This window comes from Mchenga conophoros, linkage group LG17, assembly GCF_057382185.1.
Source record: "Mchenga conophoros isolate Kocher_MC1m ecotype Shallow Benthic linkage group LG17, M_conophoros_male_GT1.1, whole genome shotgun sequence".
In the NCBI taxonomy this organism is placed as follows: Eukaryota; Metazoa; Chordata; class Actinopteri; order Cichliformes; family Cichlidae; genus Mchenga; species Mchenga conophoros.
In genome coordinates, this window is record NC_140542.1 from 933,893 (window position 1) to 1,004,123 (window position 70,231).

General features: G+C 43.1%; 5 protein-coding genes and 2 pseudogenes across 5 annotated transcripts; 3 read left to right on the forward strand and 4 right to left on the reverse strand.

Annotated features, from left to right (window-relative positions):
- Nucleotides 1-7,079: 7,079 nt before the first annotated feature.
- LOC146554813 (prestin-like) lies at nt 7,080-19,983 on the forward strand. The gene is made up of 18 exons (XM_085252076.1): nt 7,080-7,289; nt 8,245-8,512; nt 9,528-9,667; nt 9,858-9,968; nt 13,356-13,537; nt 13,703-13,867; nt 13,947-14,182; nt 14,284-14,431; nt 14,897-15,010; nt 15,122-15,199; nt 15,289-15,384; nt 15,639-15,745; nt 15,856-15,925; nt 16,000-16,092; nt 17,290-17,394; nt 17,523-17,723; nt 17,846-17,900; nt 19,255-19,983. The coding sequence occupies exons 2-18, from the start codon at nt 8,340-8,342 to the stop codon at nt 19,401-19,403; spliced, it is 2,223 nt and encodes a 740-aa protein (XP_085108202.1). The 5' UTR covers nt 7,080-7,289; nt 8,245-8,339; the 3' UTR covers nt 19,404-19,983.
- psmc2 (proteasome 26S subunit, ATPase 2) lies at nt 19,931-24,187 on the reverse strand. The gene is made up of 12 exons (XM_085252080.1): nt 24,009-24,187; nt 23,717-23,754; nt 23,545-23,626; nt 22,426-22,525; nt 22,115-22,246; nt 21,950-22,022; nt 21,774-21,869; nt 21,513-21,677; nt 21,336-21,423; nt 21,023-21,225; nt 20,846-20,942; nt 19,931-20,190 (listed from the first exon to the last, which is right to left on the reverse strand). Exons 1-12 carry the CDS (start codon nt 24,076-24,078, stop codon nt 20,033-20,035), a joined length of 1,302 nt encoding a protein of 433 aa, XP_085108206.1. The 5' UTR covers nt 24,079-24,187; the 3' UTR covers nt 19,931-20,032.
- A 209-nt stretch (nt 24,188-24,396) lies between these two features.
- On the forward strand, nt 24,397-33,212 carry dnajc2 (DnaJ (Hsp40) homolog, subfamily C, member 2). The gene is made up of 16 exons (XM_085252078.1): nt 24,397-24,625; nt 25,878-26,068; nt 27,472-27,547; nt 27,639-27,737; nt 27,821-28,043; nt 28,131-28,196; nt 28,272-28,363; nt 28,491-28,612; nt 29,195-29,344; nt 29,428-29,516; nt 30,008-30,077; nt 30,172-30,350; nt 30,424-30,524; nt 30,616-30,726; nt 32,777-32,937; nt 33,061-33,212. Exons 1-16 carry the CDS (start codon nt 24,571-24,573, stop codon nt 33,127-33,129), a joined length of 1,854 nt encoding a protein of 617 aa, XP_085108204.1. The 5' UTR covers nt 24,397-24,570; the 3' UTR covers nt 33,130-33,212.
- Nucleotides 33,147-41,728, reverse strand: pmpcb (peptidase, mitochondrial processing subunit beta). The gene is made up of 13 exons (XM_085252079.1): nt 41,575-41,728; nt 41,140-41,277; nt 40,834-40,920; nt 40,496-40,625; nt 40,199-40,397; nt 40,026-40,105; nt 39,760-39,872; nt 35,105-35,248; nt 34,784-34,944; nt 34,599-34,684; nt 34,439-34,527; nt 33,729-33,804; nt 33,147-33,327 (listed from the first exon to the last, which is right to left on the reverse strand). Exons 1-13 carry the CDS (start codon nt 41,656-41,658, stop codon nt 33,263-33,265), a joined length of 1,452 nt encoding a protein of 483 aa, XP_085108205.1. The 5' UTR covers nt 41,659-41,728; the 3' UTR covers nt 33,147-33,262.
- Nucleotides 41,729-42,038: 310 nt separating this feature from the next.
- Nucleotides 42,039-43,996, forward strand: phax (phosphorylated adaptor for RNA export). Its single transcript, XM_085252081.1, has one exon. It carries the CDS (start codon nt 42,404-42,406, stop codon nt 43,631-43,633), a length of 1,230 nt encoding a protein of 409 aa, XP_085108207.1. The 5' UTR covers nt 42,039-42,403; the 3' UTR covers nt 43,634-43,996.
- Nucleotides 43,997-46,609: 2,613 nt separating this feature from the next.
- On the reverse strand, nt 46,610-48,876 carry LOC146554818 (uncharacterized; annotated as a pseudogene).
- A 13,822-nt stretch (nt 48,877-62,698) lies between these two features.
- LOC146554819 (uncharacterized) lies at nt 62,699-68,640 on the reverse strand (annotated as a pseudogene).
- Between the last annotated feature and the right edge of the window lie 1,591 nt (nt 68,641-70,231).

The window sequence follows — 70,231 nt, forward strand, 5'->3', positions numbered from 1 at the left end:
TCTAAACTTTTAGTTATGTAATTTTTTCTTCAAGTAATCATTCAAGACAAAGAGAAGGTAATAAGGCAAAGACCTGTTATTGGCCACTAGTGAAGTGTGTGATTGTCATGCTGCCAAACAAACCTCTTCTCCGGCACGCCACACTTGTGGAGCTTCCTGGAAACTGTGACTGTAACAAAAGCAGAGATCAGATGTGGAAAGGGGTTGTTCAAATGTGACCGGTCCAAATTAGAGGAACAATTTGAAGGTAAATTATTATTACTAATCCTTGATAAACAAAGATCTTAATATTAATGTTTCTCTGAAACAGAAACTGAAACAGAAACTCTGTTGATATGATTTTGCTGTAGCAATTTTAAATTTTGTACCTCTCCATAACTGAGATGTAATATTTAATCACAGTTAACAAAGCAACAGAAGAAAACCTTTTCTGTCTTACTAAAAATGACATCACTGAGTTAATCCCTGAAGTTGGTCCAAAGGTAAGATTCAGACGCAGTCTTGGGCAGTTAAAGGTAAGTCTGTCACGGTTCTGGGTCTCTGTGACCCAGCATTTTAACTTCTTGTATTTTATATTGTGGTTCTGAGTCCTTGGTTTTGCTGTTTTGTGGGAAAACAGGAGGTGAATCACTCCTCCTGTTTTCCCACAGTGTTTACACTTCAGTCTGTTGTTGGTGACTTTTTTGTGGCAACTGTGACACTTAGTAGTAGAACTGACATACTACACTAACTATATACTCTTTTCTGAGGAGGCTGAGGAAATTTGATCAATTGATCGGTCAAGATCCTCAGCAGGTTCTACAGCTGCACTGTGGAGAGCACCCTGACCAGCTGCATCAATGCATGGTACGGCAGCACTATTGCTATGGACCGCAAACAGCTGCAGAGAGTGATAACAACTGCGGAGAAGATCATTTAAAGATGCAAAGAGACTAAAATGGTTAGGGTCAGGAGGTCAAAGGTCAGAGCTCCTGTGGGTCTGAGGGCGGCCTCACGTTGGAGAAGGATGAAGGAGTCTGACCTGAGCCAGTGTTTGACATGAACACATCAGCACTGCTGTCAGTGAGCCTAACGACAGCCGTTAGCATCATTTCAGTGTTTCAGTCATAAGAACACTTCCTGTCACTGTGGTGGTTACAGTGACATCATGCAGTTTGTGCTTTGACCTCCAGAGGGCGACAAATCAGCACAGACAGAGAGCTCCATTCAAACTTTGCTGCCATCAGTAATAATTCTTCAAATATAATCATCAGTGTTTGAGCAGTTATGATATCAGGGACAATCTAGACATGTGTGACAATACTGAACATATCACATGACACACCTTAGACATCATGTGATTCGCTTTTTAAGTTCTTATTTTCTGGCTATGTAATTACCAAACAAGTGCGCAGGTGAGATCATTTGGTTGTTCACTTGACTGGCTTGTTCTTATATCTTTATAGACATTGACAGACCACGTGACTTTCGCTCATTGCATGCCGTGAACTCGTGGCAAAACAATCCAAGTACCTGCATCAAATGCAAGCATTTGCAGCACCGCAAAACGTTCATTCTTCGGTTCCAATAAATTCTTGCTTTTTCTTTGCCCCCCAAAAAAGTTATGTACAAAACGAAGGAGAACAATGCCGGTCCGTACAAAGACAGACTTGATGAAAAGACAAAGAAAAGATACGAGGAAAAAATCAAAGGAGTGAAAGGGTCAGACCCTTACGAGCACACAGAGGGACAAAAGACATCAGCGTGCTGCCCAACTTCACCACGCTCATATTTATAATCATACGGTTCTTGGAGTGAGTGCATACACTCATGAAGTTTAGTAACTTCAGGTCACTGCAACAAGCCCAGGTACAGTTTACCGACGGATGGGTGCAGGACCTTGAAATGCACCGTGTAGAAAGTAAAGACCATCGTACGTATCATAAGTTTACCAGTCTCACAAATCGTCTTCATAAATACAGATTCGTTAACCGTTTATTAATAGGACCTTTGAGCTCAATGGTAATTAATTAGTAGTGGAAATAATCTCTGGTAGCATCACAGAAATGTAGCAGTGACAATAATACTGTATGCTGTAATCGTACTGGGCAATTAGTGATACAAAACAACTGTTTTATCCTGTGAATAAAAGTATGTTTTTGTCAATGTACCATAATAACAGAAGCGAAACGCAATATTGTGTCAGGACAATTCACTATTTATGCACAATAAACAAAGGAGCATAGCGCGACAATTTCTGTTCAGCGCCAGACTTGCTTGTAACCTATATCACCAATTATGTTAAGAAAAATGACGCATTAACTACAACAGCAGACTGACCTTTGTGTAAATGCTTGGAGCAGACTAACATGTGAGCTGCAGTGTTCTGGGACGTTATATTTGATCTTTGAATGGCTGCAATCCAGTCGCCTCTTTGTTACTTCGGAAACATGGTTTGAACAATTTCTCTTCAACGACGTAATCCGATAACAACTGATCTCTTTACCCGTCGGCTTCCCGTGGCTGTCATGCGACCGGCTATTGCAGTTAATAATACAACAGCTTCTTGACATTTTTTGGGTTTCTTTTTATCGCTGCGTGACTGATTTCAATTAAAAGCCTGCGTGCGCTAGTACCTCTTGCCACGAGTTCCCAGAATTCTTTGCGGTTTTACCCCTGAGTGACGTCACATTTTCAATCTCTATATTCTAGCTAGCCCATGGTCAAGAAATGGCCCGCCTGCTATTGCTTGTAATCTCCTTCCATCACCAACAGGGGATCACAATCTCAAAAAATTCCACATATTGATGCAGTTGAGAGACGTGTAGTCTTTTCTAAGGTAATTACAAGGTAGGGCACACTAGCGCCACCAAGGGAGGAGGGTGGGCAGCTTCAAGTGTAAAGCAAGGGTTGTCAAAAAGTGGACTGAATGTCATGGACATTCCCCATCTTTCAGTACCCAGTGAGAAAATATTGTATAATCTCTTCTATAATGTGGTTGCACATCATTCTTGCATCTAATGCTTAGTTTTCTTATCTCAGCTGTAGTTCTGTTACAATTTGGAGAACCATCCATGGAACCAGGTGGGTCAGCAGCCACGTCCCCTTTATGTTGTTTGTCCAGAAAAATAAAAAATAAGTAAACAAAAATAAATAACATTTTCTATGCACATTGTGTTTAATCTGTGTGATGATGCTGCGCTGAATTTTTAGACATTCCTGTGAACAACAGTATATAACCTTAACGTGAGGAAAATGAAGGGCTCGCTCAGAGTCAGCGATCTGAGAGCCAGACCAGCCAAAAGCACTCCTGCACCGTGAGTAGGTGGGTTAAACCATACTGACTTGTTTCAGGTGTCAACGTCTTGAATCTTTCTTTGGCACAATGAAGATGATTTGGTTCAAGTTTTACAGAGTTAATCTTGGGTTTCATTCTTTTGGGGTCTTTTTGGGTGTTTCTGGTCTCTTGTCAGTTAGGTTCCTCTGTGTCATCCCCGTGTCTCCTGTGAGAGTCTGTCGCGTCCTCTGTGTTTGTTTCAGGCTTTGCTTCTCCTTTCTCTGTCTTTGTCAAGGTCTCTCTGTCATGTCTGCTCGAATCAAGTCCACACATCTTAGTCATAGTTTCAGTGTTTGTACATCTGTTTTATTTTGACTGTCTCTTGAGTTTGGTGCGTTCAGTTTTGCTTCCCCCGTCTCGTTACGTCTAATTTGTTCCTGCCATGTTCCCATGTGTTTCCACTTCGCTCTTCACCCCACAGTGTCATCTTTGTCTTCCTCAGTCCTTGGTCAGAGCATGTATTTCCGTGCACCGAGTTTCTAGTGTCTTTCCAGTTTAGGTTTTTTTCATTGGTTCATTGGTTTGGTTTTCTTGTTTCGTCTATGTTTGGTAATCAGCCTTTGTTATCGTTACTCCCTGCCTCTGTTTGTCTGTATTTGGGTTCTCCCTCTTTCCGCAGTTGATTTCTCATATAAGAGTTGAACATGATCCAAGTTCACATTTTTTGGTTCTCAGCCGGGGTCTGCCTGTCTTTGTTTTGTTGTCAGAAACTTTACATTTAATTCAGTAATCTGATATCACGTTTTCATGTACAAGATGCAAACAAGTATGGTTTCAGTGTCATACTGGAACCACTGAAAGCCAAGAGGTAAATGGTCTGTATTTGTATAGCGCTTTACTAGTCCCTAAGGACCCCAAAGCACTTTACACATGCAGTCATCCACCCATTCACACACTGGTGATGGCAGCTACATTGTAGCCACAGCCACCCTGGGGCGCACTGACAGAGGCGAGGCTGCTGGACACTGGCGCCACCGGGCCCTCTGACCACCACCAGTAGGCAATGGATGAACTGTCTTGCCCAAGGACACAACGACCGAGACTGTCCAAGCCGGGGCTCGAACCGGCAACCTTCTGATTACAAGGCGAACTCCCAACTCTCAAAGTAGCTGAAGATAAAACAGAGAAAAACATGAAGGTGATTTTCCTGGATTACAAGGAGACCTCCCAACTCTTGAGCCACGATCGCCTCGTAGGTTTTTACTGTATGATGGGCAGGTGTGTGGTCCAGTGGCTCACTGGAGGTTATCTTTGTGTTAATGAGTCATTCAGCAGCTGCCATGTCTGTCGCCTGTGCTTGATTGAGAAGAATGATTCTCAAATCGTACACAGTGATCCTAAGTGGATCCTTTGTGAAGAAGATGGGTTTAAATTACATTGCCAGTCTCTCCAGAAAACCCATACTTGTAGTCCACATGTGGTTAGAAAAAACAAAACAAAAACCCCACACCGCACTGCAACTGACTGAAATGAAAGGCTTGGGTGGAGCTCTGACTGAGCTGTCTGTGAGGTGGAGATGGGAAGGCGGTGGGTTGCACGAATGAGAGTCTAAGTGGGAGAATGAGGAGACTGATTGGCTCAAAGAAGGCAGGCAAGAAGAAGATTGGACTAGAGCAGAGGTGTCCAACTCCAGGCCTCGAGGGCTGGTGTCCTGCAGGTTTTAGATCTCACCCTGGGTCAGCACACCTGAATCACATGACTAGTTCATTACCAGCCTCTGGAGAACTTCAGGACATGTTGAGGAGGTCATTTAGCCATTTAAATCGGCTCGATCCTGCAGGACAACGGCCCTTGAGGCCTGGAGTAATGGTTGAGAGTGAAAACGTGGGAAAGTGGTAGTGATGTGAAGAACAGATAAGCAGGCATGAGTCATTACAGACCTTCCTTATTGAACTTACACATAAACTTCATTAGATTTTTTGTGTCTGCTAAACATTTAAGAACTTGTATAGAAATTTGACACCTAATCATTGCAGGGAACGTTGACCTCTTTCAGGTTAAACAAATATCCTGCTACAAAGCATCAAACTGATATTTAAACTGTCACTACGAAACCTTTACCTCAAACAAAATGAGTGTAGGCTGATTACAACGCTTTCTTTTGTGGATGGGAATGAGGGCAACCATGAAATGCTGGAAATGATCTTGTCAGAACAGGTTTTCAGAAGTAGTTAAAGTTGATTGGCGATTTTCACGACAGGTGAGGGTTATGCATGATTATTTATCTGTTGTTTGTTTTCTTCCCATATGCACCCCTCCCACAAATGCACACAAAAGTACCCACATTCAGTTGTATACACACTTACATGCAGTGTGTACGTTTCTGTGTATACATGTACATGTCACGTAGGACTTCCAGTGTGCCTTGTCTTGCTCTGTCTTGTCTCTGATTTAATCTTGTTGTGTATCTGTCTCTGTTGTCTCGGGACTAGTAAACAAAAGTATAGCACAGAATACACTCACAGGCCACTTTATTAGGTACACCTGTTCAACTGCTCACTCATGTGTATGTGTCAATCACATGGTAGCAACTCGGTATGCTTAGGCATGCAGACATGATCAGTCTGCTAAATTTGAGAGGAATACAGCCAGACTCCTTTGAGCTGATAGGAAGGCAACAGTAATTCAAGTAAAAACTACAGTTACAACCAAAGTAGTGTCTCTGAACACACAATACATGGACCCTTGAAGCAGATGGGCTGCAGCAGCAGAAGACTGCACCTGGTGGCAACAAGCTGAGACTACAGTTTATATGGGCTCAGCAAAATAGCAAAAAATTAGAAAAATGTTGCAAAGTCTGGTGAGTGTCAACTTGTGCTGCAACATTCACAGTAGAGTTATAATTATGCACAAATGACATGAAAATATGATCAGGGTGCTGCTGCTGTGGTATCAGGGATATTTGCTTGTTGCACTTCAGGTCTCTGAGCTTCTATACATATATATGCAACAATATTAATATGCATTACTTTTATTGTTCATAATTATACATTTAAATATAAAAATACACTTTTAAACATGAGTTAGTTCCATAATCCATGAGGGGAAAGTGGAAGCCAAACCAGCCACTCTAGCCATTTCACGTTGACCAATACCTGTTAAACCTGAGCAAGCACACCCCTGTGCAGAGGTTGTGCAGCAGAGGACAAACAAACTTTGCTTAACCTACTTTTTTTGCATGACTGTTGGAGCTGGGATATTTGGTTATACTCAGACTGCTGTGTGACTTTCTGCTGTTGTTCATGAGATGTTTACCACCCAGAGTTCTTTCTCTCTGACTGCAGTCTTGTGATTTCACACAGACCATAAATAAACTTCAACTAAAGTCATTTTCCTCATTTACACGAGTGCTCACTCCAAAGCCGAATCCTGGCTTGCAGCACGTGTTGGTGACCAACACGGCACCGGGAGGAGGGGGCCAGGCCTGCCACACGTCAAACACTTTCTGCTTCATCATCCACCCCCTGTCCCCAAACACGAGAGCTCCCACTCTGACTCCAGTAGATGAGTGTCTACAGCGGTGTTGTGTGTCTGTAATAAATGTGCCTGCCATATTTGGTATTTGTCTTGAGAGAGAACAGGAAATGCCAGATTTGGAAAACCTTTTAGACAAAAACTGCTAAAATGTAAAGGTCCCCTTTCCTTTCTGTCTTCTAGCACTGATATTAAAGCATAGCAAGAACATAAAGTAGGCCTGCCCTTTGTTTTAGGACTACAAAGTGGGATGATAAAGACAACAACGCATGCGTGCAGAGCTACTCCCGTTCATGCGGACCGGAAGTTGCAAGAAAGTTTTACGCAGAGGGACTCATCCTGTCCGCACATTCTATCTGTGGTTTATCGTCAGCGTTTGGTGCTCTAGTTAAAGGACGTTGCCCTTGTTAAACTTCAACCGGAGAGGTCAGTTTATGTACTTGTGTTCTCCTTGAGCCGACAGCATCTTAGCAGCTGGAGGGAAACAAGGAGGATGGAGGTGAGCGAAGTGTCTTTGCTAGTATCTTTGAGTTAGCTTGTTTCCCTGTGAGGAGGTGAAAGCCTCTGTCACAGCCACGGGAGCTGCTGTAGTTGCGCTCGCCGTCGTACCTGTAGCACATATTGGCCCTTTAATTAAAATTCCGTGTCTCCGCTTTGAATTTATCAAAGCTGCTTTTTACAATGTGATGTGAGCGAGCTAGCAGAGGAGAGGAAATGGGAAGAAGCGCGAGGCGTTCAACTGTCGGCGCGAGAATGACTGAACAGGAGATTCTGCATGATAAATAAAACCTGTGACATAAGTCTGTTAATGCTCAGGACCTGTTCCACACACGGGGAAAAACAAGCAAGTGTTACTCATTTGCATATTATTATATATAAAATAATAAATATAGATTTAATAAATAATTAATGTAAATATCAAATACAGAACTGTCTTCTAACCTTTCTAACAGTCGCCTGCTATTCTCACAGTAGTTTCATTCACTATTTATCTGCATAGACAGAGATTTGATTTTTTTGTTTTTTTTGGATTGACTTTGAAGGCACCATGTCGAGCTGTAATCCAAGTACTTAACCAGACCAGCTACGTGGTTCCTCTTTTATAAACGTTACCCACATGCATGGCTTTGTTCCTCGATCGTGGTCCATGATGACGTGTGGTTGCAAGACTTCTGGGAGAGGGGTTTGCCTGTAGCTGTAAAACACTGCGCACCTACCCTGAGGAAACTCTATGCCGTATGATTTATTCAGCAAACCTTTCCCCCAGTACACCAGACTTAATGCAAGCCATTACATAAGCTGGTCAGAGACCAAATATTTACTCGAAAGTTGCAGCATTGCAAATCAAACTGAAATCTTTGTCGGCATAGCAAAGGGCTTTCTTATTATCGTCACCCATGCTTGTAGAAATCATAACTATCTTGTCATGTCTTGTCCTCGCTTGCTCTGAAAAGGTTTAAGGAATGAGGATATACCAGCCGAGAAGAAAAAGCGGGAGAGAATAAACTACACGGGACATAGATTCTCCGCCAGCCCTCCGGCCTCTACCATGGAGCAAGAAGAAGAAGAAGTGGTGGCTGCAGCAGCTCGAGAGGATGAAGACTCCCAGCTGATTTACAGGATCGAGCGTCCTGTCTACAATGAAACTCTGATCCAGGCACAGCTTCTTAAACGCAAAGAAGACACCACCACAAATTGTCAGAAGCTGGCAGAAAAGTTCCAGTAAGTCTTTCTCTGGACATTTCCTGTTAACATGTCGTTGAACAGATCAGCATCGACATAGATCCACACACAAGATCCCAGTGTGCTGTGTAAACTGAAGCCAGAAGCCAGTGGGAAATCTGTGGGAGTTGATGTGCAACCTTCGAATGTCCTTTATTTGAGTGGAAAAATAAGACGTTTAAACACATTACATTGCAAAAAAGCTCCAACACTGATCTTCAAATAGATTATGTTGCATTCTAACATTTAAAAACAAATGAAAAAGTTATTCAGAGCTAAACTGCACAAACCCGGGATCCTCTGTCCCTGCTTTCTATTTGGGAACTGATGCAGCTGGGCAAGCAAAAAGGGGGAGAAGTCGGGGGTTAAACAAGTCGCCCGAACAAGGCTGGGAAATGACATGTTGATGCCAGCTCACTGGCAATTTGGGACTGAGACAGGTGGGAGGGCTTACTGAGGGGAGCTGAGGAGGAGGAGGTCTTCATACAAAAGCAGAGATGTGCTTTGGAAGCGTACAGCGAGCAACCCGGGAGTTAGTGAAGAACGGGTCTGCACTCATAACCATCCACAGGACGCAGGGGGTGTGACAGAGCTCAGGGTGGGAACCGACACAGTGACACGTTAGAGTCATTTCTAGAGATGCTTTCTTGTCATCTTGCAGAGGGAACAACAAACGTGTCATAAAGTTGTAAAACATTGATGTTTCTTAAATAACTCTTGGCTGTAGTGCAGAGTGAGGGTGAATGTTGGGGCTTAAATCTGTAACAGCAGAACAAATATTGCTACATCACTGAAATGATATTTCTGTGGTGTAAGAATGAACAAATATCTGTTAACCAGTGTGAATCACGTGGTGCTGCTATTAAAGGTATAGGAGGGATATTGTGAAGCACGAGTCATACCAAAGTTCAGCTAACACGAGGGGGCTTCTTGAATCCTGCAGCATGAAAGTGACTCCAGAAAAACTTTGTCTGTGGAGGCTTTTAAAAATCTGCTTGGTGTTGAATATCCACAGGTGTTCTTCAGAGAAGGCCAAGGCAGCAGCTCTGAGCTTCATGCCTATTCTCTCATGGCTGCCGTCGTATCCAGTCAAGAAGTACCTCTTTTCAGACGTGGTCTCAGGTCTCAGCACGGGAGTCGTGCAGCTTCCACAAGGTCAGTGAACTGTGCAGCAGCGCCGTGTGAAGCACCGAGGCTGCGAGCAGGGCCGGCTGCGGCTCCAGAGGAGCAGTTTCTGCTTCATGCTGACTCTGTTTTGGCATCGCTGACACTTTGACACTGTGATGGAGTCACTGAACCTCCAGGATTGTTTATTTGGAAACGTGTTATCTTCCCTGCTCCACAGGACTAGCCTACGCTATGCTGGCTGCGGTGCCTCCTGTTTATGGTCTGTACTCCTCCTTCTACCCGGTCCTGCTGTACACCTTCTTTGGCACGTCCAGACACATATCAGTAGGTGAGAGAGCCGTCTCTGTCCTGACCTCATGGCCCTGTGTGACCGGCTCTGCCCACGTACAAGAAAACAGTTACAATATGCTCGTCATTGTTCCATAAGCTCCGCCCTCTTATGTACTCCCTGCCCCCAACACACACACAGCAGAAAATTTCATGTTCTGTACAGAGGAGAGAAATTAAAGGTGCCGTCGCCACAGTGATCCCCGACCTAAATATTTATCAAAATATTTATTTATTGTTTGAAATCGATCCAAACAGACACACCCTGACACGGTCTGACGTCTCCTTTCAGGTTAGTGTTAAATGTAAAGTTGGTGTTAAGGTTCTCGCCAAGAAAGAAGATTTTAAATAAGATGTATAAGAAGAAAATGATTGTATATGAAGGAAACTGCTGCTTCCTGGATGTGGCACTGATTGCTGGCTTCTTCATTTTCCAGCGTGATGTTCGTTTGGAATAAAGAAACCATGGAAGCAGCTCCTGTTTCACTGCAGCTGTGTGCTCGGCCACGGCTGCTTCCTCACGTCTAACAGTATTTCCAGTAATGCTTTGCTGCCTATTATGAGGATAGGAAACTATAGCTGATTTGTTTCCAGCCTGACTCTCCTGACATTGTCCAGAATTTGTCTCTCATTGGCTCCACCTCTGTTCCTCATGTCTGCTTTCAAAAGATGGTGACGTTCAGACGCACCGAGCTGTTTTCTTTTCTCGCTTGCTTTTTGAGAGAAAAGACAAATGTAGTTAAGATGATGTCATTTTTACATGGTTGAGCTTTTTATAGATTTCTTAATCCACATTAATGGTGTCACATCGAAGTCTTGCAGGCGACGAGTCACTTTCCACACAGCTGTGTCTGTAGTGACTGTGAGGTGCACTGGGTTACACAGTGATTCAGATTATGAGATGAAAGGTGTGGAGGAAATGTTTGGATGTGTGCTAACTGTGTGCTTAGCTTTCACGGGAGGATTGTGACATTTCAGCGACCTCACCCTGTGACAGCTTCCTTTCCTTGAAATGGGTCCAAGTCTCAAATGCCAGCTGTGACCTATGAGTCCCTCTGACTGTTGGACCCAATGAAGCACCTCGCAGACAGGAAGTGTTCCTGTAAAACTGTCACATGGTGAGGAAACAACACGTCACATTATGGCAGAATAAGACACAGATGAGCCTGATGACAGCGCACACTTGATGAACAGCACCAAAGTGCTGCAGTGATGTTTGGTTTAGTGCAACTGTGTGTGGGAGAGGGTTTCCTGAAAAAGGACAGGTGCGATAAAAATATTACGTTTCATTTTGTTAAAGCAAACTGTGCTTTTATTGAACCTTCGTGGTCCTCTGCGTATGTGCGATGGTTTGGATATTTCTCTGTGAAGAACAGAAAGAGCTGAAAGAGCTCCGTGGTCCCACAGACTAAACCCAGCATCCTTTCAGACACAGTGCTTCATGTCTCTCACACTTTGCATAGTGAGATTCAGTTTCTGCCTTCCAGACGAAGGCTTCTGCTCCCACAGGGCAGATGATCCCGTCACAGCTGTGTTACTTTGTAGGTTACAGTTTGTCCTTCTGTTTGCAGTAGTGGTTCTGTCTGTGTGCACGCGAGGGTGGATGACTCTATCTACAGGTGCAGGTTCTTAAAGCAAATAAGAAAACCCCGTTATCACATGATAGACGAGGTGTGTGTGTGTGTGTGTGTGTGTGTGTGTGTGTGTGTGTGTGTGTGTGTGTGTGTGTGTGTGTGTGTGTGTGTGTGTGTGTGTGTGTGTGTGAGTGACGTCATGTTAAGACTCCATTCATATTTGACTGACATCCACCGAGGTCTTCAAGCTCCACTAGTGATTTTATTGGTTAAAAACTGACAGAACCTTCTAACTTAAACTGTCATTCATACATGTGTGTTGATATTATACAGACAGTGCTGTATACATGCTGCTTTCCTTCTCACTGAGTGTTTATGGGGACTGTAAATATGACGTTATTACCTGATCTTCAAACGTTCCTAAAATGTTTTTAAAATTCTGATTAACATTGAGGAAGTGATGCTGGGGCTCACATCTGCATCCAAATGTCACCTTTGACCTCTACCTTTAAAGTAAATACTGCCCACAGAGGCTTAACCTTGTGCTCTGGTTTCAATCCAAGCAGGTTTAAATGTTTTTAGTCTCTTAGGCTGCGTTCACTCTGCAGGTCTTGATGCTCAATTCAGATTTTTTTGATCAAATCCGATTTTTTTGTCTGCTCGTTCACACTACAAATAAAATGTGACAGCAAACGCGCAAAAGAAGACATCACACACAACGCGCTCTGTTTAGACCCAGAGCAACAGTATTGTTTTTTGCTTTAAGTTATTTTCTTATTTACATAATAATGTCGATAACCTAATAATGATCCTTGTTGCTGTTTTAGAGAGAAGTGGTGCTTCAAAGGATAGCTGCAGATTTCTGTCAGAATCTGCAGATTATACAGTACAAATTAAATGTTCACGTTTCTCCAACGTTGTCTTCCCAACAGTTTCACTGACATCTACACGGGATGGTCAGGAAGCGTTCACCATGTCTTCTCCGGCGCTGATAATTGGCGTCTGTCTCGTGTCAGTGACGTAAAAGACGGATTTAATGCGACATGACCATCAAACAGCAGTCGCTTTCTAAAACATCGGAGATGTATTGGATTCAGGACCACATATGAAAGTGATTGGATAGATGGTCGCATAGGGTCAGAAAAATCGGATTTGATGCGCTTTTGCCTGCAGTGTGAACGTAGCCTGAATGATAATCAGCATGTACCCACATCATTTTTGTGAATTCGAAAGTTTAGTAAATGTAAAAACAAAACAGCAAAAACTGCAACATTATAACCCCTCAGAATGTGTCTCCTGTGGAAGGTTTTTAAAATCTGAGCTTGACAGATGTTGTAAAACTTCACTTTCTAACATCTTCCACAACTGGGATTGTAAAACTCGCTGCCTCTAACTATGTAAAGACTGACATAAGCAGCAGGACTGAGATTTCATTAAACCCAGCCTCAGTTGTCTCACCAATCTGGCTGCTTTCTTTTCTCCAACGCTGTCACGCTTGTCTCGATTGTCAGTTTAAATCCGTCCAACAAATGGGTCCAATAAACTAGACCTGCTCAACCCTTTGAAGCTGAGGAGCTAATCTGCAAAGATTGTAAATCACCGCTGGCCAAAATCTGGCCTGACATCAGGTTGCTGTGGGAATGATGACAGAGAACGAGAGGCAGGACGGCCTTTACCGTCACAGGGTGGTGAGAGGAAAGGCCGGTGCGAGCACAAGTCTGCAGTTTCTGTGCTGCGTTTGAGCGCTCGTTGTACTCGACATCAGCTTTGACCCCAGCCTATCATAGCGCTGCGTTTGTGTCGATGACCTGCAGGTACCTTTGCTGTCATAAGTCTGATGATTGGGGGCGTCGCTGTGAGGGAGGCACCAGACAGCATGTTTATGAATATCAATGCTACTGGATCCAACGCATCTGATGCCATCAACGTGGAGCTTCGTGATAAGAGCAGGGTCCAGGTGGCCGTGATGGTCACAACCCTGGCGGGACTCATCCAGGTCAGCCTCCCACCTGCAGAGCAGCCGTGGCTAATCTGTTTATCCAAAGCAGCAGCAGCATGTCTGAATCACTGTTGATGTATCAACTCGATTTTAACTGTTTCTGTATTAAACATTGTTTTTCAAAAACAGAATGACCCCCCTCTTCTTCTGCATTCCTTTCAGATTGTTTTAGGTCTTCTCAGGTTTGGCTTTGTAGCAATCTACCTCACCGAGCCCCTGGTGCGAGGCTTCACCACAGCAGCATCCATGCACGTCGTCATCTCCCAGCTGAAGTACTTGCTGGGGGTGGAAACGCAGCGTTATTCTGGGTTTCTCTCTGCTATTTATGTGAGTTTTGAGAGGCCCTGTCTTTCTCCTTCCCAGAATGGTCAATGAATCGCTAACACTCACCTTTCTGTCACTGCAGAGTGTCAAAGCAGTGCTCAGCAGAATCACCAGCACCAATATTGCCACTTTCCTTCTGGGGCTCGGGTGTATCATCTTCCTTTACGTGATCAAAGTTCTCAACGAGCGCTTCAAGAAGAAGCTGCCCATTCCCATTCCTGGAGAGATCATTGTGGTCATCGTGTCCACGGGCATCTCCTATGGTTTGTCGTTATCAAAGGAGTACAAGGTCCATGTGGTTGGGAACATACCAACAGGGTAGGCCGCACACTCTATTTGTTTAAGTGTCTTTTGGTTTAAGCTCGTGTTCTCTACACGTATGTGACAGAGGTCTACAGATGTTGTCTTATTGGTTACAGGCTTCGCCCTCCTGCTGCCCCAAACATCTCGCTGCTGCCCAATTTGGTCACAGATTCTTTTGCTATAGCGATTGTAGGATTCTCCATGGACGTCTCGCTGGCCAAGATCTTTGCCCTGAAACATGGCTACAGTGTGGATGGCAACCAGGTGAGTGTGTCCACAGGGTGAGCTGCCGATGAGCCTCTGGCCTGTGTGTGACTAAATGTTTGGTTAGGACACTTTGGGTCTTCTGGATGACGGGACGTCCTCTAGCTGTTTGCTGCAAATCTTGTAAAGTTATATTTTTATCCTGCGCGCTGATATTGGAAATGCTGCTCACAAAAAGGTTCATTGTTCCAGTTTGTTGGAACGTGTTCATTTCATTGAACACTGAGTTGTTTGGAGCGTTGTGTAGTTGCCTGACTGTACTATTCGTTGAAGACTGAGCAAAGCGTGTCCTCCAGTGACACATAGCTGACAAATAAATGCAGGTCACGCATTTAGCAAAGCACGACTGTGGAAAATATACGGGTCGCATTTTCCTGAAATTGTCCAAAGCTGACGTGTGAAAATGTTGTTGCAGAAGGACTTTCCTCTCTTTTTCACGGTTTTCCTCCACGTGTCCACTTTCAGGAGCTCATTGCACTCGGTCTGTGTAACTTCATCAGCTCCTTCTTCCAAACGTTTGCCGTCACCTGCTCCATGTCGAGGAGTCTGGTCCAGGAGAGCACAGGAGGCAAAACACAGGTGACACACACGAGCTGCAGGAGTGATTACACTATCTAAATTGGTGCTGTAAAGCTGTTGTTAGAGTGAGAGGTGTGTTGATGGAGTTATTGCTTTTTATGTGTGCTTTAGATTGCAGGGCTCCTGGCGTCGCTGCTGGTGCTGGTGGTGGTGGTGGCCGTCGGCTTTGTCTTCGAGCCGCTCCCTCAGGTGAGTTCCTGTTTGATGTTTGGGCGTGACCTGTGAGCCTGCACACACCTAAATGTCGTCTTTGGCTCTCGTTTGCTTGTGTTTCTCAGACTGCGCTGGCTGCCATCATCATGGTCAACCTCATAGGGATGTTCAAGCAGTTCAGAGACATTCCCAGTCTGTGGAGGACCAGCAAGATTGAACTGGTCAGTCTTTAAAACCAAGCTTAGCTGACTTAAAGTGCACCGTTGTTCTGAGAGGTGTGTATGTGAACCCGAGTGAATACACAGTGGAGAAGCTGAGGTTGCAGACAGAAGTGTGACTATAATGTGCAGGAGTGGAAACGATCAGATAAATGCACGTCGTCTGAAGACATTTGCTTATGTAAAAACTGCTTTGGTCTTGCAAAACGCTTCCTCTTCATGCTAGTTTCATGTTACTTTCTTTTTTGTCCTCTCAGGCCATCTGGGTGATCGCCTTTATCGCTTCTGTGCTGCTGGGACTGGACTACGGCCTCCTGGTGGCCGTCACATTCGCCATATTGACAGTCATATACAGGACACAGAGGTAATGATTCGAATATGTGTTTTTCCTTGAACTGAAGCTTAAAGGCAGCTGTGAGAGTTTTCAAAGAGCAGGTTTGATTTGTGCTCTGAGCTGTTTTCTTTCTCTTCCAGCCCTAAAACTTCCATCCTGGGTCACGTCGCTAACACGGGGCTCTACTGTGACGTCGACGAGTATGAAGAGGTAAATGTGTGAGGAGAGAAACCTGCTCCGTGTGAAACATCCACACTGACCAAGCCTGCTGTTTGTGTTCTCAGGCGGCTGAATATGAGGGGATTAAGATCTTCCACTCCAACTCTTCAGTCTACTTTGCTAACAGTGACCTGTATGTGAACAGCCTCAAGGAGAAGGTAGCAGTGTGTTTGAGTGTGTGGAAGCAAACAGAAACCCTTTTGTGGGGGAAATGTGTGAAGCACTTATTATCACCTGACTCGGTCTGAGAGGAGCAGCGTGAGCGTGTAATCATCTGGTGGTAGATGCGAGCAGAGCTCTACTTTGAGATGAGCAGGAATCCGTTTGCTTGTGTTTTCACTGTCTTGGCTACAAATGAAGGTTTGCAGTTGTAGCCTGTTCACGTTACAGCTGAAGCTTCAACAGTTCAGTGAAAACGTTTCTCTGTTGCTACTGTGGTGGCATGTTGAGTCCTTAAAGGGGAAAAGAGTCCCGTTGTAAGACCATGGACTGAGCTCAGTGTTTACGAGTCACAGCCATGCCTGATCGCCTCAATAACACAAAGAGACGCTACAAGAGCTCAAAAAGCAACACGGTGCCACGACCAGCTGCAAAGGGTAACAGGGTCATTACGTTACTGCTTCAGAGCTTGGACAGTTGATGAAACTATGAATTCTGGGTAATTACGTTTTCACCTAGGTGCAGGTTTGGATAGCTTGTGTTGGTTAAACAATGAAATCACACGTTGAAAACTGCATTTTGCTTTTACTCAGGTTATCTTTGTGCAAGATTAACGCTTGTTTTGTGACAAATCAGGTGAAGCACAGATGTTACTGAAAGCAGTTGATCATGTGCTTCATGCTTATTGTGTTAAAGTAAAGACGTCGATATGTGTTTGTTTTGTAAACATTGTTTCAGTTCTCATTTTTGTTTTTCATATTCAATTCAGCTTTATTTACACAGCGCCAAATCACAACAACAGTCGCCTCAAGGTGCTTTATATTGTACAGTAGACCCTACAGTAATACAGAGAAAAACCCAACAATCATATGACCCCCTATGAGCAGCACTTTGGCGACAGTGGGAAGGAAAAACTCCCTTTTAACAGGAAGAAACCTCCAGCAGAACCAGGCTCAGGGAGGGGCGGGGCCATCTGCTGTGATTGGTTGGGGTGAGAGAAGGAAGACAGGATGAAGACATGCTGTGGAAGAGAGACAGAGATTAATAACAAGTGTATTATGTAATGTAATATGAATAATTATCAGAGAAAATGCCAAAATAAGAGGTGAGGTAATGGTAGAGGTAAACGAGTGAGGGAGAATGACGTGCTGAGTTGGATGTTAACAGCTCTGTTGTGATTATGTTGATCTTTACAGACGGGGCTAAACCCTGAACACTTACAAGCTGCTCGGAAAGCCCAAAAAAAAAGAAAGGAGAAGACGAACAGCAATCGGTCGTCTCCGCTGAAAATCTGTGCCAAGGTGGGTCGCTGTTTGTCTTTTGTCTATCCAAACTTTGAGCTTTGTCAACAGGTTAAATACACACTCATGTGACGGTCGTGTGTGTGTGTGTATATATAATATGTTTTGTGGTGCTGCTTTGTTTCTAGTACAAGGATGAGGCAGTGACTCATGACGTTTTGTCCCAGAGCCACGTGGCGGAGGATCAGAAGAACGGCCAGTTTGGCGACAGACATGGCGACTCAGAGGAGGCGGTCTTCCTTGAGCCTTTCAGCACAGTCCACTCCATCATCCTGGACTGGACGTCTGCAACTTTCATCGACTCAGTGGGAGCTAAAGCCATCAGACAGGTTCTGGCCCTTTCTCCAGCGCTGCACTGCACAGGAGCACCAGCTGCATATTTTCACTGAACTCCAGTCACTGTTTCATGGTGTAGAGCTCAAATACTAAAAACTATTATCTCTTTGTGCAGGTCATTAAAGAGTATGCCGCCGTAGATGTCCGGGTGGTCATAGCTGGCTGCAACAGTAAGTGACTATTAAGACTTTTCATTAGATCTGAAAATATCTGTGCACATGCTCTGTTTTATACGCACTACGTACAAAACGCAATTAAAACCCATCCATCCATCTATCCTCTTATCTTTACAAATTGCTGTGGGGACTATTTGTGGACCATGAACTGTTCATGAAACCAGTTAGAGGACTGGTGCTTTGTTACACATCGTCCTGCAGGAGTTGGTACACTGTGGTCAGAAAGGCATGGACGTGGAAATATCCCTCACACTGTAGCACCACTGATTCAATGCAGGAGGAATCCATGCTGTTATGATGTTTGTACCAAAGTCTGCTACAGAAAGCCTGTGCATACTGCAACCTCAGGTTTCTGTTTGTCGCTGGGCGATGTGGCGCCCTGTGGTCTGATGCTGCTGTAGCCCATCTGCTTTCCAACACGAGGTGCATTCAGAGAAGCTCTTTGGTGGTAACACATGGTTATTTGAGTCACTCTTACCTTCCTGTCACGCTCGACACATCTTCTCCCAGAGAACTGCTGCTCGCCTGTTACGTTCTCTTGTTCAGACCGTCCTCTGTAAACCTCAGAGATGATTGTGTTGGAAAGTCCCGGGAACTTCTAAAGCACACCTGATATCTAGTCATGCCATGTTCATTCTGATGCTCGCCTTGAACTCCAGCTGATGTCTGCATTGAGCTTCTGCCATGTGATTGGCTGATTTCGATGTTTGCATGAATGAGAACATAAGGTCTGTAAGTGGAGACCTATAATAAAGACAAGTTCCACACACTGGGGTCATAATGTAAAGGATGGAAACAGGCAACAAGCGCTATGACAGAACTCTGTTGAAAGTTTTGGTTTGAATGATTAAGCCTGTGGGTCCTGACAGACCTGTGCAAACACAGCCTGTGGTTCACAGACTGAAGCCATTCCTGCAGTAACAAACAGGATGCTCCTGTTCTGCACATTTGGGATTGAAAATGAGAAGATATCATTTGGAACCAAATGGTAAACATGTCACACGATATATTTACAGTTCACTTTCAGTATATTGGCTCACGAGCGCGCAGGATGTTTTCAGAGTGGCAGCTAGCCAGAAGAAGGCAGGGATGAAGCTGCAGCGGCTCGTTTCACACTGTAACAAAGCTGCTGTCCAAGAAGTGAACACAGCAGGTTGCTTTAGTTGCTTTGTGTGCCCTGTAAATGGAACAAAGGTATCACTGCAGGAATGTCAGTGTCTGCACAGAACGTTTATTAGCCCCACTGCAGTGAGTCTTTCCTTCACTAAAGTCTGTTTGTGTTCAAATGGTTTGAAAGTGGTTGTTGTCATTGATGTAAATACTGAGCCTGCTGCATGCTTCTCTGCAGGAAACCTGCTGGCTGAACTGGACACCTTGAAGTTCTTCACTAAGGACCTGACCACAGACTTCCTGTTCCCCACCGTCCACGACGCCGTGCTCCACTGTCAGCACTCAAACTCTCACCCGTCTGTGGCTGCGGTCAGCGACACGACCTGAGAGGATGGGACGTGGTGGCGCTCTCACAACCTCACTGTGAACTTGTTTTCAGCTGAAATATCAGGAGTGTTTTTCAGTCTTGTTAAAGTTCCAAAGCAGCAAGAACATCGTTTTAATCAGAACCTTCAGGATGTGGCGTCCAGCCTGATTTCTCTGCAGTGTTGACGCTGCACTTTAGTCATGTTGTAGTTCTCACTGTTTGCTGAAGTACTTTTTAAAGCTGCAGCTTTGTCTACATGATGTTAGCAGGTACTGTTGGAGGCCTTGTTGTAAACATGTAATACTGACCACCTCATTATCACGCTGGTACCAAATTGTTACCTATAATCTGTCAATATGATTTTTGTTATTCTGATCTGGAATGACCTTTCCAGTCTGTTTGCAGTGTCATGTTGCCGTTACTGTACACTTGCATTGGTATGACTCATATATGAATGCAGTGGACAGCTTTAATTGTGCTGTTAGTGAACGACACAGGAGGCCTTTCAAGCTCCCTGTGCTTATTTTGTTAAACACTGAAACTGAAATCTGGAATAACTTTTATTTTTTAGTGAACAACAATAACAACAAAACAAAATCCTTTTGACTCTCTTTTTTTTGACAAAGCCAAATCAGATACAAGCACACACTCAGTTGTAGGTCATGTATCTGGGAGTGGCGCTGAACTTGGCGTATGATTTGATGACCTTGTTAACGGCTTCCAGGAAATCTTTCTCTGTGGCGATCTTCCTGCGGGCCCTGATGGCAAACATTCCTGCCTCGGTGCACACGCTGCGGATCTCGGCACCTGAAAGGAAGCACGATTTAAGAGAGTGCTCAGACTTTCAGAGAGCTATTAAACCTGTAGACGACCTTTATCCCACGCTGTCAAGCCATTCAAAACAGTTTGACTTGGCTGAAATACAGGATCGTGTTAAAGGACAGCCAAAACTCAGACTCTCATCTACTTTAACATAACATACTTCCAAGTTTATAAAGGGCAATAAGAAACCTTTCCAAGTAACAGGTTGCCCCCGTGTGGTCATACATCAGTACTACACTAAGAGGTCTGAACTCTTCTAAACTAACAAGAAGTCGATAAACAAATTGGAAAAATACTGGAAGTTTAGTGCAGCGGTCCCCAAGTTTTAATTTATCTCTGACAATATTTTCACAGACCGGCCTTTATGATGTCGCAGATCAGTAAAACAAAATAAAACCAGTACTGGTACCAAACACCGGGAAAACCAAACATTTCACACCCAAGCCTCAACTCTTACGGCTCGGTACCGGTCCGTGATTTGGGGACCGCTGGTTTAGTGTCTCTATGACAACGGCATTCTGAAGGAAAGGACAGCTGATGTATGCCACACCCACACGAGCAGGAAACACTAAAACAGATAAAGACGCAGCTGAGGGAGACTGTGACTCGACAGGAAGTAACGTCTGCTCTGCAGTCTTACCGGTGCTGTTGGGACAGAGGCGAGCCAGCAGCTCAAAGCGGATGTCTCTCTCCACACTCATAGAGCGGGCATGGATCTTGAAGATGTGGGTGCGACCCTGCAACGGCGGGTTTAAAGATGGTTGAATTGGACAGAGCTACATCGGAGAAGTGTAACACAGTCCAGTTTGAAACTCACCTCAAGGTCAGGCAGGCTGAACTCGATCTTCCTATCCAGACGTCCGGGCCTCATCAGGGCCGGGTCCAGCGTGTCCGGCCTGTTGGTGGCCATCAGCACTTTGATGTTGCCTCGAGGGTCGAAACCATCCAGCTGATTGATGAGCTCCAGCATGGTCCTTTGGACCTCGTTGTCTCCACCGGCGCCGTCATCAAAACGAGCACCTGGCAGGTTCAGAGGGTTACACGCTCAGAATGGATTTCTCTTCACGCTGGATTAAAAGGGCTGCTGCACGTCAGTGGATGTTTTTTTTTTTTTAAGTAATGAGACTAACCTCCAATAGCATCAATTTCATCAAAGAAGATCAGACAGGCCTTTTTGGTCCTGGCCATCTCAAAGAGCTCACGCACCATCCTGGCGCCCTGTGAACGAGTTCAGGAAAAGTCAGACGTTTACGAGAATCAACCTTCCTGATCTGAACTGCAGCTAATCTTTCTTTTCGTGAGCGCACCTCTCCCACGTATTTCTGCACCAGCTCGGAGCCGATGACTCTGATGAAGCAGGCGTCTGTTCTGTTGGCCACAGCCCGGGCACACAGGGTCTTTCCGGTTCCGGGGGGCCCGAATAGCAGCACACCTTTAGGAGGCTCAATTCCCAGATTGACAAACCTCTCAGGCTGGTGAGAAGAAAAAGACGACAAGTGAGCTCCCATGTGCAGAAGACAGTTGCTTCACTCGTGCCTCAGTGGTGGTTCTAACTTTGGAACACTCACATGGAGCAGCGGAGTTTCAACCACCTCTCTTAGCTTCTCAATCTGCTCCTTGCATCCACCAACATCACTGTAGGTCACATCAGGCTTCTCTTCCACCTAAAGCAAGTGGGCCAAGGAGTTATCACATGCAAGCAGACAGATAACCAAACAATCACAGAGTATCCTCGCCTCCCAACCTGCATCATGGTGACAGTGGGGTCGATTTTCGGAGGCAGAGGAATGTGGATCTGATACTTGTTTCTGTCAACCCTGGAAAAACAGAAAGGACACTAAACTTAGCTTACGGCTGACGGAACCTTCTGGAAACTATGTAACACCTCTAAATCATGTTTCTGCCTCACCCCACTCTCATGCCCTCCTCGATGTCAGTTGGAGCCACCTGGTCACTCAGGTCCACCACAAACTTGGCAAACTGTTTGACGTTGATGATGTATTTGGGATCCTCAGAGTCTGCATTGATGATCTTTGTGCATCTTTCAGAAAGAAATAAAGAATCATGAAGCTACATAATGGAAATGCTGTGGAAGGAAGTAGGAAAGCTAAGAATATTCCCGTCAGATTAACAGGAATGTCGCTCGAAACATCCCAAAGGGAAGATCAGCGATATAACACCACACTTTACATTTTGGTGATGTTAAAGTCGAACATTTACCTTGCTACCTGCAGCGGCTGCTCGCTCTGCAGTGTCTGCTTGTCAGCAGCTAGATCCCAGAGAGCCGGTGGAGCCAGGCCTGTGTCAGACTCCTTGATGCCTGTGTAATTAAAAAAAACAAATCAGACACAAAGCATCTTGTGCAGCCCTCCAAAGTACCAAAACCGTCCATATATACTCCTCTGATAAAGCTGGACAACCGTTCCAAATTTAAGATGATCCATTTTCAACAACAATGCAGCCCTTTGCATTTTTTGGAGTTAAAGTCAACTAGACATGCCTTTTTAAAATCTAAACTGGCCCCATAGCTGTGGGTTGTGGTAGAAAAGGTGATCTCTCTTTGTGTGTTAAACTAGCCCAGAGTACAGGCTGGCACTGGGTGGCTGGGAAAGGCCAGCTAGACAGCTGCATCTGAAGTGACAGGCCGTGCAAGCACCAAATAATTAAATCAAGGAGTGAAAATACATGAGATTTAACTGGCACCTAATGAAACTAAAATGTCCAAATGTATTTGTGCAACAGTGTTATTGAGTCCTGTGCATGTTGCAGGATAATCAGTTAATATGCACAGGACCATGCAGCTGCAGTTATCATTGTGTCTGTAACTTGGGACGCACAATTTGCTAAACTTGCTGATTTTGTATCGTTTCTGGATGCGACAAAATTCATTCAGGATCAGGCTTTTTAGTTCAGAAGCCTTTTCTGATTTGCGTCTCCTGCTGGAATCAACGAGCGACCTTCCACTTGTCAGCCTAATGTGTAAACCACTTCTATGGAGCTACCAATACTTCCTGTACTACTGTTGGTTGTTAGAAATGAAACTGAGAATATCTGAATACATTTATAAGTTGTAATGGTGAATTCCAAGTAAAGAAAATCTAAGAAAGCCGGAGTAAAACCCCTGAGTTTGACCCAGTACTTGAAATCTGGTCAGACACAAGTGGCCTCCTAAGCTGGAATTTTTGAAGGTTTAGAAAGTTAGTTCGGCAAATGAGCTTTTCAAATAAATGCCGTTTTATTGCTTATGTCCGGTTTAATCACCAAGCCCAGTAAGAAGCTTACTGAGAACATCTTACTGCCCTGCTGTGGCACAAATGTACTTCTGAATTCGTCGCTCACCCGTCAGCTCGTTTATCTTCTTGAGCAGCTGCTGAATGTCATCTTCCACTTGTTTGATCTGCCTGGAATAGGTACTCTGACCCTGGTGGTGAACAGCAAGCAACACATTCACTCACTGTGGAATCATTTCCTTGACACTTGCTTGGTGTCGTGGTTTGAAAGCCATACTTACATATGTTTTGAGCAGAGCGATGTCCCCTTCATCCAAAGCTTTAAAAAAGAATCACAATCACATGAATGCGTTTGCACTCCGACACTGTTGTCGGACTGAGCGATGCAGTATACACAAGACTTTTTATTCCACCATCAACACATATTTATAACAACATGGTAACAAATACATTCAGCAGGAGCAAACTGTTTTCAACGAGCTAAGCTAACATTAGCAATGTTGCTAGCTGATATCGGCGCTTCCTTTCGGGAAATAATATCTTAGGGTTTAAAATAAACGATTTTAGATATACCTCTAATAGGGGAGTCACCCTTCTCCTCGTCCTTAATCTTCCTTTGGTCGTCTCCCAGATAGTCCGGCATGTCTAACGTGTGAACAAACTGTCTGGTCACGAACAATCAGGACTGCTAAACTCTACAATTACACAGCAGCTTTGGACTTCCGCCGCTATGCGCAACTTACCGGAACACACAAGCGGGAACTGTAGTGAGGATGTACCAGCTTTACGGGTTTAAAAAATATAATATTATCATGTTGTTCTGTTGGGGGCTACAGGAATCTTGTGCGTATCATTTTTACATCCTAATTATTAGAGAAACTGTATGACATGTTTAGCTAGCGGGGCCAGGTTTTAATCTACAGATAAATACCAAAACAAAAACGGCGGAACTACAAGTGACGAGGCGCGATGAGACACCCGGAGGTTTTAGCGGTGTGACAGCAGAGCTCGTTCTCGGATTGGCAGTGGCAAAAGGAGGCCCATGTGGTAGAGAGCGGGCCACAGACTGTAGCACTTTCTAAAGGTCTCACTTGATCATTCGGGCATCTGAATGTTCGCGTAACCTGCTTTGAAAATGCTGCTGGAAGCGTTGGATGGGGACGAAACGGTTGTCTACAGAGCAGCTGCCGGTAAGCACTGAAGGAGGTCAGAGGGAGGCAGCTAGTTGAGCAGGCACTCTTACACACTGATTGCTGCTCTGCGTGTTAGCATGCAGCTAAACAGAGCACACAGCAGGCTAACATTGCCGGCTAATTTGAAGCTCGGTAAAGTCTCTGCGTTTGTATTAGTTAGCCGTGTTGTGTCTCGGGTTATCCAAACGGCGTTTGTCGCCGGGTTCACTCGCTGCCGCCAGAGCGTCTCACCAGCTTCACCGGTTAGTTGGCTTCTACTTATAATTATTATTATTAATGACAGACTAGTTTGGAATTTCACAGCCTTTCATGTGGAGCAGTACCTGGCTGTTACGTAAGGGCTGAACGACTGTGACAGGCGTGAAGGTGGACACACGCAGCGCTCCCTGTTACTGACTGACGGCCGTTAAACTGTGACGGTGTCGCCGCACAGCGTGTCACATGTCGGTGCTGCTGATTCATCTCCAGTAATAATGCATTTTATACTTTTGTAGCTTTAAAATGACAAAGCAAGAGAGAGGCGACATGTTCAGTCAGTCACTGGGAGCGCTTCCTTTGGGACCTCTCAGCTGTGGGAGTTCTTGTTTGGAGGATCCTGAGTTCGCAGTGAGACTTTCCACCATGTTTGGGGCAGTGATGGTTGTGACACTCGCACTGTGCTTGCAGCTCTGCTTCAGTTCTTCAATAACCATAAGACTGTTCCCACCTCAAGCATATGACCCTGTCCTGTGTTCTCTGCATCGGCTCCATTTTTGCACTGATGATCAGCTGCATTCATGTATATACCAATCTGCTCAGCACTTTCAATTTTTATTTTATGTTTCAGTGTTTGTCTTACAGCATGTTTCACACCAAGTACCGCAGCAATTTCCTAATGTTGTAAACCTGCTCAACATTGGCAGTAAAACCCTTTCTGAGCATAGTCTGCTTAGTCTCTCTGAAGCTCTTTGCTGCCAAACAGCCTCTTAGTTTCCCAGCCGTCAATCATAGACTGTACATAAAAGACAGCCATAGCTGCCAGAGCCCTCCACCTTGGAGTCTTTCTAATGTAAAGCTTTGAAAAGTTGCAAACGCTTTAGCCCTAACATGCTAATTAACGCCTGAGGCTTTGCTAAAAATCTCTTGGCAGTGTTCAAGTTTAAGATAAGTAATGATTCGAAGTACTGAAACACTTAGTTTTACAGTGTCGTAGTAACAAAAAAGGGAGCAAAGATGCTTCATTTACCAAAATGTCTCTTCCTCCTCACAGCCTCTGCACAGGTTCAGGTGGAGCCCGTGGGTCGGTGGTTCGAGGCCTACATAAGGAGGAGAAACAGAAATGTGTCGTCTTCCTTCCAGGAGCTGGAGGAAGAGGAGGAGTCCTCAGAAGAGTCTGCAGATGAGGAGTTTCAGCTGGAGGAGTACTCCATGCTCCGAAAACTTGATCCTAAAGACTGGAAGGTATGTGACAATACATCTCAGCTGTTTGCAAAGAGATCCCTGCTTTCACATCGGTACTAAACGGTTCTTCTGTCTTAGAAGACAAACAAATATGGATGAAACATTTTTACTGAAATGTAACAAAAACTGAAATCATCAAAGTTCTGCTGTGATCCTGTTTATTAAAACATGATGGGGAGTTTGTTCAGCTGACCTGAGGGCATGCTCTGTAAGCAAAGTAGAATGTGTTGGGAATTTCAGAGTGAGGTTCCTGACAGCCCTCTCCACTTCCCTGTGATGTGTTTACAGTCTGGAAAAACTATTCAGTTGAACCGGTGATGGTGCGTGTTTTGCAGCACAGCCAGTTTTCCAAAGCCTTCGATACTCACTGTCTGTGGACGCTTATCTTTGGCCGTGTGTGTGTGTTTGATGGATGCACTGACACGCTGCACAGACGTGCTTTAATGATGCCTGAGTCGATGATAATTCACGTTAGCAACTGCTGCTTTGTTTGAATCAGTTAACGGTGTTGTGCTTTCCAAACAGAGGAAAATAATCCAGTTTGATGGATGAACTCTTTACTTTCTGCTGTTTCAGGGCTTTGGGTTTGTTGCACACCAGGCACATGCAGCACGTCATCAGGCCCCGTCAGGGCTGGACTTGCTTTTGCCTCGTTCTCTCAGCGGAGCGTGCATTTCCAGTGTCGTTCATTTAATTGTCTGAGATTAAAATGTGGTTCATCGTGAAGTCCTTTGAGTCATGTTTCTGAAACACACAATTATCCATTTCAAGCTTTTCTGGTTGTGCTTCTCAGTCTGACCTGACGTTTCAGTGGTTACGGTGCCGTGTGCTTACAGCGCAGTAGTGCATCTAATCTGTGAGTCACAGAACATTAGTTTAATGATCTCATGGTGAGGTGTTAACACCTGTGCCAGATCCTGCAGTCAGTGCCACTAAGACTTCGATTCACTGCATTAAGATGAAGCTGAAAAACCCAATCACAGGTGAGTTCTGAAATGCCTCGCAAACTTAAACGGTTTTGGTTCATCGCTACAAACGACAGTGAGCACTTCCTGTAGTGAAATGTATTCCACGTTAAAAATAAAGCGTTAGTTACAAGTAGACGGATACATGTGAAGGCGAGTTTTTTCTTTTGACTTTAGAGTTTATCTGGAACGAAAAGGCCGCACGTGGATTGTAGAAGACGGTGCAGATGTAATGTTTTAAAGTAAACCCATATTTACTGTACGGTGTTGGGACTAAGTGATTATTTGAAGCGGTGATCTGATAACAGGTGTAGCTGTTGGTGCTAACAGAGTCAGGGGAACAGGAACCCTGAGGGACTCCAAAGAGTTTAAGAGCTGCAATAATGTCGTTGAGCGTTACTGTCATGTGACACAGCATACTCTCCTGTAACCTGTCAGAATCAAGATCACTATGCTGTGCTTGGGCTCCCACACCTGAGGTACAAGGCGACACAGAAACAGATCAAAGCTGCCCGTGAGTATGTTCCCACCTACACGCGTGTTTCATGTCTCTGGTTTGTTGTAATGACGCAGTTTGATCCCAAGTCTCTGCCGTTTATCTGCAGACAAATCGATTGTGCTGAAGCACCATCCCGACAAAAGGAAAGCTGCAGGGGAGCAGATCGTGGAAGGAGACAATGACTACTTCACCTGCATCACTAAAGGTACGCAGTGCTGCAACTAATCGTCAACACAGACATTGTTTCTGGAATCTGCTGAACTAACTGACCCACCTGTTGAACCTCAGCTGTGGAAATCTTGTCCGACCCCGTGAAGAGGAGAGCCTTCGACAGTGTAGATCCTACCTTCGACAATTCTGTGCCTTCCAAGAGTGAAGGGAAAGAGAACTTTTTTGAGGGATTTGCTCCCGTTTTTGAGAGAAATGCCAGATGGTCTTCCAAGAAACATGTGCCCAAACTTGGAACCGCGGAGTCCTCTTTTGAAGAAGTGGATAATTTTTACTCTTTTTGGTAAGTGGAAGAGTGAGAGATGCTCCTTTGAATGAAAAAACGAGACAAACACAGGGTAAAGGTTCATTCTTTTCTCTTTGGTTAAAGGTACAACTTTGACTCCTGGAGGGAATTTTCATACTTGGATGAAGAAGAAAAGGAGAAGGCTGAATGGTAAGCTCCCGTCTGCCCTGATGAAGCAGGTGTTAGCCCTCTGTCGTCTAACGCGTCAACTCTCCCCCCGTGTAGTCGTGATGAGAGGAGATGGATTGAAAAGCAGAACCGAGCTTCGAGGGCTCAAAGGAAGAAGGAGGAGATGAACAGAATACGAACACTAGTTGGTACAGTCACACACTTCATTAGCAACACAAAGCCCTGAAGTATTGAGCAAATAGCTGCTGCACGTACAGAGATGGTCTGTAAAAAGAGGCTGCAGTGTGACTCATCGTCTGTCATGCTTCACTGCAGATACTGCCTACGGCTGCGACCCTAGAATAAAGAAATTCAAAGAAGAAGAAAAATCCAGGAAGGAGTCTGAGAAGAAAGCCAAAGCTGAGGCCAAGAAGAGAGAGCAGGAAGAGAAGGAGAGGGTAGGTGTCACTCACGGCGGGGAAGGTCGATTGGCCTAAAGGTGCGACTGTTACGTCCAACGGTAAAGCTAGCAGCATAGAATCATCTCATTGGGTTGGTGCTGTTAGCTGCGACGTTCGTGTTACATTAGCTGCTCCTCTAGTTAGACAAGGTGATTAAAACAATCCATGCTGAGTTTATTCCTGCCAGTGCAGACGTGACAAAGGGAAAATAAATCAATAAATGAAGGAGGGTTACTGCAGGACAAATGTTCACACAGCTTCCTGTCCTGGTTCAGGCGCTGTAATTCCTCCATCCTCTCTGTGACCTGGATCACGAAGGAGCAGCTTAACCTGGAGCTGTTATGAAATTTAAAGAGTGGATAGTGTTCGCTTCTGTTTACCAGAATCTGAGCAGTGGACAGTATTGGACAGTTTGGTTTTCTTATTGTCATGTTTGGACAAAAACACCACTCAGTGCTTCACACTGTGGGTAATACACATATTTCCAGTCAAAGAAGCTTCTTAAAGCTGCTCAGTTCATGCTGTGAGAAGATGTTGAGCTTCAGTTGGTCACAGGCTCAGGTTCTGCGTGTCTGACAGGCCCGGCGGGCGGAGCTGGAGGCAGCTCGGCTGGCAAAGGAGAAGGAGGAAGAGGAAGCCAAGCAGGCCGCCCAGCAGGCCAAGAAAGAGAAGGAGATCCAGAAGAAGGCCATCAAGAAGGAGAGGCAGAAACTCAGGACCATGTGCAAGGTAAGCGCCTACAGTGTCAGACGTGTTTGTGTGCTGCTGCTGCTTGGTGCATTTTCACTATCTGATGCTGTTCCTCTCCACAGAACTGGAACTACTTTGCAGACAACGAGGCTGACAGTGTGAAAATGATGGAGGAAGTGGAGAAACTCTGTGACCGCCTGGAACTAACAAGGTACGAGTCAGTTTTAGCCAAAGGGCCGCCGTCGCCAAAGGGCCGCCGTCGCCAAAGGGCCGCCGTCGCCAAAGGGCGTGATGCTTTTTGTTTTCTTGCTCGACTTTGAAGAAACAAACTGGATTCAGGTTTCCACCATGAGATGATCCTGGATGAGCGTAAAGCTGTTGATAATGTTGGTTACATTTAAACAGCTTACCATATAATGAAAGGAATGACCTGGGATATCATCTGTGAAACATCAGGTCAGGTTTGCTCATCTGCAGCTGAAAGCTTTCAGTGTTGGAGAGGAACCCTTTGCAGCTGCAGGCAGGAGCAGTTCTCTGGCACACAGAAGAGCCTGTGGTTTCATTACAAGTGTGAAGAACTTGGTGGTTTGACATGATGTGCCAAACTACAGGCTTGAATTAAGATTTAGTGTAATTATTATTTCATAAAGCTTCAGCAGTGCATTTGATGAGATGTGACGCATGTGTGTTGTTTCTTTCCAGCCTACAGTCCCTCAATGAAGAGTTGGCTTCGGGCTCTAAAGAGGAGAACAAGGCAGCAGTAGAAAAGCAGGTAGAGGAACTTTTTCTTTGTAGCGCCTCAGGTTTGAAGCCGGAGACCATCAGGAGCCAGCACGTCGACAAACAGGTTGCTGCTGTTTCCTCAGGTGCAGGAGGTGAATGCTCAGCTGCAGAAGGAGAGGGAGGCTGAGATCCAGGCCAGGCAGGCGGCTCGCAGCTCTGAGCAGGCCAGCGGGGGAGCAGGCGGGGGGAAGGGCTGGAACGAAGAGGACCTCCAGCTGCTCATAAAAGCAGTGAACCTGTTCCCTGCTGGAACCAACGCCAGGTGAGCGCTCGGAATTACAGCCGGCGTCAATCGGGGAACTGTGTGTCAATAAAGCTTGTTTCGTGTTTCCTAGGTGGGAGGTTATTGCTGACTATATGAACACGCACTCCACCAGCGGCATGAAGAGGACGGCCAAAGACGTCATCAACAAAGCCAAGAACCTGCAACGACTCGGTAAGCTCACAAAGAAACCTCAGCTTACCACGGTTTTATCTGTAGGCGCATGGATGCTTTGACCTGCTGCTGTTTACGGTCTCATCCACAGATCCGGTGCAGAAAGATGAAATAAATAGAAAAGCATTTGAAAAGTTCAAGAAGGAGCACACATCAGTGCCGCCCTCCATCGACAACGCTGTGCCCTCAGAGAGGTTTGATGGTAAGTGAGGCTGGGGTAGACACACACACCTGATCGATTCTGATTGGCTCCATCACCAAGCAGAATGTCAAAGACGTGCTGTGGATCAAATGTTATCAAGTACGTCTCCTCCCTGTGCTGATCGTGTCAGTAATAGATTACACGCACACGTCAGCGCTTCTGTGAAATGACTGAAACACATTAGCTCACTGCATAAGCACACAGGCTACCACACATCCCAGTGATGCTCGCTGTGATCAAACACGATGTTACAGTGTAACGAGTCGGTGATCTTACTAACATCCTTTGAACTTTAAATATGCCTGTACATTTTCCTGCACCATATCAGAGCCAATTTTACAATAGTTACGGGTCAAAGTATCTCTCAAGATTTTAAGAATAATAAATATCTCTTAAATTGTTTGCAATAATGAAGCATTTCAATATAATGTAGACAAAAACGAAAAATAACACGATAGTTACGGATCAGGACTCCCCGGTCCTTACTGCGCCTGTGCAAAGTTGGACCGTGCAGTACAGGGTACGAGGATACCGCCACCTGCTGACCGAGCGAATGAACCCTATTGTAAACTGAATTAGCGTCAAGCGCGTGTTAAATCTGATTTAGTGACAGTCGAGTGTGTTTATGCTCGTCTGTGAGGAGAGGATTGTTGGAATAGTGATGATGATGTGCGCTGTCACTGTCAGTTGTCAGTAAACACTTCATCTGGCTGATGAATCTTCACGTGACACATTACTAAGTCAGTATTATTAAGTCTGTAAGTAGGCGCCATTCTTTCTATTTTACGGCGCTGTTGCTCAATCGGGGGACGAGAAAAGCATGAATTTGTTTGTAAACGGATTCTCCATTGTTTAAATGTCCCGGGCAGTCGAAAAGCAGGCAGAGCTGCTGAGAAATGCTAAGAGCTAACTGGGCGCTAACCGTGTCACTTAAATACATTAACTCTCGCAATGTTGGCAACGAGAGGAAGTGACGGAAGATTTGCGCATGCGGAGTACTGATCAGGTTTCCGGTACGGATCCGGTAGTGACAGCGTCCAAATTCAGGAACCGCATCCTCCTGTGCCCGCATTTGTAGGCCGATTATGTTACAGCGACACGACAAAGGCTGCACAAATTCGAAGACTCTGACAAACGCGGCCTTCATTTCCCCAGATTTGAAGGATGGGTCAGGTGTATACTTCGTGGCCCACCTATCCCAGAATTCATAGCGTGGCCTTGCCAATTCCAGTTTCCAACAATGGCGGCAGCTAGTTAGTTTTAACTTTCTTTCTGGGTCACAAAATAAACGTTTAACATATTTTCAGGCGAGAATGTAGCTGTGTAAACCTCAAATATCTGCTCAGTTTATCAGGACACCACATATTTTCAAAAGCGCTCCGACGTCTTCGGAGACGTCTGTTACCCACTAGCTCGATAGCTAGCCGGGGGCTAGGCCCACTAGAGCCGTGAGAACACCGGACTCCCGGCAAATCGTCTTCAAATGTTATTGTTTGGCCTTTTTTCAGTATTTTATTTGTTCCTGAGTAAATCGGTTTGGCTGAGATTAAAGTTATAGTTTTTACACAGCTGAATAAACGTCAAGCAGACAGCTGATCATCAGAAGTGTGAGATGCTCCAGAATATACTCCAGTGTCCTGTTATATTTTAGATAGCAAGGAGTTTATTAAACTTCACCGAAACAATCTGCAGATTTCATTAAAATTTAATAAACTATCATCTTGTCTTTATTTTTAGTTAGCACCTTAAACACTTAAAGCTGTAAGCTAATGATAGTTAAATAAGAGCAGATGCTGCTGGTGCAATAAGCTGTACGTTGTACGTCCAATGGATGATGATCTGATTAGTCGACTATCAAAGTAATAGTTTGTGGCGGCCCTAGACCACACCTACTGCAGCTGAGCTGGTCTCTATTTGGGGCACAGCTACTGTAGATGGCTCGTTTTTGTCCCAGTCGTTATTTAGTAGCTGATGTAATGAAAACATTCAGTCGTCAGCTGTGAGCTTTTGAGAGTTCCTGACGATTGTGTTGTCACGTGTGGCCCCTCAGCCTCAGGCAGTGATGGGAATGCTGCCCCCTGGACCACAGAGGAGCAGAAACTTCTAGAACAAGCCCTGAAGACCTACCCGGTCAACACGCCTGAGCGCTGGGAGAAGATCGCAGCTGCTGTGCGTGGACGAAGCAAGAAGGACTGTATGAAGAGGTATAAGGTATGCTGCTGCCGTGGTCTGTGCTCAGAAGGCTCGTGTTTTGCATTAAAGTGTTTTTACTGCAGCGTGAAACTCTGCAGCGACAAACTGAGGAACTAACACGTTTCCTTTTTCCTCTGACAGGAACTGGTGGAGATGGTCAAAGCCAAGAAAGCTGCTCAGGAACAAGTGGCAGCCAAAAATAAAAAATGACAAGAACCACGCGTTAATAGAATCTGTTATTTTAACATTATTGTGTTGGTCTTTATTTTATAATAAAAAGAAGGAAAAAATAACGTGACACGACTTAAATTTTGCATTTGTCCACTTCCTCAGCGTGTCCTGCTCAGCTTCTCATCCAGAACATCCCACTGCGGATCTGGTTGTAGTCGGGCAGCTGTTCGATTGGACCTGAGAACAAACAAACTTATTGCTTATCTGCTTTAACATCAGGCAGAAACACGAGTTTGAACACAGACTGAGTTCCAGAGACGCTCTGATCTTTGACTGACTGCATCGTCACACTTGAAGCTACGCTCACTTCCTGTTTTGGCTCAAGATTTAAACCCAGAGTTCTGATAAACCATTCTTTTCTTTACAGGCGACAGAAAACTGATTAAAATTGTAAATCAGGGCAAAAAGCTAAAACATCAGTCTGCATAGTTCAGCCGTCACAGTGACGATCACTTGCATCACCAGCAGAGTTCAAACTGGGATCCACTCCCCACACTGAGCCGCCGGCTTCCTTTTATCGTACACTCCGAGTTTCGTTAGGTTCAGCCTCTGCAGGCGTCCCGTGTTTGAAAACGTACCGACAGCTGCGATGGCAGGAGCTCTGTTGTAGATGTATTTGGTGCACACGTCCTTTATGGTGCTGGCGTCGATGGCCTGTGGAGAGCCAGAGACAAACATGGTGGGGGATCAGGGCAAAAAGAGCTTTTCAAACATTATTTCAGGTCGTGCTTAAAGACACCGGCTGGGACGTTACCAGATTTACATTGAGGTTTTCTCAGCCTCACACAGTTTATCACTGTGACTCTGTTATTGTTCTGGTCTTACTGCTTTAAATGTAAAGAAACCTGGCCTTATGAAAAAATATACTCTTATGATGCATTTTAACTTTAAATATGGAAGCAGCAAATAAGCACACGTGACGAGTGCCAGAAAGCTCAACGTTCCTGGGATCTCACTTCCTCCTCTGGTTGCAGTTTTTCTACATTCAACAGTCACAAAGGTGGAATTCAGCTGCGACGTTCTGCGACACCACGCGCTAAGGACGCATCAACGTGGAGGTGTTGGAGACGCGACGCAGTCTCACCACTATAATCTGTCTAAACAGGTTACCATGGTTACCAGGTAAATAAAAAGTGAAGTACAGGCCTCAGTTTGAGCTGCAATAACAGAGCCAACCGTAGCTGCTGGATACTAAGAGTACACAGAGTTATGAACTTGTACAAAACGCAGCCCTCAGTTGGATTTCCGGTAACAGTTACTGACAGAGCAGAAGAACCTGTCGACTCACATCAATGCGGGCTTCCAGCTCATGCAGAGGGATCCTGCGACTGTAGCACAGCATCTGTCTGCCGATGTCCTCGCAGATTGGGGTGGATCCTGGAGGAAGCAGATCAACACGTGAAACCAGGCGCCGCACGACTGCACGCTCTACAGTCACGCTGCCTTACCGTCCAGATGCAGCAGCATGTTGGTCTTGAGCAGGTTCTTGGCCCGAGCTACCTCGCTCTCCGTCACACTGGTACAAAGAGAAATCCTGACAGGAAGCAGCGACACACAAGCGTTAAACACGTTCAGTCAGCAGGTTTAACCTTCTTTAAAACTTTGACGACTAAACTGATCTGAGCGCGCTCACCATTCCATTTGAGTAAAGTGCATCATGTCGTTGATGGTGCCGGGTTCACACACCATGTAGAGTCCCCAGAGGCCTGTGTCTGTGTAGCAGGTGTTGAAGGACTGGAAGCTATGGCACAGGTTCCCCTGACAGGCCATCTGAGCCAGCTTACTGGATAGATTCTAAACTCAGAGGACATAGAAACAAACGGTTCGCTGAATAAATGCTGAGCACGTATGTGTGGTCAGTTTTTATTTAAAGATGGCGAAGAAGAGGAAGAGCATTTAGCAGCAGCACAGAGAAAACAACACGTGCCACATCCAAGGTTTCCTCAGTACTCACCACGCCTCCACCAAACGAGCGGTCCCAGTTTCCAATGAGCGTGTTGGCTACCATGAGTGGGATTGTATCGGGGTGAGACCATCCGACAGCCTCCACGGCGATGGCGATGTGAGCGAGTGGCATTTTGTCGTCACGGACTCTGATCTGAAACCGTAACAGAGTCCTGAAGCATTCACCAAATTAAAGCTTTTTTTAATAACTTGAAATGAAACTGCACCAGTTTCACAGTCAACGAATGATAGAAAGCACACAAATACTTAACTGAGGTCTACTGGAAGTAGAGCAGGGCGATATGGCCAAAAATATTTATCACGATATATATTTGAAACTTTGCGATAATGATATAACTGACGATATAATTGATGCGAGACAAAATACACCTCCACAACATTACTAGCACAAAAAGACAACCTTCCATTTATTTTTACGTAAACAAGAAGCTGGTTTTTATGTACATTAAAGCTTTATAAAAATGTAACCGTGCAAATGCAAATTCCTTGCTGAAAGTTTAACCAAAAGGCATTTCCAGTAGAAATGGGCTGACATATCCTGAGCATAACCATGTATAATATCCACTGAAGTTAAAAAGAGGTGCTTTGCAACATTAAACTGCAGTGTGCAGTACGTATTTTTTGGACCATAAGGTGCACGGGATTATAAGGCACATTAAGCGAAACAAAGCAGTCAGATAAATCAAACTTTATTAAACTCATTCTTCTTGCTTCCTCCACTTCTGTACCATTGATTCATTAATGTTGAATTCTCTGCAGCTGCTCTATTCCCATGTTGTTGCAGTATATTAATGACTAACCTCGTATTGTGGATGGATTATCTCAGTTGTTCTCCTGACTGAAGTTTGGTCCGTTTACAGCATACTGCCATGCGATTGCATTTGTTTCTAACCATGAAGAACCTTCACGTTAACTTTTATAAGTGGAAAAGTGTTAGTGTTCGTCCTCCAGCTTCACTGTTTATGTTATGCTAACATAGCTGTGTCGCTAGCGATCACGTAGCACATCATTATATACCAGCTAGCCCAACTTCAGTAACCCTACAAACGTCACTGCTGTTTAGTTTCCTGTCTTCATTTATGTTGGAAGTGATAGCAGAGCTGTACGTTTGATTTTTTTTCAGAAATCTCTCAGTCAGAACATGCTATATCATGCTTAGGTAACTAGCGAAACTAGCGAGCTAACTTCCGCTAGCTTCCTGCTAACTTCTAACTCCGTTAAATGTAATACATTTTGTTTTCATGGATGCCTGGAAGTTAAACTTCATAGTTTCACCTGGTAAAGCAGCAATGCTGATCGTTTTATTAAAGATGAAAGAATTTAGACAGTTTTTAAACTCTCAGTGATGCTGCAGTGTCGTTTGACCTGAAGCATACGGATTTTAGGACCCAGATTACTCCCAGATTTAAGAGTAGGGATGGGTATCGTTTAGGTTTTATCCGATACCGGTGCCAAATCGGTACTTTTGAAACGGTGCCGGTGCTTAAACGGTGCTCGAACCGGTGCTTAAAGAATGGAGAACACAAACTTTGTCCAAAAACCTCTCATGTTCAGCTGTTTTTTTTTTTTTGTAAAAAGATAACAATGTTAGCCTTTTCTGCAGCTATGGGGCATATATGGTATATACTCTTGGCTGGAAGCAGTGCTTAAACAATGGAAAAAACACAAACTTTGTCCAAAAACCTCTCATGTTCAGCTGTTTCCCACTTTTTCTTTGGTCATTTTAGCCTTTTTGGCCAGGGTGAAGGGAGCATCTGCCATCAAACAAGAAGACAGCCGCATGTAGCTATGATGATGTTTGCTAGTTCACCTTACATGCATTAATGTAATAACGTGGTTAGCCTACTCAACGTAAATTACACACGAACAACATGAAGCTACTCACGCAGAGAAGAACGGCTGCTGCTGCATCATCATCCTCATCATTTCTGCTACACTGGCAGGGCTAGGGGCCAGGACTCTATTCTTCGGGTTTTTGGGGGATGTTGCTCCGGGTCCGATAACTGGCAACCCACCCAACGTGCACAGTGTGAGGTCTCGCAGCAAGCTATCAAATACAGCGCATTTCTCGGCTTTAAAAAAAAACACTATGCGTCGCCAGGTGTTTCATCGGATTTGAGGAGTTACCTCCTTTGACAGTATCACAGTATCAGCTTAAAGCACTTGTTGCTGCTGAGTTTGCATATTTTGCTGTGAAGTACAGGCAGACTTTTGACCGCTTCGCCTTGGACATTTTTAATCTGTAGCTCTGCTCTAACTGAACGTACGTACCTGGCCCCGCCTACTATCCTGGGAAACGTAAAATGATTGGCTAGAAGTCTATCACAGCTCAGGGAAAAAAAGCACCGAAATAAAGCACCGAAATGTGCGCTGCTTTTCGGTCTGGTTACTACCGTTTGTCAGAACCGGTGCCATCATGGCACCGGACACCGGTACCCATCCCTATTTAAGAGCATCTTAGTCCGACAAATACGACAATAACGACGGCCGCTTGCATGTTCTGCAAAAAAATGTGCTTTGTCGTGTATCTGACGGACAAACACCAAACCAGTTCCACATCACGGAAGTTGCACCATTTTTACAAACCAATTCTGGTTCATCTGTTTCACTCAACAATCAGCCATGTGCGTATGAAAACAAAGGCACCGCGCATGCGCGTTTTACTCATATTCTATCGCGATATTTCATTTTCCTATCGTTGCCTAACATTATACCAGTATTACCGTGAACGGTATAATATGGCCCAGCCCTAACTGGAAGTATCTACAGTTCTCAGTGCTGTGATACAGGCCGGCAGGAGTTAGTGGGGAACTGTCAACGCTTTTGTTTTGAAGGCAGAGCTGGGTTAAAGAGCAAATCTAATCTGTGAGACGAGCAGCAGACGACAGGATGCATATGTGTATATAGAAACTGAATTCATGACTGTTTTTACACGTCTTTTAAACCACTTTAAATACAACTTGAAAGCAAACTTGTTCTGGTTACTCCTCTAAACGATATCTCACCGTCTCCCCGAGCATGTCCAGCTGCAGTATAATCGTTCATTTCAGGGAATATCCGACACATCTATCGCCTTCTTCATCTAAAAGGTTTCCATTAATGAAAGCCTGATGCCGTGTGAACTAGAAAGCACAGCCTGCATGAACCTGCATGATGCAGTCACACTGGATGATCCAAGTCCGACTGAAAATCTAAACCGTGTGCAGAGGCTTTCCCAGTCTGAATTCATTTGCCTGACTATTGATCTTATTGATCTTAGTCTTTGGCGCCAAAGAAAAACGATTACAGGTCACCAGAGAACTTCAATCTATACATCTAAAAACCACAAACCAGGCGAGAAATTTGGGTGTAGTGATGGATGCAGACCTAAACTTAGAAAAACACATTAAGACAATAACAAAGTCAGCTTACTATCACCTCAAGAATATATCAAGGATAAAATATCTGATGTCTCAACAGGACCTGGAAAAACTAGTCCATGCATTCATCTTTAGTAGGCTTGATTACTGTAACAGCATCTTTACAGGTCTACCTAAAAAATCAGTCAGACAACTACAGCTCATTCAGAACTCTGCTGCTCGAGTCCTCACTAAGACCAAAAAAGTGGACCACATCAGTCCAGCTCTGAGGTCCTTACACTGGCTGCCTGTCCGTCAGAGGATAGACTTTAAAGTTCTGATGCTGGTCTATAAAGCGCTGAATGGTTTAGGACCAAAATACATCAATGACCTCCTGACCCAGTATGAACCATCCAGATCCCTCAGGTCATCTGGATCCGGTCTTTTATCAGTTCCCAGAGTCAGAACCAGACACGGAGAAGCTGCATTCAGCTTTTATGCTCCTTATATCTGGAACAAACTCCCAGAAAGCCTCAGATCAGCTGAAACACTCAGTTTATTTAAATCCAGGTTGAAGACTCACCTGTTCTCAGCTGCATTTGAATAAAGCACCAAATCCACACTTTAAGCTTAAATTTCAAAACTTACATTTAACTACTGATTTTATCTACTGTTCTGATTTTATCTGTTTTGATTTTATATACTGTTGTTTGTTGTTTGTTTGTTAATTAGTTAGTTTGTTTGTTTGCTTGTGTTAATCAATTTTAAATCATGCTTTTTATTTGTTTTTGTTTCTAATGTCTCTGTAAAGCACTTTGAATCACCTTGTTGTTGAATTGTGCTATACAAATAAACTTGCCTTGCCTTGCCTTGCCTTACTGTGATTTGCTTTGATTCCTGGAGAGGTTGTGGTTTGTATGTGCCTCAGAATCTTGTATTGCCTGAGCTAAGTTCTGTTCTGGTTCTTGTGTACTTGTTCTTTTTGTCATTGTCTGTTACTATGAACAAAATCCTAATAAAAATATATTTAAAAAAAATGTGCAGAAACTCGCGTACCATCTGACTAAAGTCATATTCACTTGTAGACCCATCTGAACTAGATTTAAGGCATCTCAAGTAATATGTGTGTTTTAAACATTTTCCAAGACGTGGACATGTCTGAGCCATCACCCTTCATTTGCATCCACCTTAGAGACAACCGTGTTACTCTGATACACTCGATCTCATTCTTTAAATAACACAGTAGCTGCTCTGTGCTGATGTGACGCCCCGTTATGCAGTAGTGAGAAACTAAAGTTAGCCTTACCTCACTTCCTGTGAAATGGCACGGAGGAAGAGCCGGGGCTTCGCCTTGATGTCTGCTGGGAAGTTTTCCAAAGTGATACTTGGCCAAATCGATGAGCTCGTCATGACAGACACCTGATCAGAGAGGGAGCGAGTCCTGGAGATCAGATCAACTTTACTCTGGTTCAGAATTTATTGCATACTTTGAGCAGTGCTCATGCATCAGTGACTGTTTGTTGCAGGTTTACAGAAAATGTTAACGAAACGTGAGCAGAAAACAGCTCTAACCTCCAGCAGCAGCCAACACTATTCTGGGTCCTTTATAGTGAGCGGTGATATACTCCACCAGGTCTCCTCTGTTGATGGTCCTGCGTCACAAACACACAGCAGGAAGCTAAGCTGTGCAGGATGCTTTCAGCAAACCTCAGAGTACTTTGTGTTTTTTAGGTGTTTGGTCTCACTTGATGTTCTCAGTGGGGCCCAGGATGGTTCTTCCCAGCGCTGTGGACTGGTACGCTGTAGCATGCAGATAATCAAAGACCACCTCTTGCAGATTGGTCTCCACTTCCTGCATCTCTCGAAGGATCACCCCTCGCTCCCTCTCGATCTCCGCCTCTCCCAGCGTGCTGTTCTGGATGATGTCAGCCAGAATCTCCACAGCTTTGACACAGAGAGATATTTTATTGTGCTTTAACACATTCCAGGTTTTTCGTTTGAGATGTTGCCATGTAACATTCAGCCCCTCTGCCCTCCCGTACCTCTCGGAAGATCCTTGGAGAAAGCTTTGGCATAGTAAACAGTCTGCTCGCGGGATGTGTAGGCATTGAGGTGAGCCCCCATGTTCTCGATCTCCAACTCCAGATCAAGCTGAGAGCGTTTCCTGGTGCCCTGTCACACATTTATACAGACAAAGTGAACAAAGTCTTGAATGTTACTTTCATTTATAAAGAAACTCTGAAATATTACATTTATGTCATTATTTTGTTATTATACTGCTGTGAACTATTAGAATGCATTCTTCCCTCTCTGCATAGGCCAGATACATTCAAATAAAGACCACTGCTTTAAAAACTTTGCTGCGTAGCTGCCATCTCACCTTAAATGCCATGTGCTCCAGAAAGTGCGCTGTGCCGTTATTTCTCTCGTTCTCATAGCGACTCCCGGCATCTATCCACAAGCCCACCTGGAATAAAGCAGGAATTAATATACGCTTCCACAAACTGCTGCTACTGTACCACAACCCCACATCTCAGCCTGTAGTGGCAAAGCTAGCAGATGCTAACATTTTTTGTCATACCTATTACATTTGGCTGGCTGCTTCACAATGGTTATGGTATTTTAACAACATATTTACGTGCATGTATTAAAGCAGCCTGTTTTAAACTGTTTACTTCCAGCTTACTGTGCAGGTGGGGAGCCCCGAGTCCTCAGATGCCACCCGGAGTCCGTTCTCTAAAGCAGTCACCTTGGTTTCAGGAACATTTAGCGCCACCTGGTGAGCAGCTTGGGTAACCAAGAGTCTGTGCGGTCCAGCAGTGAACTACGGGAGAAGGACAGCCAGTCACCATGACGCTTCAAAACTTAGAGCGTTACGTTTGCTGCTACCAGTCAGCGATAATGAATGAATCTGCCCCATTGGCGGTTCTGTTACACAGGGACATCCAAACATCACAGTAAGAGTTGATCACGTGATAGCTAAGCTAGCTTAAATAGCTGTTCGCAAACAAGCCGGCCATGCGCAGAGCTTTTCCTCTATGACACTGAGCACTGGCAGCTGTCACGGGCATATCAATTAAATGAGAAACTCCAAACATGACTATGAATCAATTCTTCTTACCCTGCTTATCGAATTCTTCTTCAGTAAATGTCTTTGTAAGAAAAATCTCCCAGCAGACGTGAGGCACTGTACGGACATTGCCATATTGTTTATCTGTAACGGTGCCGTTCTGCTGACGCAACATCCGCCGGAGATGACGACTTACTTTTTTCATAGTAGGGAAAAAATATCACAGGATTTGATGACAACCGCACAAAGAAATCTATTCTTACACTCTCCTTAAACCAATAAAAAACAGAGATAAACACACCTGAACAAATAACTTTATATTTCAGACATTGATCAACCTATTATATGGAAATATGAAAATTGCTGCCACACGACTAACTGCCTATGTGACCTATTGGTTTGCACGTTAGCTGTAAATAAAGTATTGAAGTAATATATATTTACATTTAGGATACTTCTCAACCATATTTGACGTGGTTCGTTTATAACGAACGTTCTAACGTTTAATCGCTTTTGTTTATTTTGAAAGGGTGTCAGAATTTGAAGGCGGAAGTGTCGGTTTAGCCTAGCGCGGATTTTTTTTCTGTGAGTTTCAAGTTGGTCTGTCAGCTTCTTCCTAGCAGTTCAGTGTGTGACTGAAATAGTAGAGCAAGGCTGAAGTCCAGCTGTATACAGAGCAGAAGGCCTGCTGCTGTAGCCTGCACTGGAGGTATTTCCTCTGTAACCCGGACTTAATTAATTCTCTGTTGGGTTCAACGGTGTCGTTAGCCGCTAACGGTGCAGCGTTAGCTGTTCACGCTAATTAGTGGCCTCAACTTTAGCCGATGTAATAAAACAGGAGTGTACGGCCATTAGCTTCGGTGTGGCTTTCAGACAAGAAATGGCGGGAGGCAGAGATCTCATGGACGGTGACCTGGAAGATGGAGAGATCTCTGGGTCCAGCTCGGATACTGAGATGGGACCAGCCACAGCAGCACAAGAAGCTCGACCCCAGGTTCCCCCGGCTTTCTGCGGCCAGTCTTTCCAGAACAGAGCCTATGCTCAGACACTTCCAGCCGCAGCTTATCGCAGCACAGGTAGGACGGCAGAGTCTAGTGACAGTGACCCGGAGTCCTCTGACGAGGAGGCGGCTGTTTGGCGCCGGAAACGCCAGAAAGTGTCCAGTGCTCCACAGCCGCCTGCATGCAGCGCCCGGCTAGGGCCGACCCCTGTGCCCGCCCAGGGGACGACGGGTGGCCGCAAGGTGAATAACATTTGGGGCTCTGTAGTACAAGAGCAGTGCCAGGACGCTATCACTGCAGAACTTGGCATATTTGGCATGGATGGTGTTGGCATGTCCACCAGGAATGTGGAGACTTATAATTTCGTCCTAGCTCGGAAGATAATGGAGAAGGAGAGGGAGATGGAGGCACAGTCAAAGGAAGGAGGAGAAGTGAGCATGCTGGATGCTGAGCTGGAGGAGTACATGAAGGGTAGGGGGTCAGAGGAGAACACAGGAGGTGATGCAAAGAGAAAGAGACCTGCAAAGGAGCGGCTGGGCCCCAGAGCAGAGATGGACATCAAGGGCCGCTATGAGATCACAGAAGGTGACCCAGATGATAAGGTGATAGAGGAGATTGCGTTCAGGCTGCAGGAGCCCAAAAAGGAGCTGATCACTCGAGTTGTCAAAGTAGTTGGCAAGAAAAAAGCCATAGAACTTCTCGGAGAGACTGCCACCCTGGAGGAGAGTGGTGGTGTGTACACCATGGACGGCAGCAGGCGTCGGACACCGGGTGGGGTGTATCTCAACCTGCTGAAGAACACCCCCAGTATCACCAAGGCCCAGATCAAGCAGATATTCTTTGAGGAACAGGTGAAGGAGTACAAGAGCAAGAAGGCTGCCCAGAAGAGGAGGCGACATTTGGTGGCCAAAAAGATGAAGCAGGCCATCGGCACCCTAAACCTGCAGGAGCATGATGACGTCTCCAGAGAGACTTTTGCCAGTGATACCAACGAGGCTTTGGAGTCTCTGGAGGAAGCTGCAGAAGACGAGGAGGCTCAAGAGGAAGCTGCTGTGGGCACTGAGGAGACAGCAGTGGTCTACAACGCTGCAGACCTGGAGGTGTTTTGAAAATAGCCTGCTGTCTGAACAACGATGTTAATGAAACACTGAAAGCACTGAATATGTGATTGATTCAAAATCCACACTGGTGTCCTTTTTTGTTTTTTGTTTGAAACCTTAGCAATAAAAGCAGCGCTTCTGTTAACAAATAGTTACAGCATGAACATGTTGATTGGAGCTTTTGCCGTTCAAATGTTGTTTTGCCTTTTAAAACCAGTCCTTCTCAACAAAATGATGTTGTGAGAGTCAAATTCATAACCATTTGTTGCTGTAAGTGTCATTATACAAACAGGTCTTGAGTTATTACTTTCATGGATGCACCTCGGTCTGGAAAATAATAAAAGTGGTGACTCAGGTAAAAGAATTAAAAAACTGTAGGGTTCTTTTTTTGTGCACTCACTTCCAAACACAAAATAACATAAATGTTATATAAGGTGAGTTTTAGTATCATCAGATCAGGATTCCTGTACTGACATTCATACCAAGTGGGGCTTCTCAAAGAAAACAAAGGCATTGAATGGCTGATGTAAAAGTGCTGAAGTGTCCACTAGATGGCAGCCATGTTCCAACTTCTGCAAGAGTGGAGAGCCCTTTTAGTCCAAGGCTGTATAGAAAGAACCCTTAACCGTTCCGTACAGCATATATAAAAACGTATAATATAAAAGAATAACTCAAGAATTAAACTGAAAAATGCAAAACTGCATGCATATGAAGTGCTGCCTGCTATAGTAAAGGTTAAACTACCAGGTCACAGGTGTCCTGTTTAATTTGTATAACTCTGGTACAAATGTACACAGTCTGCCTGGCTCAGGCGTGTCAAACATATGGCCTGAGGGCGAGAATCAGGCACACGTGATTATGAAAATGTAAAGGAGAAATTCTGTTTTTACAATGAAAAATAAATATATTCATCCATTGAGCACCACAAATGATAAACGTCCACCACGTTAGACCTTTCACATTTGTCATTCTTTATGCAGGTGGTTAGGACAGAGTGTACTCGTAAATGACATCCTCATCTCCAACTTAAACATCTCTGCACTGATGAAAATGTCAGTTCCTGCTTTTGTTTGGGGTTTTTTTTTGCGACACCACTACTCAACGAGTGGTGTCTTAAACAGGAATCCTAAATGTCAGCTGAAGAATGATGATTTCTACAAGAAAATCCTGAAAAACCATCGGCTCACGCCCTGAAGCTGAAGCACATTTAGGTCATGCATCAGTACAATGATCACACGTCAGCAATTAGTTTTTCACATAAGACCAGGTGGGTTTGGATAGCATTTTTTTCTTTAATACATGAATACACCATTTACAAACTGCACTTTATATTTACTCAGGTTATCTTTGTCTAGTATTAAAATTAGTTTGACAGTTATGCAAAAACCAAACACGTTTGATTCAGAGGAATCAAATATATGTTTGTTTTTTTAGAATTTGTGAAACCTGTGCTGTGCTTTCAACATCTGCAAAGGCCCAAAACCTGAAATCTGAAGACACAAATCTTCGTTGAGGTTCACTAACATTTTGTTTTACAAAGTCTCGCTTCTAAGTGTGAATGGTTGTCTGTCTCTGTGTGTTAGCCCAGGGTGTACCCCGCCTCCTGCCCTAAGACAGCTGGGATAGGCTCCAGCCCCCCTATATATATGTACAAAAAAAACAAGCTCAAGCTCCCAGGCCTCTGGTAGAGGACCCGAGCTTGAGGGTCCTGCAGTATCTTAGCTGTTCCCAGGACTGCGCTCTTCTGGACAGAGATCTCCGAAGTTGTTCCCGGGATCTGCTGGAGCCACTCGCCTAGCTTGGGAGTCACCGCACCTAGTGCTCCGATTACCACGGGGACCACCGTTACCTTCACCCTCCACATCCTCTCGAGCTCTTCTCTGAGCCCTTGGTATTTCTCCAGCTTCTCGTGTTCCTTCTTCCTGATATTGCTGTCATTCGGAACCGCTACATCGATCACTACGGCCGTCTTCTTCTGTTTGTCTACCACCACTATGTCCGGTTGGTTAGCCACCACCATTTTGTCCGTCTGTATCTGGAAGTCCCACAGGATTTTAGCTCGGTCATTCTCCACCACCCTTGGGGGCATCTCCCATTTTGACCTCAGGACTTCCAGGTTATACTCGGCACAGATGTTCCTGTACACTATGCCGGCCACTCTGTTATGGCGTTCCATGTATGCCTTGCCTGCTAGCATCTTGCACCCTGCTGTTATGTGCTGGATTGTCTCTGGGGCATCTTTACACAGTCTGCACCTGGGGTCTTGCCTGGTGTGATAGACCCCAGCCTCTATGGATCTTGTGCTCAGAGCTTGTTCTTGTGCTGCCATATATATACATATATATATATATACATATATATATGTATATATATGTATATATATATACATATATATATATACATATATATAGGGTTTTGGAGTTGACGTCACGCCGCAGTGCACTGTGGGATCGCGGCGCCACGTCAGTAGGCCAGGAAGCAGAACAAGCGCACAGTGTTGGAGTGTTGGAATCGGGACTGCCAGAACCATGCTCAAAATCAGCGCAAAAGACTGGGGCTGTAAGGGGCTGTATCGCGACCGATTGTGTCCAGACGCCAAGAGACGGTACTTTGAAAAAATTGCGTGCATCCGTAATGTGGACCCGTATGAAATAAGGAAGTGTAGTGGAAACCCAGACGACCACTGTGACCGCGTTGTGTGGACACAGAGAGACCTTGCTGTGATATGCATCTTCCCTGATGTGGATTTCTGGGAACCGCGCTTAAAGCAAGCACAAGACTTCTTTCGTAAAGTGTGCCTTCCTGAACTTGTTGGGAAATACTTCTCCAAACAACGTGCTGCTCTAAATAACCTGTAATGTTTCATTTTGTGGTTCAAGATTAATGCCAGCTGTGTGTTACCATGTAAATAGTTTGCATTTCATTTTTATGTGATTGCTAAGTACATGTGAACAGATCAAGAATAAAACAAACAAACAAATATACTATTCTTTTTTGTTTTATTAAAACAACTTCACACAAAGTACAACTATTTACAATGTACTGTACATCCAAAAAAACAGCTTTAAGAATACTCAACAGGAGCAAGTGTCATTTGGCCCTGGTTTGACAACAACACTGGGGCACATATTCACCAAAACACAGCAAACCTTAACGATCTTATCAAGAAGTGTTGTCTTCAGCCTCACATGATAAGAGTAATCGGATTGGCATTGTAGTGTGTAACATTTTGAACTTGTTGCGCTAACTACCTATTACTCGCTCAACATGAATTCTCAGGTGGGCAATTGCTCTTGTTTGTTCAACGTCCCTTGCATCAAGTGTCAGTAGCCTTTTGTGAAAGCTGGAATCTTGACCTCCGCACACATCATTCCTACAGCATTTCTGATGTCAAAGCCTCTGTCAGCCAATACTACGTCCCCTGGTAACAGCTTTTGAAGAATGCCACATCTCTCTGTGATGTGTTTATCTGATGCACGACCCCCCATCCCCTGGAAATGAAAGAAATAGCTCCATGGGGTGTAATCCCGATGAGGTATTTATGGTGTGTGTACCCTTGTAATGAGAGTATGTTTGTGCACGTGCCTTTAAATTAGATGGTCTTTCTGTTCGAATCTCAAAACAGTCAACAATGATGGCTACTCGTTTTCCAAAAGTTTCAGTAAACTGTGGAGGCATTGTCGCCTGCAGACAGTGCCTCTCAGGCCAGTGCACCAGTGCTCCTAAGCGGGCATACAAAACATCAATGGTATCGGTGAAGACAAAAGACAGTGTTTTGTGGGACACATCGAATGGATGACAAAGATGCTGGACTGGAAGATCAAGTCTCAGACGCATTAGTGTGAGTAAGAGCATTTGGAAACCTGTCAGTTTCTTCGATATTGGCAGGAAATCTTTGACAGTGTTGAAGAGGGACATTAAGACAGCATAACAATGTAGTCCAGTGTAATATCTTACTTTTTCAGTATCATCCTTTAAGAAACTTTCATTCAGCTCTGTCTTTTGCAACTGTGATTGAAGCAGTCTGTTCTCCTCTAGCAGCCGGTTTATTTCTGCTCTGCCCTGTTCATTGCACACACAATCCTTCGTATATATATATATATATATATATATATATATATATATATATATATATATATATATATATATATATATATATATCTGCCAAAGGTGCTACTGATGGGTCAAAGATCAGAGTACACTTTGGCCTATAAATTGATTCCATGGTTTCTATTTTAATGCCAACTGCTTATTTGTACTATGCTTTCATTTCAGAGTGCAATTAAAATAACAAATTTCCCACGTGTGGGACTAATAAAGGTTATCTTATCTTATCTTATCTTAATTAGACATTAAAATGCACCATTTTCAATTTGAAAAAAGTGGAAAAATTGAGGATTTCTAAAAGTTTTGAGTAGTGTAGCTTTTCAGTGAGAACTTCCTTTTTCATGACTGTAGCTGCTGAGTGAGGAGTCTTGCTTTCTTAACACTTGTGCTTAAATGTTAGTACTCATTCATTCAAAGTCATGATCAATCTTAGTCTTTCCTGTTTATCTTTCCTGTTTTTTCAAAGCAATTCCCAGATTCTTTGGAGGATTTTCCAGCTAATTAAATTTTTGACAGCACACGGGATTTTCATTGGAATGAAAAAATAGGTGGCTGAAAGCAAAAATGTGAAAAACCAAAACAATAAGATAAAAGAGTCTAAAAGGTTCCATAGTACTGTGTATATGTGTACAGAATATATGCTTAATAAAGCAGGTGTTTCACCTACAGAAGGAGCAGTAAACTAGCGTACAGTTCCAATATTTGCCTAACAAATCCGAGTTCTTACTTGACATAAACATGCCTGAGGAAACAAATGGCCCCCGCTAAAGCAGCTGCATCTAAATCAAAGTAAAAGTATACAGTCTCCCCACACAGCTCTGGGCAAGAATGAAAGCCTTTAATGGTGGTGGTGGATTTGTCAGCTGAAGCTCTTGGAAATGATCATTATCTCTGCTTGTGGCTGCCACATTAAAGGCCCAGTGTGTTGGCAGAAACATGTTTGATAATCCCACCACTTATGGCTGTTTTCATATTTGCTGGCAGATATATCTCCTCTGATAAGCTGTCACTGCGAACATCACGATTCCATGTGGCAATTAGGCAAGCAGATAAGGGTTCACAGAAGGTGCAGAGATCAGTTTCCTGCCATTGACTTTTACTGCCACTTCTTCTGCTCGCAGGCAGGCCGGAGCATGTGAATGCATCGTTTGGTTTAATGGGTAAAGCTGATCAAAGCATGATTTTCAAAGCCTTACTCATATGGAATTGTTACATGCAGTCTCTGGTCTCGGGACCTCTGTATCTGTCACCTGGCAACAAACTTGTTGCCTGGATACAACACGCTGTTTCCACTGGATTAAACAGGACGGGGATTGAAAGACCTGTATCTCACGACAGGCTGGGGTGGAAGTGCTGTGTGATGTTAGCACTGTCACTCCAGCAAATGAAATGTTGAGTGCTGCATATTAGCATGTCTTTGAGATCCACCCACAATCATCCAGCTGTGCTATGAATGAATGGCTCCCTGCCTGCTATGCAAAGACTTTCTTTAATCACTTGACCAGAAGTAAAATGCAGTCTGTGTTTATCAGAGCTAATTTTGGACACGCTGATGGAGAGGCAGAAATGCCACAACCACAATTACACCATGGATCTGCCATCATCCGTCCCATTCCTCTGTTGGACATTCTCAGTCTAATAGACAGTGGCTACAATTTTCACCTTCACTCTTTAACAGTTGCTCAGGGGTATATCAGGTGCCCGTTCAGTGGATTCGAACCCCCAACCTTCCGATCATGGGCCGACCACGCTACCTACTGAGCTATCCAAACCTTTAATTAACGACAGTAAATTAGATAACGTGATCAGAGTGGCTCAACACTTTGGCTGAAGCAAAGGTGAAGAGACAATGGATCACATTCCTACATGTGTATATCAGCTTTGAGGATGGCTTCTCTCCAAATATGATTCTGTTTTCCTCTTTGATTACTGAGAAATATTCTGCACATGGTTTATTACTAGTTTATTTTCTATTCATACCTCATGCGGGGTTCACAGTAACTGGCAACGATTTTCAGATTTTCTATTCTCACGTGCTTTCTAGCAACTTGCAACTTGGGGTTATATGTTGCCTGGAGCAGCTGGGGACTGGACCACCAACCTTCTGACGAGCAGATGAGCTGTTCTACAGAAGCTTAACCTGCCATGCACCTCCTTATTAAAAACCTCATCCAGTGCCACATCAGGGGCCCTGACGTGAAACCCAAACCTCGTCCATCCAAGACTTTGCTCAACCTACATGAAACCTGCCTCCCTCTAAATGTGAATTTTATTTTGAAAATCCAGTCTGTAATCTTAACTATGATCCATCTGTATGTCCACCTGTCTGTCTGCAGTTAAACTCCTACACAGAGCTGTATTTATAGGGAGGCATGTTAGTATCAGAGAGTCCTGACTGTACAGGACAAATGGACAGCCACATTGTGGTAATGATATGACAGTCCAGTCAAACTAAGCATGATCACAGTGGCCAGAAAAAAGAGGAACAGGCAGATAATACACGTAAAAACTGATAACTTCATCATCACATGAGAGAAAATAATAGTTTGTCCAAAAAGGTGGATTTGTCACCAAAATTACATTTCCGTGTTTTTATCTGAAGTGCTGTAAAATTAGTGTTGATGTATCAAACCAATGAAAGTATAAGTTTGAAAAGCATCATTTAGTTCAGTTCAGTTTTATTTATATAGTGCCAAATTGCAGCAACAGTTTTCTCAAAGCACTTTATATTTTACAATAATACAGAAAACAACAACAACAATCCAATGATCCACCTGAGCAAGCTCTTGGAAACGGGGCGATATCTGTCAGCTCATAGCAAGAGGGTTTCTGACTTTTCTGTGTGAAATTTGAAATTTCTTCCTGGTCTCCTTTGGGTTCTCTGATTTCCTCTCACAGTAACCTAACACGCACATTAGGTTACGTGGTGATCCCAAACTGGCCACAGATACCAGGCATACAACCACTTCAGGCACCGTATGAATGTAGTTGTGGCCTGTAGTCTAAAGCAGCGGTCCCCAACCTTTTTTGCACCATGGACCGGTTTATGCCCGACAATATTTTCACGGACCGGCCTTTAAGGTGTCGCGGATAAATACAACAAAATAAAACTAGTACCGGTACCGAAAAAAAGAAGATTTATTCATAACACACTGAAAAGACCCAGGAAAACCGAGTTAATGATAAAAACGATAACAAAATAACGCTGAAAACCGATAAAAACCCTGAAAACTATACATTTCACACCTGAGCCTCAACTCTCGCGGCCGGTACCAAACGACTCACGGACCGGTCCGAGGCCCGGGGGTTGGGGACCGCTGCTCTAAAGCATGTTCAGTCAATAGTGAGATTGGAAAAGCTGCCGGTTCATTCCACCACACATTTGACATCATAACTTTACAAAATACATTCAAAATAATAGAAGAAGACAATTGGAAACATTTCCTGATGCTGTTTGAGTAAATGACACGAACTAATCTGGATCCAGTCTCATCCATGTGGATCCACTGACTCAGCTGATGGGTAGTGTGGAGTGAAGTCTTGGTCAGCCTGCAGTGTCAGACACTTAGTAGTCAGGTTTCAGTGGTCAGCTGACTGCAGACTCCATATACCATTACAGTTTAGCGGTTAGTTTAGAACAGAGAGACTATTGGACTCATCAGCTCTCATGCTGCGATACCTTTAGAGTATACAACCAGTGTTGGGGAGTAACGGAATACATGTACCGCCGTTACGTATTTAAAATACAAAATATGAGTAACTGTATTCCGTTACAGTTACCGTTTAAAAAGGTGGTATTCAGAATACAGTTACTTTGTTGAAATAAATGGATTACACTGCGGTACTTTCCTGTTTCATATTGTCGCGGGTCAGGACTGTTTGGGTTTTGTTTGACAGCTACGTTCTTTTGTTCCAGGCGGCAGCGTTACGGTTGCCATGGTTACAGGGCGACGCTCTCTCTCTCTCTCTGCGACTGCGTGTTTCCTGGGTGAGAGAGCGCCATTTCGTTGTTGTTGTTGTTGTGCTAAGCTAACAGGCAGAATGCTACAAGCATAGCTCTAAAGAATGCAGCATCATGGGTAGTGTAGTCCGTGCTGCTGGGAGAATGGACTGCCATACACGTTATGGGTCTGTGAGCGAGGAGGGAGAAAAAGGGGAGTGGAAAGGTACGAGTTGTCATCGAGGAAAAACGGGAGCTGGAAGCATGTAAATATAATAATAACCACTGCAGCCAAGAAGAGTGCCTGACGAGCCCAGCTGTAAGTAAGCTGTTAGGACTCGACTGTACACTGTGTTCCTGTTTTCGTCTGAAAACAATAAGTTCCGTTGGAGCAGCCTTTCAACGCCTCTCTCTGTCTCTCGCAAGAAAAGTTGACCCACACAACAAAGTAAAGCTATTTTTCGGCTACGAGCCGACAGGGACCCCGCCGTATTAGTCAGAGGTGCCTTTACTACAGTTCGGAGTCGCGGACCTTCAGTAATAGTAATAAATCACACAGCAATAGTACATTCACGTTGTTGTAAAAAGCATGATAATATATTAAGTAATCCAAAGTATTCAGAATACGTTACTGTCATTGAGTAACGTAACGGAATACGTTACAGAATACATTTTGGGGCATGTAATCTGTATTCTGTAATGGAATACATTTTAAAAGTAACCTTCCCAACACTGTATACAACCAATCATGTGCATACAGAAATATTCAATATGATCTTTGCAGTGTTATCCTTTTATCTCTGCAAACATCTCTGTGAAAAAGCAGATGCTTCACACTCGCGCTCCTTATTTCTCAATAATCTTTAGTTATTGTCACAAGCATTTTTAAGTGTATTTAAGCATTTTTGGGGGGTCATAAGTGAATTTGACCAGTTTTGTAGGTTGATTGAGCTGGCCACAGTGAGTGAGTGTCTGTTTTTGGATCAGCAGTAACCAGCAAAAAACTAAAGAGGATCACTTTTCATATAATTGTAATAATAATAATAATGCTGCCTGAGAACACATTTTTGAGCGAGTACAAAGCCGCTTTGTGTGGATATAACTCCAGTGTCACTGATGCAGAGGTGTGGACTCGAGTCACATGACTTGGACTCGAGTCAGACTCGAGTCATTAATTTTATGACTTTAGACTTGACTTGAAAAAATGTTCTAAGACTTGTGACTTGACTTGGACTTTTACACCAATGACTTGGGACTTGAATTGGACTTGAACCGGTTTACTTGAAAAGACTTGATATTTTACCCCAAATATAAAATTTAACATACATATTATATAGAGATTGAAAATGTGACGTCATTCACGGGTAGAACCGCAAAGGATTCTGGGAACTCATGGCAAGCGGTACTAGCTAAAATCAGTTACACAGCAATAAAAAGAAACACAAAAATGTCAAGAAGCCGTTGTATTATTAACTGCAATAGCCGGTCGCATGACAGCCACGGGAAGCCGACGGGTAAAGAGATCGGTTGTTATCGGATTACGTCGTTGAAGAGAAATTGTTCGAGCCATGTTTCCGAAGTAACAAAGAGGCGACTGGATTGCAGCCATTCAAAGATCAAATATAACGTCCTAGAACCCTCCAGCTCACAGGTTAGTCTGCTCCAAGCATTTACACGAAGGTCAGTCTGCTGTTGTAGTTAATGCGTCATTTTCATAACATAATTGGTGATATAGGTTACAAGCAAGTCTGGCGCTGAACAGAAATTGTCGCGCTATGCTCCTTTATTTATTGTGCATAAATAGTGAATTGTCCTGACGCAATATTGCGTTTCGCTTCTGTTATTATGGTACATTGACAAAAACATATACTTTTATTCACAGGATAAAACAGGTTTTTTGTATCACTAATTGCCCAGTACGATTACAGCATACAGTATTATTGTCACTGCTACATTTCTGTGATGCTACCAGAAATTATTTCCACTGCTAATTAATTACCGCTGAGCTCAAAGGTCCTATTAATAAACGGTTAATGAATCTGTATTTATGAAGACGATTTGTGAGACTGGTAAACTTATGATGTGTACGATGGTCTTTACTTTCTACACGGTGCATTTCAAGGTCCTGCACCCATCCGTCGGTAAACTGTACCTGGGCTTGTTGCAGTGACCTGAAGTTACTAAACTTCATGAGTGTATGCACTCACTCCAAGAAGCGTATAATTATAAATATGCATATAAATATGCTACGATGAGATAGCTGACTTCATCTAACTAGCAAATGTTGTCCAGGCTACGTTGGTGATACAGTTTTTTTTAATGTGTATGATATTTTTGTCATGCGATTTTAAAGCCGGTCCTACAACCGCATCCAAGAATAACATGCAGCTTATCTCAGAACTGTCGGTGAAAATTATTCTTGGAGCTAGGTTTAATTGAGCTGCATTTTAAAGAGGTGCAATTTCACAATTTGTGTATATTTTCTAAGTTCACTATTTTGTCATGTGTTGAGAAAAACACAGATTTAAAAATTACATGGTCTAATATTTACATTTAGCATAACTGCAACATGCTTTTTTTCGTTGTTTTTTTTTAAAGACTCGAAAGGACTTGAAATTCAAAGTTTCAGACTTGTGACTTGACTCGGACTTTTACACCAGTGACTTGAGACTCGACTCTGACTTGTCTGACATTACTTGAGACTTGACTTGAGACTTGAGGATAAAGACTTGAGACTTACTTGAGACTTGCAAAACAATGACTTGGTCCCACCTCTGCACTGATGTCCTTTCATGCAGCCATTGATCAGCTGTTACTGGCATCTTCTGATGCATTTCCTTTCAGTGATGTTCCTCAGGGGTGACGTGGGAGGCCTCTTTTAAGCAGCCAACTATATCAGTGCTATTTATGACTGTCTCATTACAAAGCTTCAAACATGTGCGACATAACTGCGATCAAAGGCTTGACTTGAATACTCAGACATACAGTGGGTCAACACTTCTGCTGTGTCATGGGAAGACCTAAATTACAATTTCACAAGACAAAAATATCTCTCTTGATTTGTGTAAGAAAGGAAATCTGAGTTGGTGGTTTTGGGCGGGTGTCGCTCAGTTGGAAGAACACAGCCGACACAGCCGAGGTCAGCAGTTTGATTACAGCTGCAGCTTCGTATTCAGATATGAGTGGAGGTATATTAGTGGGCACTGAGTGTGAATGGGTCTGATGTGTGAGTGAAATTCCCACAGTTAACTAAAGATCAGTGGCTATTATGGAACTGTACCTCACACACAAGCAGTCCCGTGTGAGAGACCAGGCACATGGACTGTAGCACAGGACAGTCACTTAGAGATAGGGTGAGAAGTTTGGCCATCCGGGAGGGGCTCAGAGTAGAGCAGCTGCTGCTCCACATGGAAAGGAGCCAGCTGAGGTGGTTCGGGCATCTGACAAGGATGCCCCCTGGGCGCCTCCTGGGTGAGGTGTTCCAGGCATGTCCCACCGGGAGGAGGCCCTGGGGCAGACCCAGGACACGCTGGAGAGATTATATCTCTCGGCTGGCCTGGGAACGCCTTGGTGTTCCCCGGATAAGCTGGAGGAGGTGGCTGGGGAGAGGGAGGTCTGGGCCTCTTTGCTTAGGCTGCTGCCCCCGCGACCCGGCCCCGGACAAAGCGGATGAAGATGGATGGATGGATGGATGGATGGATTTGATTCTGATTCACAAGGTCCTGAATCGATTTGATCCACAATTCGATTTGATTCAATTCGATTCGATTCGATTCGAATCTGGGAAATTTTGCCTCAAACAGTCAGAAATATTATAATTCAGATCATGCATCAGTACATTTCCATATTTTTGTATCTATAGAAACAAAGCTGACACTTGTGAGACTTTATCAAAGGTGTGAGCATCACAGCAGATGCCTTTGTGTCAAAGTAGCTGAAGATAAAACAGAAAAACATGAAGGTGATTTTCCTGGCCTGGATTTTATAAAAAGATTCTGCATTAGATCAAAAAAGAAAGAAAACCATGAATCAACACATGAACATTACCTGATGCTGCTGAAGTGAAGCAGAGCAAAGTTACAGAGGTTTGATTAGAGACACAGCTGAGAGTTTTGCAATTATGCATAATTTAAAAAGTTTACATTTGATCAGTAGCCTATTGAACAGCAGAAATTAGGGTTTGTTGGAAGTAAGTAAAAGGAAAAAAACAGCGGCCGACAGCCTGTAAACAACGGCAGACTTGTGTAACAAGCAAGTTAATAATGCAGAAAACAGATTTTTAGACGGGAAACTGTTCTTGAAGTACACTGAGTGTCATGATTCGGCTGTGTGCAGGCTGGATGAGGACCCAATCGCAAACTCACGGAGGCAGGAATTAACTCAAAATTCACAGCTTTATTGTTGGAGAGCAAAACCATACAAACTAAACTGGGAAACTATAACGTAATAGACGGAGAAACACACGGCCATGAATGAGGGAGAACGCGACACAGAACAGAGGGAGACGCGGACATAAATACACAGAGGGTTAACGAGGGAAGTGGGAGCACGGCTGACACAGATAATCGTAACGAGACAGGGCAGGAGTGAACGCAACATGACGCATACTGACGAGAGACTGTCAAAGTAAAACAGGAAGTACACAGAGGTTCAGACAGGAGGAGAGAGAGCACAGACATAACGGGCTGGGGAAAACATTGAATAAAACACAAGGAGGGGAGACGAGGGCTCACAGATACACAGAGGGGCACACAGGGGGTAAAAGTCACAAGGGGAAGTCAAATAAGGAACAACTTAACAGAACAACCTAGAAACCAGGACATAAATAAAGAACAAAACACAAAACACACAAAAACTAAGAATACTGTGCCAACATGGCCCAGGATCATGACACTGAGAGAGAGAGAGAGCTGTGCATGAAGTGTAATTTTATTGTGGTGGAAGCAAAACAGAAAAGTCAGAGGGAATAGTGATGGGATTTCCAGCTCTTTTTAGAGAACCGGCTCTTCAGGTTGTTTTGTTGCTTTAATTAATTTATTATTAACAATAATTTTAAATTATGCACAAAAGGAATTACTAATGTAAAAAAGTGGTTTTATTTATATATGTTTATATATAAATATATGCGGTGGCCCCTAGAGACAAAACACGTACAAACTGCAAAACACATTTCTAGCGTTAACTGAACTTCAAAACAGAGCTACTAGATCACTTAAATTACACAATTGAAAGCATATGTGTATTGTTTGTGTATTTATACACAAGCATTCATATATATTCAAATAATTTAAAAAAATGTTCATTTACCTGTTATTACCACACACCAAATCCGGTCGTTGGTACTTCCTGGCTTGTGTAGCCACGAGGTAACAAAAGCTCAACACTGCCCCCTAGCATCCTGGAGCATTTCTGTTGTGTTTTGTACGTGTTTTGTCTGTAGGAGCCACCGTAAATATACTTTTATTTATTCACTCCACATAAAATCTAATAAATAAATCATATAATACAAAAACCAACTATTCACATTTCAACTTTTAACTATTTAAATTTTCAGCTCTTTCCTTTTAAACAAATTTAAAGTGAAACAACACAAAACACTGCAAACCACAACACAATTAAATATAAACTAAAATATGAAAACAAAAAGAACATGCATGTTCTCTGTCATATGGGCCTGCATGAATAAACTTTCTGAATCCTTTATCATCCGCAACTGAAAATAGCTGTGGATGATTACTATAGAGATTGACAGACCACGTGACTTTCGCTCATTGCATGCCGTGAACTCGTGGCAAAACAATCCAAGTACCTGCATCAAATGCAAGCATTTGCAGCACCGCAAAACGTTCATTCTTCGGTTCCAATAAATTCTTGCTTTTTCTTTGCCGCCCAAAAAGTTATGTACAAAACGAAGGAGAACAATGCCGGTCCGTACAAAGACAGACTTGATGAAAGTCAAAGAAAAGATACGAGGAAAAAAAATCAAACCAGTGAAAGTGTTAGACCCTTACGAGCACACAGAGGGACAAAATACGTTAGCGTGCTGCCCAACTTTCACCAGCTCATATTTATAATTATACGGTTCTTGGAGTGAGTGCATACACTCATGAAGTTTAGTAACTTCCGGTCACTGCAACAAGCCCAGGTACAGTTTACCGACGGATGGGTGCAGGACCTTGAAATGCACCGTGTAGAAAGTAAAGACCATCGTACACATCATAAGTTTACCAGTCTCACAAATCGTCGTCATAAATACAGATTCGTTAACCGTTTATTAATAGGACCTTTGAGCTCAGCGGTAATTAATTAGCAGTGGAAATAATTTCTGGTAGCATCACAGAAATGTAGCAGTGACAATAATACTGTATGCTGTAATCGTACTGGACAATTAGTGATACAAAACAACTGTTTTACCCTGTGAATAAAAGTATATGTTTTTGTCAATGTACCATAATAACAGAAGCGAAACACAATATTGTGTCAGGACAATTCACTATTTATGCACAATAAACAAAGGAGCGACAATTTCTGTTCAGCGCCAGACTTGCTTGTAACCTATATCACCAATTATGTTAAGAAAAATGACGCATTAACTACAACAGCAGACTGACCTTCGTGTAAATGCTTGGAGCAGACTAACCTGTGAGCTGGAGGGTTCTGGGACGTTATATTTTGTCTTTGAATGGCTGCAATCCAGTCGCCTCTTTGTTACTTCGGAAACATGGCTCGAACAATTTCTCTTCAACAACGTAATCCGATAACAACCGATCTCTTTACCCGTCGGCTTCCCGTGGCTGTCATGCGACCGGCTATTGCAGTTAATAATACAACGGCTTCTTGACATTTTTTGGGTTTCTTTTTATTGCTGTGTAACTGATTTCAATTAAAAGCCTGCGTGCGCTAGTACCTCTTGCCACGAGTTCCCAGAATTCTTTGCGGTTTTACCCCTGAGTGACGTCACATTTTCAATCTCTATACCTTTCTAATGTGACGTTGTTGTCCCTGGCTCTTTCTCTCTCTCTCCCTCCCGCTCTGTTCCTGTGCTACTGCCAGTGTAACTACCGCCCCTCCCCCCTCTGCCCAGCAAAGCACAAGACTGCGTGAGGAGTGAAGCGGGAAAAAAGTGCGAGAGAGAGGGTGAGAACCCCCCCACGGCTCCCAATAAGGAGTTGGCATCGTTCACTTCAAAGAGTCAGAACTAAGAGCCGTTTCGTTCGCAACAGACACATCACTACTATCACTAAGAGTGAGTTCATGATGATGTTTATGTGAAGCGTAGTTTGGATCTTCTTTTGCTGCTGGTTCCGTTTGGAGAGAGATCAAACTAACAGCTTTAGAATCAGCAAAAAAACACAGGCGTAAACACAAAACCGCCGAAACATCAGAATCAGCGAGCTGTCGGCTTTCAGCCCCGACTGTGTCCGTGCCGTCGGTGAGAAAGGCGACATCTCACTGATCCTGATCTGTCGGCGGGTCCGAGCTTTGTGTTTACGTCTCCGTGCAGAATCCGTGTTCCTGCTCTCTTTTACTGTTTTAGCTGTTTGGTGGTTGTTGACATCAGAGGCGGAGCCAGACATTTGAAACACCCGGGGCTTAGCCCTAAAGGGTAGTATGCATGTGGGATTTATTTTTTTTTTTTGGGGGGGGGGGGGGGGGGGGGTGTAGAAATGACTGAAAGATTAATTGGCTCTGTTTTGAGTTTTGTTCAAAAAAGAATGACTTCATATAGGGAAAAATCTATATCACATGTGCAGGACACCTTAGACTAGTTTTTTAATTAAGCAGCGAGGCAGAACAAAGTCGGGGCTGCATCAAGACACGAGGACTAAACCCCAATTCAACCAGGCCCAGAACTGATCCGGAATTAACACAGGACTGCAACAGTTCAAAATCAGGACTACTGAGGACTTAACCAAGACAGAACCAGAATCAGAACTAGATGATAGTAGCACTAAAAATCATCATAGACCTGCACTACACTTATTTTTTAATTCTACCAAAGTCCACTATTTAGATTGAGAAAAGTTTATATAATTATTTAGCCTTGTTGTGCAAACAAGCCTGCATAACTTACGGAGCCCCCCAGGGGACATGGGAGAAAAAAAAATTAGGGAGGGAAAAAAAAAAAGAATTAGGGAGAAAAAAAAAATTAAGACGGACTTTTGCGAGATCTCGCAAAAGTATTGCGAGCGCTCGCAAAAGTATTGCGAGATCTCGCAAAAGTATTGCGAGCGCTCGCAAAAGTATTGCCACAAAGCGTACTCTGACCTGGCCGTCTTGGTTGAATTTATAGACAACCAATTGCAGTACTCTGGGCAGCTTCACGGATACCGATGGATGTACGCTAAATGCAGGGAACATGGACTACGCGTGAGGAAAGAGGATGTGCGCTTGGTTTTGAAGGAGCTGGATCCCCGAGGCGTCGCACTGAGGCAAGCAGTACGTTTCAGGCGGAGGAACTATTTTTCAAAAGGGCCGAATTTCATCTGGCACATGGACTCCTACGACAAACTGAAGCCATATGGCATCTGTATCAATGGTAGTATTGACGGTTTCTCGAGAAAAATAATCTGGCTTAATGCATACACAACAAATAGTAATCCGAAAGTGATCGGGGGGTATTACATAGAAGCGGTGCAGCGTTTAAAGGGCTGCCCTAGAGTTGTGAGGGGCGATCTTGGAACTGAAAATGGCCATGTTAGAGGCTTTCAGCGTTTCCTTGTGCCCGTGGCTCCTAACGACACCCCTGAGAGTTACTTGGAGGGAGCAAGTACCGCCAATCAAAGGATTGAATACTGGTGGCGTTTTCTTCGCAGCCAGTGTCTGGAGTTCTGGTTATCCTTATTTGCAGACATCAGAGACAACGGGTACTTTGATGGTGGGTTTCTGGACAAAAACCTCCTTCAGTTTTGTTGCATGGGACTCATCCAGGTGAGTTAATAAAATATGTTTTGTTGCGTGCCTGGATGCATGCGTGTGTGAGTGAGAGATAAAGGAAACTGAGGAAGTGAAACGTCTCCTGTACTCGTTTGTGGTGTTCCCATTATCACAAATGTGGAAGCCAACTGCTCAGCCTCTGTGTGGTGGTGGTGGTGGAGGACCCCCATCTTTTTTTTCGGGCCTCCGCTTTTTTTCTAGTGGCCATAACGGGTCACATTTGAGCATACAGAGTAAGCAAATATGTACTTGTAATGTGCTCAGATAATTTCAATAAGTGCTTACAGAAAGACAATTAATGTAGCCTCTAACTGCAATTGATTTACATCGGACAAACAGACCAAGCACTATGGCCCATGATACAATTACACCTCACCTGTTTGGACTATATTTTTATATTTCATTTTTACTTGCTGCCAGGAACGTTTGGGGCCTGTTGGGTTGCACCTGCGCTCACATCACATCACAAAATAAAATGTATAAAATATAAAATAAAATATAATAAATAATGTGTTAAATGGGTGGAAATCCCTCGATCAATGTTTAAATTAACACTCACGCATTTAGTTTTTTAATGTTGGTTAAACAAAACTGAAAAAATAAAGAACTAAATAGAGACCTTTTGAACTCTTAGAATTTCTAATAGATATAAACATTCTTTTTTTGTCACTGAATTTATCTGAAGCTTATTTTATCAGCTGAATAACAAATTCTTTGCACCCACCTGTTCTGTTGATGAACAGCAATTTCATTCGAATGCTATTTTTGCAAAACTCACCACTTCTGAAAGGATGATATGTGTTGTTGAACTACCGGACAAATAAACTGAAATCTAATCAATTTCTAATTATTTTTGGACTATGTAGTACAGACAACTAAAAAATTGCAAATGACAAAAGCATATCGACAACATCTGTGTATTGACTGCCTGTGTTCCCAGGCACTTTAATTTCAGAGAAGGGTAGACAGAAGTGCATAATCTGTCAAAAATGTAGCAATACTTTATAATTAACCATATATACTATTTAATCTAATTAGAAATCCTGGCCTACAATCTTGTTTATCCTAGAAACTGTTAAATCTGATTATCATTGCTTGTTAATTTGTAATTATATAAGACAGTATAAAGAATTGTGAATCATCTGTATGTCACATTATGGCAAAGTCCTTTCAAAAAAAAAAAAAAACTTGTGATGGCAATATGATTTTTAACAAAACAACTAGTAAACATTTTGGAAGCTAATCAAGGGAAAATAGGACTTATTGTTACAAGATGATGTTTATAGGCCACATCAGCTTTAAGAATTTGTAAACAGGGTCTTATCATTAACTTTCAATAACTTCTTTCGCAACCATAGTGACATTCTTTACTAATATTAATGGACTTTTCACCCTAAAATCAAATTTACAAATTTTTCTGTTCGCTAGCTGTAGTATTCCTTAATCCACACTGTTTTAGTGTGAGTTGCCCAATTTTAGAGATATTGACTGTACAAGCCTACCCCTCTCTTGTTTCACATGGTACTTAATGCTTAGTAGCAAAGTCCTTATGTAGCTTCATGTTGTTTTTCAACAAGGAAGAGATCTCTACAGCTAATATCTCCCAAAACTAGGCAACTCACGACAAAACATTCTAGATGGATAAACAGCAAGCCAATGTGTGTCACTGCGGGGTATGCAGGTGTGTTGAGAGAACGTACCCAAAAGCAGACAAGGAGAGAGAGAGGACAATCAACTTAAAACAAAAGCGAGCCTTTATTCTGGCTGATGGCTGGAGTAAAAGAAAATAATGACAATGTGTACAGCAAATTTTGATGTGATCTGTCCCTCTAACGCTAAACACAAACCTTGTTTTCAACAGAAGTTAAAGATGTGGTCATTTTCAAAGAATTTTAAACAATAAAGAGTCCTTGTGAAATCTGACCTAACATACAACTAAACCATCAGAAAATTAAATTTGTGACTGCTTGTTATACGGCTGAATATATCAAATGCTTCAATGACAAAATGAAACAAGACAGAATTTATGAACTCAAGGATAATCATACAAATAAAAATTACAGCTCTAACCATTAGTACACTCATCAAGTTCAAATGATGTCCATTTCAAAGTAATTGCTGGAAAGGACATTGTCGAACTCTGTGCGAAATTCAGGATAAGAACTAAGTGCATGGCACTTCAAGGGTAGCTCCACAGGTGTGAGCAACAGGCCTTCTGTTGAGCCCAGTTTCAGCATTAAAGCACACCAAAATTTTGTCAACACATATCACGGAAGATCCTGTGCAGAAGCGCAGGATTTTTTCAGCTTTGGTTTCATCAGCGTTTTTAACATAACGCTGAAGATGGTTAAACGTTGTTTGTTCTCCGTGAGACAGCATGATTTTTGTTGCTTCAAATAGCTGCACTAGTCTTTTGCCTGTGGCCTTCTTTGTCTCATACAGAGATAACACACTTTCCTTGTCTGCCAGTTTCAGCTGCAGATGTGCCATGGGTGTGGAGAAGCAATCCATTATATACTTTGGCTCTTGGAGAATGGCCTTATGAGCCATTGTTTCAATGGCAGGCTGCATGTTGTTCTTAGGTGGTAGGAAGTGGGAACCCATCCTTGTAAAAAGGTCAAGCAGGTCCTCTTCATCATTTTCATCCATTGTGCCTTGGAGAGCCTTCTCAACAGCTGATCTCTCAACAGGAGGCAGATAGTTGAGAAACGATGCAATCAGAATGTCTACATCAACTGAGTCCATTCCGTGGATGCAGGCTAAAATGAAAGCCCTTGACAGCCTCACTGGAAAGACACCATGGTCTAGTAAGCCTTTCACCCATATCTGCCCAACTGCTTGCCATTCAGCCTCACTAAAGTCTGGCCTCAGCCTTGGAACTCGTTCATTTTCACCTTCACACTGTTCCAAAAATTGCTCCCAAAATGCAGTGTAAACCTCCCTTGACACCCCAGCATCATCAACAGCATTTTCATTTACAAAGTTCATCTTTAAAGTCACATTCAGAATGCGACTGTCTATAAATACAGCCAAAAGATCATCAACAACTTTTATCCTGCGAATTGATACATGTAGGGGGCTCTGTGGGTCTCCTGAATTTGATGGGGAAAGTTGGTTGCTTGAATCTAAACGCAAACCTTGTGCAATGAAATTCAGTCCATGGTCCTGAGTAAAAGACAAAACATGCACATTCCATAAGAAATGCAAATGAATTGTACAGATTACACAATATCAATGTTCTGAAAAAGTTTGAAATTTATTTGTCTAATTTTAGTGGGCTGTACATTCCCAAACCATGGTTGCACTGACAATTTATATATAACATTAACATTGTGGCCTGATGGATGTCCTTGTATGCCTCACAGAAAATTATACAAGTGTTCTTTACATGTATGAGAAGACTCACTGATGTGCAAAATAGGAAGAGAACACAATAGTGACACCAAAACAATGTCTCACTGCTGTGTTATGTAAATAACTTGATTTCAAGACTAAATTTCCTGTTTAATCTTATGTTAATGTAAAACACTGGAATTGTCTCTCAACTGACAATATCCTTTTAATTCAAATAGACCCACAAACTGCCATATCCTCAGAAAATAGCATGACATTTTTGGCATCTCTACAGTATGTAAAGGTAGGTGTTTATGGTTGCCTGAATTGATCCATCTTACCTGTGCAATCTGGGGTGCTTCCTCTTGTATTGACTGCATATGGGGTGTGGGCAAGCCATTAGCTGAAGACAATGGTAGCAGGAAACCATCCATAGGTAATCCATTTGTGTCGGCATTCTGAGAAGGAAGTATTGCATTAATTGACAACAGACACCTTAACCCTTCAAGATTAGAAGACTCTTCTTCAATCTTCTACCTTGGCCTATTCTAAGTCATGAATGTTCTTAAAAAGTCTGCAAAATATGTCAATAGGTATTAAGAAATAGAACAAAAATACACCACTTTATTTTCAGCCTACATGTCTCACTTACAAGAGTAAAAAGACATATTACAGTGGAATCCCACAGGTTTTTATCAGATCTTGATGTACTTATTGCTACTTAAAATGTTGTATTACTGCTGCAAAAAAAATCAAGTTTTAAACAAACAAGAGATGAATTCTGATTAATAGAAATTGAGCAATTCTTTCACAGTACTGTGAGTTATTTCTTTTAAGATCCAAAAGAATATTACAGAAAATAACACACATGCTTAAATTTTGTCCAAGCAGGAATGCATGATCAGCTTTTTTAAAATCAGAACTATGCAAGTTACTGAATTTGATTATTAATAAATTTCCATATTTTGTCACACTTGAACCATATCAACCACAACTGTCCATGGTCTTACCTGTCTGAGATCCTCACTGTTGACATAATTCAGGGTTATCACGACTGTGTCATCACCATCTGCTCTGACAAGATCCTCTTCAGGATTCCATACAACCGTATCCGCTTCGTCTATGTGTGGAAAACGACATTCCAAATCTTCTGGAAGTTTGTCCCAGGACTCTAGTTTGAAGGATTTGTTAGGAACTATACTGGTCAGATCAATAATTTCAGAGCAGTGGTCAGGGAAATCATGATCACTTGAGTCAGTCTGCTGCCGCTGTCCCACGACAGTGTTTTTAATGTCTGTTGGGGTTGAATGCATATGATGGGATTTTTCTGGACTTTGTGTTGTCACTGCCTCACAGAGTGATTTCAGTTTTTTTGGATTGGGTTCCATCTGGAAATTGTGAATCTGTGAACCAGAAAACAAACACAAGACACAAACGAAAATAATTCAATTATTTTTTCAGCAGCCAGTCATTTTGTACATGTTAATGAATAAAAAGCTGTAAGTCTTTCACAGATGTATTAAATGTACCTTACCACACAAGTCAACAACAAATTCCTGGAATAATTTCATCCTTCAGAAGTGCAAATATTCGTAGATGTACATAAAGCACTTGAATAAGACAACTCTTTATTGCAGTTGCACAGTCAAACCTAGTACAATAGTACAATAGTACAACAAAATTAGAAAATGTCGCATGTTACCACCGAGCACTACTAAACACAACAAAATACAGTAACTTTAAAGTGATCATTATTTTTAATAATAACTTTCTTATTTTAACAAACCTGTTTGCCAGTGTCACTGTCAGATGAATCCCCATGTTCAAGTAGATCTGGGACAAAATCATCTGTCTCACTGTCAAATCCAAGTAATGTCACCGGTGAATCTTCTTCAGTTATGCTGACAGAAAAATCCTCTTCAGATGAGGACTGAACTGTTAACAATGTTTCATCTTTCGTGCAAATGTAAAATCTCAGGAGCTTCAATTTGGTTTGTTCATAAAGTTTGCCAACAGTGTCATCTAAAGCAATCGGATTTCTTTTAAAATCACAGATATCAATGACAAAGTCTTCAACTCTCCCTTTTGGCGAGTACCCATCTGAAAAAAACAGGTCCTTTCCCATTTCCAAAATCTTAGCTACAGTTGTAGTTTTTTCCACAGTTGCATGTCTTGTTCCTCCACCATTTCTGGTTCTCACTTGACGGTATTCATTACTGCTTAAATGAAGCCATCCGATTTCTATTTTTCTGCAGGTCTTCTCTGCTGCAGTATTTCTCTGTCTTGCCATCCCTTCACTTTGCTTTTGGAACACACCTGATGAACCACACAGCACTCCTTTGGTTTTTGATCTTACTTTCCGTGCCGCAATTTTATCTCTTAGGTTCTGCAGAACAGTCTCTTTATCCGTGCTTTACTTAGTTTGTTGACAGAAGGACTGGACAGCTAGTCTGTCACCATATGTCCTTATGTATTTTGCCATTTGTCCATCAGTCATGACGGACAGCACTGCCTTATCCACCTGCAGACATAAAACATTAGAGAAATGGTATTAATATACTTTTACTCTAGGAAGCCACACTAGCACACATGGAATACTAACTGTATTAGAATAGAGTTCTTAATCACTGTTCATGATCATTATCAAAAGTTACTCTGTCAACTTCTGTCTTATTACTTTACTGTTGCTGTGTTAGTATTAGTATAGTAATAGTAGTAGATATTTATATATGTTGGGAGAAAACCCTGCAAAATAAACCCAGGAGGAATAGAGACACAATGAGACAAAGTTACTTTTTTATGCTTAACGTGTACACGGGTGAGCTGCTGGAAACAACCCACAACCATGGACAGTGGCTTGGCATTTTTATTGGCACAAATCACAGAGACAGTGAGAACAGGATAAGAAAATAATAAACAGATAAAATAAACAACTCCATATATGGTGCTAGTCTCGTCAGCTGAGAGCTGGGAGAGATAAAACAATATGTCCCCGAAACAATATGTCTTTGCTGGGAAAGTCTAAAAAGACACTTCTAAACTAATCTAACCACAGACAAAGGACATCTTTGTACATTTAAAAGAAGGTAAAGAAACATAGAATCATTTTTCCTGTAGCAATATACTACGTTACTAAAAAATATTTTGCTAGTAAGGTATAAGTAAGGTAAGTTCCACCAAGTATTTTGTGCCATGCTGTCCATGTTACCATGGTAATGGCACAGCCAGATAACAACATCCAAATTCATGGGCTGCAACCTCTTTTTTTTTTTTTTAAACTGTATTTATCACATTGTCCAAATTCATGGGCTGCATCCTCCTGAGGACGCTTTTGTAGACCGATTATGTCACAGCGATGCACCGAAGGCTATCCAATTTCGTAGACTCCTCTTTTTTTATTTGCACAGAAATGTACAACAATTCTGGCAATCTCTACAAAGATTCTATTTTAAATTCGTAAACTCCTCCGAATGCAGCAGACAAATGCGTCCTCCTTTTCACCTATTTTTTTTTTAATTATTGAACTTTATTAAGAAACAGTATACAGAACATGTATACAACCAGAACAAAATTAACATATGCCAGGGGGTGTAATACAAAGAATTACATTCACTTTTCACCGAATTTGAAGGATGGGTCCGGTGTGTGCTTCGTGGCCCATATCCCAGAATTCAAAGTGCGGCCCAGCCAAACTCCAGTTTCCGGTAATGGCGGCCGTTAATAAGTTTTAAAATGACCGTTATTAATCTTTCTGGGTCACAAAATTTTTTTAAACATATTTCAGGGGAGAACGTGGGTGTATAAACTTGAAATATCTTCTCGGTTTATCAAGATATCGCATATTTGCAAAAGTGCTTCGACGTTTTCCTTGATGTCTGTTACCCACCAGCTCGATAGGTAGCCGAGAGCTCAAGGGTCACTAAAGCCGCCAAGAACGGCACAACTCCCGGCATATTATTTTCAGATCACCGCGGACTTTAGCTACTCAGGCTAAACTTAATATATAAAACACTTAGACAACCTAAAAATGTTAATGTTTGGCTTTTTTCAGTGTTTCATTTGTTCGTGAGTAAAACGGTTTGGCTGAGATTAAAGTTATTAGATTAAATTCGATAAAATAAAACTTTATTAATCCCCCGGGTGGGTTCCACATTGGTTTTACAGCGCTTAATCAACGTCACACAGAAAACTGATTAAACAGAAGTGCGAGATGGTCGAGAATTTACTCCAGTGTCGTCTTATATTTTAGATAGAAAGGAGCAGACGGACGAGCTTATTACACTCCACCGAGACAGCGGTGACGCTAATCAGAAGGCTAGACGTCCAATTTCCCCAGCCGTTCTGAGAACCCGGCCCACGTAGACCACGAAGCCCGAGTCCTCGGGAGGATGCAGCCCATGAATTTGGACACGATTTGAAATTTCAAAACATATGTGCACTTAACGAGTTATGTTTAATGAACCTGAACATATTTACAAGAATTAACATTAAAGGCCTGCATATACGACCTCGGTTTTTCAACAAGTTACTCGCCTTTTGAACCGCGGTGTTTAATGCTTTGTTGTTTATACGTACTTTGTCTTGTTGCATGTGCATGATGTCGTCGTGTGGGACCTCTCTTGACCGCAAGAAATGTTCTAAATCCTCCTCCATGTCCGCACCGTATGGAGCCCCGTACCGTAGCACCGCACCCTTCAACTGAAACGCTATCAAAAAGCAGCGGGATCTTTTGCGAGATCTCGCAATACTTTTGCGAGCGCTCGCAATACTTTTGCGAGATCTCGCAAAAGTCCGTCTTAATTTTTTTTTTTCTCCCTAATTTTTTTTTTTCCCCTCCCTAATTTTTTTTTCTCCCATGTCCCCTGGGGGGCTCCGTAATAACTTAATAAATGTAGAATTTGAAAAATAACAAACCTAAAAAGAAACACTAGGTACGAGATACATGAGGACCCGTGATACGGTGATACTTCTGGTAAACAACCATTTGACTAACATGTCTGTCTCACCTGCTCTTGTTCATCTCTGTTCTGTCCTCATTCTCCATCTCCCTCTCTGTTCCTCTCTCTCCCTCTTTGTGCTGACAATCATTAAATATACAGTTGAAACCACATATTAATGTACTCTTCAGATCAAAACACAAACACTTTTTTAATTGTAACATCAAATCAGACTAAATGTTTATTTTTTAGATAAATATAAAAACATATTTGTTAACTTTAAAGTAAAGAGAGAAACTATCTGTATTTCTTAATTGTAAATGGCACCAAATTGTATTCAAACTGAGCCACACTTATGGAGCTCCACAGTTCTGTTCCTGGTGTTTTGGTTGACATCTCTTGATGTTCCCATGTCACAGAAACAGGCTCTGTGTTTTGTCTTATATGCATCCACAGCTGTGCCACCAGTTTACTCACATGGACTCTACGAACCAATCAGAAGCTTCTTCAGCTCAGAATGGAATCGTCTGGAGTTTCTTATTAATTAACAAACTTAGTGTACATGTGCTCCTAAATTTGATGAAAGTGATAAAAAATAGAAGCTCTGTCTCTCTTTATTCTGACATTTAACTAATTCAAAAGATATTTCAATATTTATCTAAAACAAATTGATGTTGTACAGTAAAAATGTTTTCTCCCTAAAGTGTAAATATCTGGTTACAAATGTGAATATCCTGCTGTGTACCCTCTTGTTTTGCATAGAAATATACTGAACAACATACAAAGCATAATATATAAAATAACATTTACCTGAGTTTTTTCTTTGAAAGAAGCCTCGAATGTCCATTCTTATATTTCAGTACATAACTGAAACCGATTTAGTCAGGGAGGGTAAGAACTGAAAATATGAAATAAACACACGTAAGCTAAGACTCTAAAAAAATAGCATTTGTTCGGCTTTTCATTTCGCCATTTGTTGATTCACTTGAAGAGCGAGTAACGTAATATTGGTCAAGTGATCAGTTTGATATCAATCTTTCGTGATTCACCGTCATTTGTACGGTACGAATGATTTGCTTTGGTACCTGGTCAAACTTAAGCTCTCCTTAGTATGGCTGGCTCCGTTTCTCCAACAGCGCACTCACAGGCACAAGAGCACCTGGCTGCAGCCCCGCCCCCTCGCTCAGTCGCTTAGTGCCGGAGCTTGGATCATACCAATATCAGGGGGGATTCACGCACAGTCGTAAATTCCCACAGTGTGCACTATGTGCTTCGAATATTGTGTGTACTTTTTGTTTTATACAGTTGTCAGCCAGACATCTAACTATGAAAAAATTACACTCCAAAAGACCC

Excerpts from the sequence above, each read along its gene's own strand:
- LOC146554813 (XM_085252076.1), top strand. The coding sequence starts at position 8,340 with ATGGAGCAAGAAGAAGAAGAAGTGGTGGCTGCAGCAGCTCGAGAGGAT. Across the intron at positions 17,395-17,522 it reads CGCTGAAAATCTGTGCCAAG|TACAAGGATGAGGCAGTGAC; the intron begins GTGGGTCGCTGT and ends CTTTGTTTCTAG. Across the intron at positions 17,901-19,254 it reads GGTCATAGCTGGCTGCAACA|GAAACCTGCTGGCTGAACTG; the intron begins GTAAGTGACTAT and ends GCTTCTCTGCAG.
- psmc2 (XM_085252080.1), bottom strand. The coding sequence starts at position 24,078 with ATGCCGGACTATCTGGGAGACGACCAAAGGAAGATTAAGGACGAGGAG. Across the intron at positions 21,870-21,949 it reads CCACTGTCACCATGATGCAG|GTGGAAGAGAAGCCTGATGT; the intron begins GTTGGGAGGCGA and ends CACTTGCTTTAG. Across the intron at positions 21,424-21,512 it reads TGCAGAAATACGTGGGAGAG|GGCGCCAGGATGGTGCGTGA; the intron begins GTGCGCTCACGA and ends ACTCGTTCACAG.
- dnajc2 (XM_085252078.1), top strand. The coding sequence starts at position 24,571 with ATGCTGCTGGAAGCGTTGGATGGGGACGAAACGGTTGTCTACAGAGCA. Across the intron at positions 28,613-29,194 it reads AGCAGGAAGAGAAGGAGAGG|GCCCGGCGGGCGGAGCTGGA; the intron begins GTAGGTGTCACT and ends CGTGTCTGACAG. Across the intron at positions 29,517-30,007 it reads GACCGCCTGGAACTAACAAG|CCTACAGTCCCTCAATGAAG; the intron begins GTACGAGTCAGT and ends GTTTCTTTCCAG.
- pmpcb (XM_085252079.1), bottom strand. The coding sequence starts at position 41,658 with ATGGCAATGTCCGTACAGTGCCTCACGTCTGCTGGGAGATTTTTCTTA. Across the intron at positions 35,249-39,759 it reads GCCATTTCACAGGAAGTGAG|ATCAGAGTCCGTGACGACAA; the intron begins GTAAGGCTAACT and ends TTACGGTTTCAG. Across the intron at positions 33,328-33,728 it reads TCCTGCCATCGCAGCTGTCG|GTCCAATCGAACAGCTGCCC; the intron begins GTACGTTTTCAA and ends GTTTGTTCTCAG.
- phax (XM_085252081.1), top strand. The coding sequence starts at position 42,404 with ATGGCGGGAGGCAGAGATCTCATGGACGGTGACCTGGAAGATGGAGAG.